This window comes from Salmo salar, chromosome 04 (assembly GCF_965601325.2).
Source record: "Salmo salar chromosome 04, fSalSal1, whole genome shotgun sequence".
Classification (NCBI taxonomy): domain Eukaryota; kingdom Metazoa; phylum Chordata; class Actinopteri; order Salmoniformes; family Salmonidae; genus Salmo; species Salmo salar.
Window position 1 is genome coordinate 39,558,103 of NC_138294.1, and position 72,089 is coordinate 39,630,191.

The window sequence follows — 72,089 nt, forward strand, 5'->3', positions numbered from 1 at the left end:
TGGGCTTCGTAGTAGGGCAAACAGTCTCAGTGCTAACAGTGCAATTCAGGTCCATAGGCACAGGATTACCACTGACAATAGCTACCGAATTAACGGAGGTATTCAGGAGAGTTAGAGGAACATAGATTAGGTTAATTACATTGACCACTATCATTTCTACGGGAGGTGATATGCTTTCCATGTCCTCTGTTGCTGATTATGACAGGGAGGACTGAAGCACTAATAGACCCAGGCCGTCAGTCTCTAAAACAGTTTGCAATGTTGCTGGAGATAATCAAAGCATGTTTGAGGAGTTAGTGGTGCACTACACTGTATTAGAAAAATGCAAACATACAACTTCTGCACTTCAGCCCATGTTTTCATTCATATCAGTGGTTTGTTCAATCAATTAGATACAGTTGAAGTTTGAAGTTTACATACACCTTAGCCAAATACATTTAAACTCAGTTTTTCACAATTCCTGACATTTAATCCTAGTAAAAATTCCCTGTCTTAGGTCAGTTAGGATCACCACTTTCTTTTAAGAATGTGAAATGTCAGAATAATAGCAGAGAGAATAATTTATTTCAGCTTTTATTTCTTTCATCACATTTCCAGTGGGTCAGAAGTTTACATACACTCAATTAGTATTTGGTAGCATTGCCTTTAAGTTGTTTAACTTGGGTCAAACATTTCGGGTAGCCTTCCACACGCTTCCCACAATAAGTTGGGTGAATTTTGGCTCATTCCTCCTGACAGAGCTGGTGTAACTGAATCAGGTTTGTAGGCTCCTTGCTTGCACACGCTTTTTCAGTTCTGCCCAGACTTTTTCTATAGGATTGAGGTCAGGTCTTTGTGATGGCCACTCCAATAGCTTTACTTTCTTGTCCTTAAGCCATTTTGCCACAACTTTGGAAGTATGCTTGGGGTCATTGTCCATTTGGAAGACCCTTTTGCGACCAAGCTTTAACTTCCTGACTGATGTCTTGAGATGTTGCTTCAATATATCCACATAATTTTCCTGCCTCATGATGCCATCTATTTTGTGAAGTGCACCAGTCCCTCCTGCAGCAAAGCACCCCCGCAACATGATGCTGCCACCCCTGTGCTTCATGGTTGGGATTTTGTTCTTTGGGTTGCAAGCCTCCCCCTTTTTCCTCCAAACATAACGATGGTCAGTATGGCCAAACAGTTCTATTTTTGTTTCATCAGACCAGAGGACATTTCTCCAAAAAGTACAACCTTTGTTTATACTTGCGTACTATTGTTTGTACAGATGAACGTGGTACCTTCAGGCATTTGGAAATTGCTCCCAAGGATGAACTAAACTTGTGGAGGTCTACCATTTTTTTCTGAGATCTTGGCTGATTTCTTTTGATTTTCCCATGTCAAGCAAAGAGGCACTGAGTTCGAAGGTAGGCCTTGAAATACATCCACAGGTCCACCTCCAATTGACTCAAATTATGTCAATTAACCTAACAGAAGCTTCTAAAGCCATGACATCATTTTCTGGAATTTTCCAAGCTGTTTAAATGCACAGTCAACTTAGTGTATGTAAACTTCTGACCCACTGGAATTGTGATACAGTGAATTATAAGTGAAATAATCTCTGTAAACAATTGTTGGAAAAATGACTTGTGTCATGCACAAAGTAGATGTCCTAACCAACTTGCCAAAACTATAGTTTGTTAACAATACATTTGTGGAGTGGTTGAAAAACGAGTTTTAATGACTCCAACCTAAGTGTATGTAAACTTCGGACTTCAGCTGTATATAGGCTAGTGTTCCATCAACAGCTGTTGATCAGAGACAGGGTTGTTGCTTGAAGTAAAGTTCCGGTGGCAGCAGGGGGCTCCCTTACCCACAAACTGCTGTCGTCTGATGCTGAGGATGATGACATCAGTAGATCAAAGAAACATACCGGTATCTGCCAAAATAAAGGAAACACTTGAGTAAATTAAGGATACAAAGTATAGTGAAAGCAGGTGCTTCCACACAGGTGTGGTTCCAGAGTTAATTAAGCAATTAACATCCCATCATTGCTTAGGGTCATGTATAGAAAGGCCCAGTTGCCATTATTTTGGCTACCATGGATAGAATAAGAGATCTCAGTCACTTTGAAAGAAGGGTCTCAAAGGGACATATGGTGTTTAAAGGGTTGTGTGACGGTGTGTGTGTATCAGTCACCAGATCTTAACCCGATTGGGAGATTCTGGTGCGGTGCCTCAGATAGCGTTTTCTACCACCATCAACAAAATACCAAATTATGGAATTTCTTGTGAAAGAATGGTGTCGCATATTCTTTCCTAAATTAGATCGGACATTTATGTATATTCTCTAATTAAAAAAAACATCTCACCAAAACATTAATATTCAAACAAATCTTATCTTGGAACAGGTTATAAATAATTGTCTTTATTGTAATCTTCTGAACTGCGTTCAGTACACAGAACTTGCATTGTTGAAGTTGATAGAACAATTACATCAACAGAATGATAAACAAACCAAATAAACACAACAAGATAAGACATTATAGTAAGACAAAAAATAAGTTTGGTGGTGTAAACAGTCTGTTATTCCACTGTAAATAATCCATATCCAGCAGCATCATTGCCCATCACACCAGTGCAACACTAGGAAGGATAATCAATGATCATCATTAGCCATGCATGAATACAGTGCAAAATTGTGCACTGACTGGCATTTCCCAAAATGTGTCATATGCGGAGCTTAACACAATGCAAACATAACATGATAGATTTTCTGGCTGAGCCACAGTGGCACGTCACATTCTTCTCGCCCTAAAATCAGTCTGCAAAGAGGTAAAATGCCCTTGGATGGGTATTGCACACATAGCATGGACAGGCTACAGCAAAAAATTCTATATCATTTGCAGAACATATTTTGGGGGGGATATCCAGCTCTTGTACAAAGACGTTGGATGTGCATCTTTTTCCATACAGAAAACAACTAAGCAGGTCAGAGACATAACATGAGCACTGTAAAAACATCTGAGGGGGAGAAATTAGGTAAAACTGACAAAGCAGAGAGACTATTGCTATTTGTAAGAGATTCAAGACAATCTGTTCTGTTGTCTTCCTTTATTAAGAGACTTAGACTAAGCCACAGGAACAGAGACTAAATATACATTATCATTCTAATCCTGCTTTAAGGCTGAATTCACATACAGCTCCCCAACCACACATGTAGCCTGGTCCCATACTGTATGTGAGGTAGCCAACTCTTCTATCTTGTCATGCCAAACAAAATGTATCATCGCATGGCAATGATAGAAGAGTTGGTTACAGCACATACATTTTTACTCAACTGGCTCTCCCTCTATAATAGAATATTGCACAATGGACTTGAAACTAGGTATAATAACATCCTGGTATTTTTTTTTAACAGAAATTACAATATCGGTAAGTACTATTCAGACAGCCTCAGACTTCTGTGTCTGCTGTCTAGTTCACATCTTTGTATCCCTGCTTTAGAATGTACACCATCACTGTCAAGGAATCATGGGTATCCAGAGTAAATGTCAAAAAGAGAGAACAAGTAAAACTCTGGTACCAACTTGGGTAAATATTTGGGGAGGGGATAAGACAATACTTTAGTGGGTCACCATTCCTCTATATAATGTTTCAAATTGTATAGTTCATTCTTTCCTTCCACAAATCATCATGCAACATCTAGTTGCTGACCCCTTCAAGCAACACGTTTCACATGGATATATAAAAATAAAATAAAATACAAAAAAAGAAGCAATAAACGTACATCAAAAAGTGCATATGTACATTTTCTTTACAGCATAACATACTCGCTGTACAATCATTTGATTATATACTAACATTATTATTATAAGTTCTGAATACACAGGACATGGTGGTGTTATAAATCCATTGTGCCAATTATAATGAGGATTACTACGTAGCATAGTTTGAGTCAGAAATCTTTCCATAGCAATATAGCCTATTGGAAAAAAAGATTTGCATTGCCTTGTGACACAGAGAAGCTTGGCTAAACATAGCTGTGTGTATGGTTGTTCATGTGTGTGTGTGTGCGTGTGTGTATCTATGTCTGTGTATGAGTGTTAGCATAGGGTCTATGTGCAAATAATGTGCATTGAAGCGAACAGAGCTCAGACCATTCCAGTGCAGAGGCACAAAAACTGCCCAGCCAGTATCTCAAGTACCTAGCAACAATGTTTTTCACAACACACATGTGACTGTCAGACTGCCAGAATGCAGAACAACATAGAATAGAACAGTAATTGAATTTCTCTAGAAGAGAAGGAGTCAACATTCTTTTAACAAGCAAAAACAAGCAGTTTACGCTTTTTGTCTTGGGTCCAAATGGTGACACCATTTGATTTGCAGGAAAGCACACATCGTCTACCACAGAGTTGGCTATTGCAATTACACAAACAAACAAAAAATAAGTCACTCCTTAAGTTCAGCCATCAAGTCCCCCTCATGTCAAGAAAATCACTGTATTATCTTCTGTTGAGGAGGCTGCAGTCCAGTGAAATTTCTGTGAAGACCCACTATGTTTTAGAGTCCAGTTCTGGAATGTTCTCCCAATCAACTACAACACAGCATGGTTACAATAGAAGCATAATGTTGGGTGTCAATGTTTGGGCAGTAGACCCACACCCTCTCTCACTCTCCTCATCTGAAATGCATTCTGATTATGGGGCTGTGTCCAGATTCTCAACACTTCTCCAAAAGTGTGCACAGTCTTGCATACCACCCTGTCAGGGAGTTCACATTCTCAAGTCCACTTATGTCCATCCATCTTTGATTTAATTGACAAAATGAAACCTGCCATATTCTGTGGTCCACATCCAGAATAGTCAGGGTGGTGGGCTTACCCAAAAGATCCCGGGTATACGATGACATCACAGGAAATGGAGACAAATGACGACATATTGTTATGGATCCTCTGGCTGTCTTTCTGCCATGTCTGGTATATACTCTTTTAGAGAGAACACTGTCCAGTGATTTGAAATCCCTGGGACTCTGTTCCAAGACCAATTCTGTGATCCAGTGGGCCTCAGTTCCAGTTCCATTGCAAACAGCCAAAGGGAGAGGGAGGGATGTTTTCAGAGAAGTGTCTTTAGTCCAGACCTCCCCCAGCCCTGAAGAGTCCTCTTCTCATGTTCACCACATGTCCATATTTCAACCTTTTTGTCTGGGCACAGTGTTTGTGCAATTGTCCTTTGTGATGTCTTTGGGTTTCAGTGGGAATGTATAAGGACAGGAGATTTGTAAGTCAAGTGTAGCCTTGCGGGTGGAAACAAACTGAGACAGTCCTGTCCCATCTTGGACCAAGAGGTTTGTGTATCCTTAACCTCCATAAATAGGACAGGACTTGAGCTCTTGGATGCAGTGCAGTGTGGGATGTTGGGATTGTCCCCCACCAGCTACTGTACATCTCCTCTTCATTCCATAGAGACACATGCTTTATACTGTAATTACTATATTGGGTATCTGTTTGTATGTGTATAGTTCTTTTACACAGTATTGTTGGATAATAAAGGTTAAATACTGTAAACAAATTGGATTACTGTCAGGACATTTTAAACTAAAATGACTTATAGTAAGGGAGGGGAAACTATGATTTGTGGTCTTAAGTTATTGTCCTTTTTTAATAAAAAGATAAAACCTTGCAAAAAAAATTCAATGTACTCTTCGTCTTATCGCTCTGCTATAACTTTATATTTGAGCACCAGGTATGTAGCCAGTCGGAGGACCAGGAAGAACACACCCAGAACCAGGAAGTCCACATAGAGCTTAGCATCCTCCACGTCCAGTAGTTGTAGAACCTCCTCAGGCTTCTGGAACTTACATACCACCCCAGGACACTCCAGCTCCGAACGATTCATCCCATAGATGGACAGGATCACCCCCTCAAAGCCATACCTGGTAGGAGAAGTGGAGAAGGAGAAGTTGAATGAGTAACACAAACACCTTGCACAGAGTAACATAATGAGCAGGTTTGTCAGATTGTTGGAGATCATTCCACATAACCCAAGCTGGAAGAAACAGCATAATATCCTCTTAACACATCATGATATTCTATAATTGATTAATTGAATGTCATAGACAGGAGCACGAAGGTAGCAAAGGAAAGGATTCAAAGGATTTTATAGCCCCAACAGAGCAGACCCACCTGACATAGGACACATAGGAGCTCCATTGCAGGTACTTGGGGATGGTGTCAAAGTTGACAAAGAATCCAGAGAACAGGAGCACTGGGATGGCTGTGACTGGGCCCACGAAGGTCGCCACCTGGAGAGAGGGAAGTTCAGTTATTCACAAAACACCACCACAACTCCACTGAAGAGTGGGAAAGTGAGTGAGTCAGTGTGCAGGACCAGACTGCTGTATCATTTTGAAATGATAAAACAGGAATATCTGCTGTGCTGCGCAGGCCGATTGGCCGATTGGCCGACCGACGGTCGGTTGTGCGTGGTAGTACCGGTCTGTAAACAGCTGACCCATGTGATGTACAGTACCTGTAAGGAGGTGGAGGCGGCCCCAATGAGGAGGCCTAGGGACTGGGCTACCAGGGCTGTAGAGGTGGACAAGGCCATGAAGAGCAGGTACCGCACTGCCTCAGGAGGCTGCTCTGTCATCCAGTACACTATACTGCAGTACATGATGGGACAGATCACCTGGGGGGGAGGGATAGGGAGAGGGGAGACATAAAGACAAAGGGAGGGAGGGGAGAGTGGTAAAGAGAGTGAGGGAGCAAGAGAGAAACACATACAGAGATAGATTGAATGTAGTTGTATCATGCCCTAAGGAAGAGACCATACAGTATTATTTTGCCTTGCTGTTTTGTAAAGAAAGATGAATCAAAGTCAACTTAGCCACACAGCTCACCTGGAAGGGTATGTCCGCCATGGTTTTGGCCAGGAAGTAGGCCTTCAGGCTGTACCAGTAGTTGAGATGTTCCCTCAGAAACACTGACATCTCCAGAGGAACTGTGAAACACATAAACCGCGTATGAGTACAATACATTTCTTGTTAATAGTACAACAACTAGTGTGGTCTCAGATCTGTTTGTGCTTTCTTACCAACTCATATGGACACATCATAAAGTAGACCACAGGACCATTAGGCAAGACAGCACAAACAGATCTGAGACTAGATTGCAAGAACATGTTCACAAGGTAAGATTGTTCCACCCTCCCCATGTTCTCGCTGTCCCTTACAGGTGAGGACGGTGGGCATCAGGGCAGCGAACATGAGGAAGAGCATGGAGAAGAAGAGGAAACCAGTATTGTTGAAGACCTTGCTGGCATCATTGCCAATGTTGAGATAGAGCAGACCGATCAGAATCCCTATACATATGTGGGACATCACTCTGAGGTGGGTTAACACCTGCGAACACACGCAGAAAAGCATGTCTCAATTTAGTACGCAACATAATAAACAGTACTTGCTGTTCACTCACCCACACAATGTATTGATTCACTCGATCGTTTTCTTTTTAAGTTTACTAATTCATTTCAGACACACACAACGCAAGTCAATATTAAGATTAAGATTATTATTATTATTATTATTATTATTATTATTATTATTATGTGAATTGTTTACCGTATCCCTGCATATCGTTAATAGTGTTCTTCTGAACAGAACGCAGAACTGTGACCAGGTACTGGTGGCAAAGCTGTGTTTCTCCATCGTTCCTGTGTACTGTGTATCCTGTGGACAGACAGACATAGAGAGGACAGGACATAGGACACAATTAGATCCCTTACACAGTTGGAGTTGAAAAGACATGCAATGAGTGAATAGGTAAAGACGTATGGGTATTGACTGAGTGAGTGACTCCTGAGTGATCTCATCACGCTGCATGACTGTGTGCTGCAGGTCAGTGGTGTGGGACTGTGATGGCGAGTGATTCCTGTCGGTCAGTGTGCCAACACTCACACTGTGACTGTTAGAGTGGCCAGATGAGGCTGGGTCACTCTTGTCGCTGGAGTTCTTCTTGCCCTCTTCTGAGCAGAGTCCTCCCTGCACAGCCTCAAACAGCACCGAGTTCAGGTCGCCATACTCCCCAGAGGCCACCTCAATAACTAGAGACAGGGGACACAGAGGAAAAACAGAGAACAGAGGACAGAGTGAGTTAGTGAACTAAGAAGAAGAACCTTGATCCACTAAAAAGGACTTTGAAAAATGTTTGCATTGTCACACTCATGCACGCACGCACGCACGCACGCATTCACGCACGCACGCACGCACACACGCACACAGGATCTTATGCTGACTCACTGAAGTCTGCAGGGTTGTGGTAGGTAGGACAGTGAAGGCCCAGGTTCTTCAGGTAAGGGATGAGGTAAGGGACAGTGCCATGGTATATACACTGGCCCTGACTGAGGATGTAAAGCTAAAGAAGGAAACACAGAGACATTCACAGTATTATTTACATATCTTTGCCTGATGTAATATCAGTCTCTGAATTATACATGGCTAATGCCTTTATGTATTATGTATGCTAATGCTTTACATAACAACTGAGCTCGAAATACGGTCTAGAGCCTTCAAACTCAACTCTGGACCTTGAAGCCAGTTCCACTACTTTTTTTCATTGTTCCCTTCTAATCAGAGACTGATTTAGACCTGGGACACCAGGTGTGTGCAATTAATGATCAGGTAGAACAGAAAGCCAGCTGGCTCCGGACATCATACACAACAGTATAGACCTCACTTTCATTACGACAGTTAAAATAATGATTAGGCTAATGACAAAGCATATGGCAGTCAGTCCTAGATACTGTACAATACCATACATACTGTGTAATGGCATAAAAGCTTGAATTTAGTTACCTTATCAAACATCTCAAAGAGCTTGGCGCTGGGCTGGTGGATGGTGCAGATGATTGTCCTTCCTCCCTGAGCCAAGGACTTCATGAGAGAGACCACCTGGAAACAGGATGCGCTGTCCAGACCACTGAGAGAGAGAGAGATGACAAACGTTAGCTTGTGCTTGGTGACTATTCCTTTACGCAGGGCAGCAACAAAGCAGATTCCCACCCAACATCATTGTTATGCAGTATTTCCTCTGTGTCAGTGTGTACCAGGTGTGTCAGTATACCAGGTGTGTACCTACCTGGTAGGCTCATCAAAGAACATGACAGGGGGATTGTTGACCAGCTCCTGTGCGATGGCCAGTCTCTTGCACTGCCCACCAGACAGAGAGATGGTGCGGGTCTGGGCACACTCCTGCAGTCCCAGGGCCGTCAGGATCTCATCTACCTGGTGGTCAGACACAGAGAGACACATAAACATACACTACTATAAACATTTGAACGTTAAGATTTCCAGGCAATGTCCTGTAAACCTGGGATGTTGTATGTACAGTATTGTAGAGCAGCCCGGCCCCCGAAGTGACTCTTCTTATCAACTGTATGTAAGAAATTCCTCTATGTTGTCATTATCTCTCAAACCCCCATTGTCTCACCTCTGAGAAGCAGGAGTTGCATCCTGTAGGTCTGATATCTGATTGGAGTTTAAAGTAATAGTATTGGTCAACAACTCAGTTCATTGTCTGTCTCTCTTATTTGTTCCTGACCAACTGTGCTGACACACACACACTCTCTCTCTCTCTCTCTATGTCTCTTCCATGAGCTATGGGCCATGGCATTATTTCTCCCTCACTCTCTGATCATGCCCAGAATAATGTTATAATTCCTTTTACAAAGTAATTGAATACACTGTAATTATATACACTGTATACACACACAATATTACCCCACTACAGTAAATGGTGACATGTGTGTGGACACCTGCTCGTCAAACTTCTCATTCCAAAATCATGGGCTGATATAAGCCTCCACTCTTCTGGAAAGGCTTTCCACTAGATGTTGGAACATTGCTGCGGGGACTTGCTTCTATTCAGCCACAAGAGCATTCATGAGGTCGGGCACTGTTGGGCGATTAGGCCTGGCTCGCAGTTGGCGTTCCAATTCTCACAAAGTTGTTTGATGAGGTTGGCGTCTGTGCAGGCCTGTCAAGTTCTTCCACACCGATCTCGAGAAACCATTTCTTTATGGACCTCGCTTTGTGCACAGGGGCATTGTCCTGGTGAAACAGGAAAGGGCCTTCCCCCAAACTGTTACCACAAAGTTGGAAGAACAGAATCGTCTAGAATGTAATTGTATGCTGTAGTGTTAAGATTTCCCTTCCCTAGAACTAAGGGGCCTAGCCCGAACCATGAAAAACATGCAATATATTGGCATAAATAAGAACAAATCTAAGATGTTTATTCTAGAGCTTGTTGAATTTTTACTCAGGAAAACAGAAAACTATGATACCACTGTGAAGTCCCAGAGGACATATGAGCTCAAAATAGAGCACTTTCAATCAGAACTCCAGGCATGTAATTTCTACTTGACATGCAGAGAGATTCAATATAACAGAGCACAAATAGGCACCATAGTGATTTGTCTGTTTCGTATACAGTCCAACCTACGGGTGTGGTGTGTGCATCCATGCTGCTCTCTGGTGTGCGAGCAGACCAAGCTACCTAAATATTGTCCATTGCAGTAACTGGGACAGGTACAGAGGTTAATCCCAAACAACCCACAAGGTTTTATTGTGATTTCTGTAAAAGGGAAGGGCATATGGTCAGGTGCTGTTGGAACGTAGGCAGAGGAAATCCTCCTGCACATTTTAGACAGCCTGCCGGCCCTCAGTGTTACCAACTAGGGAAAGGGGGATAACTAGTCAGTGGTCCAACAATGTATTCAACTGAAATGTGTCTTCCGCATTTAACCCAACCCCTCTGAATCAGAGAGGTGCGGGGGGCTGCCTTAATCGACATCCACGTCTTCGACGCCCGGGGAACAGTGGGTTAACTGCCTTGCTCAGGGACGGAACGACATATTTTTACCTTGTCAGCTCGGGGATTCGTTCCAGCATAATTTCGGTTACTGGCCCAATGCTCTGTTAGGTTTTGTAACTCTTGCAGAAGTAGTAATACGATGCAGAAATGTTGGGATTTGGGGTTTGGTAGACCGTCTAGATTCTACTTTGAGCATAGGTTAGATTTGGAGCTTTCTCCTAAAACATTGGATGTTGATTATTTGACGATGATGCGTTAATCATTTCTTCCTTTGCAACTCAATCATTTCTATATCCATTTGTGATGGCTATATAGATTACTTTTGTGAATCTGCTTTCTTTGATGTATACAGAGTGATAGACAAAATGTAATGGCTACTGTTAAGACCCAAAGAATAGTTTGTTTTCCTATGCGTTATGTATAGATGTGTGTGTGCTATGAAAAGTCATTGCTTTGTTTCTCACAAAATGGCCTTATGCTAATGTTGGGTGCTTTAAACTGAGATGCTAAATGTGAAACTAGGCGCATGTCGCGTGTCACTACTTCACAGGAGCGCCATTTGAACGTAAATGTTTTTTTGGCAGAAATGCCATCTGGAACATGTGAACTTTCATGTGCCTTAAAAATAAACTTATATAACATCTGTAAATATGAATAAAATCGTTAAATTACGAGCCTAGTTGGTTTAGCCATGGAAAAAGGCAGCAACCTTCTTGCTAGCCATGATTGGCTGAGATAATGAGTGGGCTGGAAATGCCCCCAGATGAGTCTGCCATGTAGCACGCTTCTGTGTATAATATGAGCTGGTCAGTACGTGTAGGTAATCCATTCTAACACTGCTTTAAAAAAAAAAGATATCATGTAGTAGAACTGCATAAGTGTTGCTCTCCACTTTCTGTAGAACTGAGTTTTGAAGTAAGTGGAATTAGAGTATGATAGCTAAGGAGATGGAGAAAATTCTGCCATTTGTTTGCAAATATGGGGAACACTTAAACAACACAATGTAACTCCAAGTCAATCACACTTCTGTGAAATCAAACTGTCCACTTAGGAAGCAACACTGATTGACAATAAATTTCACATGCTGTTGTGCAAATGGAATAGATAACAGGTGGAAATTATAGGCAATTAGCAAGACACCCCCAATAAAGGAGTGGTTCTGCAGGTGGGGACCACAGACCACTTCTCAGTTCCTATGCTTTCTGGGTGATGTTTTGGTCACTTTTGAATGCTGGCGGTGCTTTCACTCTAGTGGTAGCATGAGACGGAGTCTACAACCCACACAAGTGGCTCAGGTAGTGCAGCTCATCCAGGATGCCACATCAATGCGAGCTGTGGCAAGAAGGTTTGCTGTGTCTGTCAGCGTAGTGTCCAGAGCATGGAGGCGCTACCAGGAGACAGGCCAGTACATCAGGAGACGTGGAGGAGGCCGTCGGAGGGCAACAACCCAGCAGCAGGACCGCTACCTCCGCCTACGTGCAAGGAGGAGCAGGAGAAACACTGCCAGAGCCCTGCAAAATGACCTCCAGCAGGCCACAAATGTGCATGTGTCTGCTCAAACGGTCAGAAACAGACTCCATGAGGGTGGTATGAGGGCCCAACGTTTGGCATTTGCCAGAGAACACCAAGATTGGCAAATTCGCCACTGGCGCCCTGTGCTCTTCACAGATGAAAGCAGGTTCACACTGAGCACATGTGACAGACGTGACAGAGTCTGGAGACGCCGTGGAGAACGTTCTGCTGCCTGCAACATCCTCCAGCATGACCGGTTTTGACGGTGGGTCAGTCATGGTGTGGGGTGGCATTTCTTTGGGGGGCCGCACAGCCCTCCATGTGCTCGCCAGAGGTAGCCTGACTGCCATTAGGTATCGAGATGAGATCCTCAGACCCCTTGTGAGACCATATGCTGGTGCGGTTGGCCCTGGATTCCTCCTAATGCAAGACAATGCTAGACCTCATGTGGCTGGAGTGTGTCAGCAGTTCCTGCAAGAGGAAGGCATTGATGCTATGGACCGGCCCGCCCGTTCCCCAGACCTGAATCCAATTGAGCACATCTGGGACATCATGTCTCGCTCCATCCACCAACGCCAATGTTGCACCAGACTGTCCAGGAGTTGGCGGATGCTTTAGTCCAGGTCTGGGAGGAGATCCCTCAGGAGACCATCCGCCACCTCATCAGGAGCATGCCCAGGCGTTGTAGGGAGGTCATACAGGTACGTGGAGGCCACACACACTACTGAGCCTCATTTTGACTTGTTTTAAGGACATTACATCAACGTTGGATCAGCCTGTAGTGTGGTTTTCCACTTTAATTTTGAGTGTGACTCCAAATCCAGACCTCCATGGGTTGATAAATTGGATTTCCATTGATTATTTTTGTGTGATTTTGTTGTCAGCACATTCAACTATGTAAAGAAAAAAGTATTTAATAAGATTATTTCTTTCATTCAGATCTTGGATGTGTTGTTTAAGTGTTCCCTTTATTTTTTTTAGCAGTATATTTTATAGTCATCTGACTGATTTGATATAAATACATTAGAATTTTCTATTGACCAATCCAAACAGATAAACAAACAATTTTATGTTAATTGTAATGTGAATTCATCAGTGATGTTCCTTCAATTCTATGTTTTGATCTTGCAGGAAAGGTGTAACATAACTACATTTACATGTCTAAAAAAAGACAATTCTACCCACCAAAAGGACACTCCTGAAGTGATGCTGCTAGGACCATGAACTGCTGGTCTGAAGATTGTCTAGTGACTGTCCGGTTTTGAACACTTCTGTCTGATGCAGAATGAGATGTGTTCAAGAGAGGATTATGTAGGGCAGCCCAGCCCCCATAGTGACTCTTCTTATCAACTGTAGGCAAGAATTTCCTCTGTGTTGTCTTAGTAGTGCCTCGTTATCTCTCCAACCCCCATTGTTTCATCTCTGAGAAGCAGAGGTTGCATCCTGTAGGTCTGATATCTGATTGGAGTTTAACTTTACAGTAATACTATTGGTCAACAAACTCCATTTTCGAATCCAAACAACTCAGATGCTTATAAAATATTTTTGATTCATCGTCTGTCTCTCTTATTTGTTCCTGACCAGCTGTGGTGAATCTCTCTCTCTCTCTGCAATGGCACAAGCCATGGTTTCTTTGTTTATTTCTCCCTCTCTCTCTGATAATGCCTAGAATAATGCCTTGTAATGCTTGTTAATGCTTTGTGACTTAATCTTATGCTTTGTATAATGTTATCAAGTAGTTAAATACACTTGTATTTAGAATTCCATTCTCAGGCATTTCTTGACCTTTCTATTACTGCAACTCAGCTATTGTCTCTTGCATATTGTTAAATAGTCTTTATGGAGTCAGATAAACATTTTAATAGGACAATTGCACAGTCTTATCATGAGTCACATTATGAAATCACCAACAAACTATCATGGTCCAAACACACCAAGACAGTCGTAAAAAGATTTGGCATGGGTCCCCAGATCCTCAAAAAGTTGTACAGCTGCACCATCAAGAGCATCCTGACCGGTTGCATCACCATCTGGTATGGCAACTGCTCAACATCCGACCGTAAGGCACTACAGAGGGTAGTGCGTACGGCCCATTACATTACTGGGGCCAAGCTTCCTGCCATCCAGGACCTACATACTAGGAAGGCCCCCCCAAAGAAATCACCAGAGCGCTAAGTCTAGGTCCAAAAGGCTCTTTAACAGCCATAAGACTGCTGAACAATTAATCAAATGGCCACCCAGATTATTTACATTAACCCCCCCCCCCCACCCCTTTGTTTTTACACTGCTGCTACTGGCTGTTTATTATCTATCCATAGTCACTTTACCCCTACCTAAATTACCTTGACTAACCTGTACCCCCGCACATTGGCTCAGTACCGGTACCCCCTGCATATAGCCTTGGTATTGTTATCTTATTGTGTTACTTTTTATTTTATACTTTATTTTATTTAGTAAATATTTTCTTAACTCTATTTCTTGAACTGCATTGTTGGTTAAGGGCTTGTAAGTAAGCATTTCACGGTAAGGTCTACACCTGTTGTATTCGGTGCATGTGACAACATTATATTTGATGTGAGGTATTTATAACATTATATATATCAAATATTACCCCACTAGAGTATATTAAGTCAAACTCACCAATTCCTTTTTCACTTCCATGCTCTCTTTCATCTTCAGATTGGCAGCCACCTAATATAAGAGAGACATAACATGAGAAAATGGCCCCTAGAAGGGTGAGGTCCATGCCAACCACCTTATCCAACAACATTGTCTATTCATCTAACAGTGACCTCACCACCATGGTCTCCATGGAAGTAATAAGGTTACCTCACCATCATGGCCTCCCGCGTGGTGCGGCATGGCAGCAGCATGTTTAACTGTGATCTCATCATCATAGCCTACATATCTGAGGTGACCTCACCATCATGGCCTACATGTCTAACAGAAGGGTGAGCTCACCATCATGGCTTCCTGTGTGGTGAAGTGTGGCAGCAGCATAACTAACTATGACCTCACCATCATCTCTGTGGTGATCTCACCTTCAACATGTCTAACAAGCAAGGTGACCTCACCATCATGGCCTCCCGCGTGGTGAGGTTTGGCAGCAGCATGTCGTCCTGCATGATGTAACAAGACATCTTCCTGAAGCTACGCAAATCCCTCGGCCGCCCGTTCACCAGGATCTGACCCTTCATCCCCGTCTCTCTGTTACACAAACATAGAAACAGACAGTAAATGAGTGATACTTGCATCTGATCTGAGTGATCAGAGACTGTTTTATTCAATATAGTCTTCCTGCATCTTGGCCACTTTCTCAGATCAGAGAAAGTCCATGGTTTCCTATCTCAGTACAGTAGTGTAAGACTGCTATGTAACAGTTCCCCCCCACATGTCTCACCTGGACCAAGCCCATTCTGACCCGTCTCACCTGTACCCAGCCAGGATGTTCATCAGAGTGGACTTGCCAGCCCCTGACGGCCCCATGATGCCGATGAGCTCCCTGCTACAGAACCTTCCTGACAGACACTTTAACAGGGCCTTGTAACCTGGGGCGGGAAACACAACAGTCAGTAAACAACAACAGGCTCCAAACACTTGAGCAGGGCTTTGCAACCTGAGGGACAAGAAACAAAGCAACACTATGCAACACTCTCATAATCCATACCGACTCTGCACCACAGGTCTGGGATGATCCACACATTTGCAGTCTGTCAGGATTGGAAACTCACAGGATAAAGCTTGTTTAAAACTATCCTTCTCATGTATCTGTGTTGAGGGATCGAAGTTGTACTGTGAGTGTGTTAAGCATCAATCAGAGTCCAAATTGTGTACGCGTACGCACATCAATGTTCTAGAATATTGGACCGTTGACTTTCATACTTTCAAATTCTCAGTGTTGCTCAACCTAGTTCTTCAACTGTCAACACATTCAAATGAATAGAGGACGCGTATACGGAACCGCGTTGGTTGGGAAATTTGGGAAGGTGCGCGTTCAGGCTGTGCATCCCAAACTATCGCGTCTCAGCGTCTGTGGACTGTGATTTATGCTTTAGGAAAGTTCATACACATCTGAGGGCATGGGGTTTAATAAAAGAGAGATGATCAGATGGTAAACAAGTGAAAGGTTGAGAGGGAGAGGGAGGGATGGCAACAGTAATATGTAAAAGGGATAAGGGGATAGAAAAAATGGGGAGTGAGACAGAGGGTGATTAAACCAATAAGGAGAGGTATGGGAGGAGACATCAGGATTAAGACTGGAACAGACAGGGAGATTGAAAGGGGGGATAGAGAGATGGATCAATGAAGAGCGAGGAATATTACATCCCCAGAGCTTTGGCCAATGGTGCCACAGAGTGCACCTCTTAGGGATAGGGGGCAGTATTTTCACGTCCGGATGAAAAACGTGCCCAGAGTAAAATGCCTGGTACTCAGACCCAAAAGGTACGATATGCATATTATTAGTAGATTTGGATAGAAAACACTCTGAAGTTTCTAAAACTGTTTGAATGATGTCTGTGAGTATAACAGAACTCATATGGCAGGCAAAAACCTGAGAAAAATCCAACCAGGAAGTGGGAAATCTGAGGCTTGTAGTTTTTCAAGTGGATTTCTATTGAATTTGTAGTGTTTACGGGGTCATGTTGCACTTCCTAAGGTTTCCACTAGATGTCAACAGTCTTTAGAACGTTGTTTCAGGCTTTTACTGTGAATGGATAGCCAACAAGAGCTTCTGGAAACAGGTGTCCCAGGATAAGGCACGAGTTCAGTCACACGCGCAGGCTTGGGAGCGAGCTGACTTCATATTCATTCCTAAAGAGAACGGAATCGTCCGGTTGTAATTTTATTGAAGTTTTACGTTAAAAACATCCTAAAGATTGATGCTGTACATCGTTTGACATGATTCTACAAACTGTAGTATAACTTTTTGGACTTTTCGTCTGGAGCTAGCAAGCGCGCGCCTGGAATAGTGAACCTAACACGCGAACAAAATGGAGGTATTTGGACATAAAGATAAAGTGTATCGAACAAAACAAACATTTTATTGTTGAACTGGGATTCCTGGGAGTGCATTCTGATGAAGATCATCAAAGGTAAGTGAATATTTATAATACTTTTTCAGAGTTTTCTTGACTCCAAGATGGCGGGTTTCTGCTTGGCTTGTGGTTGTTTTCTGAGCGCCGTACTCAGATTATTGCAAACATGTGCTTTCGCCGTGAAGCTTTTTTGAAATCTGACACAGCGGTTGCATTAAGGAGACGTTTATCTATAATTCTTTCATTAACTGTTGAATATTTTATCAACGTTTATGATGAGTATTTCTGCAAATTGATGTGGCTCTCTGCAAAATCACCGGAGGTTTGGTGGCAAAACATTTTCTGAACATCACGCGCCAATGGAAAATGGGGGTTTTGGATATAAATATGAACTTTATCAAACAAAACATGCATGTATTGTGTAACATTGAGTCCTGGGAGTGTCATCTGATGAAGATCATCAAAGGTTAGTAATTAATTTTAGCTGTATTTCTGGTTTTTGTGACGCCTCTCCTTACTTGGAAAATGGCTGTTCGGCTTTTCTTGTTTAGGTGATGTGCTAACATAATCTAATGTTTTGCTTTCACCGTAAAGCCTTTTTGAAATCGGACACTGTGGTTAGATTAAAGCAGGTGAGGGCATGGGGTTTAATAAAAGAGAGATGATCAGATGGTAAACAAGTGAAAGGTTGAGAGGGAGAGGGAGGGATGGAAACAGTGAGATGTAAAAGGGATAAGGGGCTGTCTGTCAGTTTCAGCCTATACAGTGTTCTGGAGCTCTCTCACTAGCAACATACATTCAGAGAGCATTACATTCATTCAGAGAGCAACAGTAGTACACAAGGTATGTCTGTCTGATAACAATCCACAGTCTATACAGCATTGTGGAGCCCTCTCTCACTCAGCATCTAACAAAAACACAACAAAATACAATATACAGAGTGCTTGTTCACATATCATTGGTTACTGTTACAGGCTTTGGTTTTTCCATTTATATTTAGAGGTTGGACGTTAGCACATGGGGCACACCGATTGGTTTCACCTCGTTAGTCAGTATGTGTTACACCGGTGCCCGTTTGTCATCTCATTAGTGGGAAGGTGTTTTACCTGTGCTGTCCCAGGGCTCCTGTTGTCTTGAGAGATGTGGAGGTTTAACACCTTTAGTTTGCTCTCCCTATTTGATTTCTAGACAAACAATGCTTTATCTGATCTTCCCCGTTTCTGTTTTGCTCCACTTTTTGGTTTGCTTCCTGTCTTAAGTTTGGTGTGGGTTTTTCTTTTGTTTGCCTCTTCTTGGTCAAATTTAGTAGCAGCTCATGGTGGGTGTCTTTCTGGTCCCAGTTGTTGTTGCTAGTCAACTTTCAGTGTCTTTTAGAACCCCTCCTAAAAGCCCACCTGTTTTGTTTTGGTTGTTTTCAGTGACTCTGTTAGTTCCCCTTTCTGTTTGAACGACAATTCATTTTTTTCTTGCTGGGGAACAGTTACATATCAGCACATAACATTGGCATAGATGCACTGTGCATTCCTTGCTCTGATGGAAAAGTAGTGATCAGACCCTGACCCAAGTAGCTTAAGAACACCTGCTCTTTCAATGACAGACTGACCAAATGAATCTAGGTGAAAGCTATGATCGCTTATTATTGTCATTTATTAAATATACAGTGCCTTGCAAAAGTATTCATCCCCCTTAGCGTTTTCCGATTTTGTTGCATTACAACCTGTAATTTAAATCGATTTTTATTTGGATTCCATGTAAATGAACATACACAAATAGTCCAAATTTGTGAAGTGAAAACAAATTAAACAACTTGTTTCACAAAATAAAAAAACTGAAAAGCGGTGCATGCATATGTATTCACCCCCTTTGCTATGAAGCCCCTAAATAAGATCTGGTACAACCAATTACCTTCAGAAGTCACATACTTAGATTGCACACCGGTGGACTTTATTTAACTAAGTGTCACATTATCTGTCACATGATCTCAGTATATATACATCTGTTCTGAAAGGCCCCAGAGTCTGCAACACCACTAAGCAAGGGGCACCACCAAGCAAGCACCACCATGAAGACCAAGGAGCTCTACAAACAGAGCAGGGACAAAGTTGTGGAGAAGTGCAGATCAGGGTTGGGTTATAAAAAAATATCCGAAACTTTGAACATCCCACGGAGCACCATTAAATCAATTATTAAAATTTTTTCAAGAATATGGCACCACAACAAACCTGCCAAGAGAGGGCCGCCCACCAAAACTCACGGACCAGTCAAAGAGGGCATTAATCAGAGGCAACAAAGAGACCAAAGATAACCCTGAAGGAGCTGCAAAGCTACACAGGGGAGATTGGAGTATCTGAGATGGGCTTTACGGAAGAGTGGCCAGAAAGAAGCCATTATTTAAAGAACAAAAATAAGCAAACACGTTTGGTGTTCGCCAGAAGGCATGTGGGAGACTCCCCAAACATATGGAAAAATTTTCTCTGGTCAGATGAGACTAAAATTGAGCTTTTTGGCCATGAAGGAAAATGCTGTCTGGCGCAAACCCAACACCTCCATCACCCCGAGAACACCATCCCCACAGTGAAGCATGGTGGTGACAGCATCATGCTGTGGGGATGTTTTTCCATCGGCAGGGACTGGGAAACTGGTCCGAATTGAAGGAATGATGGATGGTGCTAAATACAGGGAAATTCTTGAAGGAAACCAGTCTTCCAGAGATTTGAGACTGGAACGGAGGTTCACCTTCCAGCAGGACAATGACCCTAAGCATACTGCTTAAGCAACACTCGAGTGGTTTAAGGGGAAATATTTAAATGTCTTGGAATGGCCTAGTCAAAGCCAAGACCTCAATCCAATTGATAATCTGTGGTATGACTTAAAGTTTGCTGTACACCAGTGGAACCCATACAACTTGAAGGAGCTGAAGCATGTTTTAGCTAGATGTACCAAGCTTATAGAGACATACCCCAAGAGACTTGCAGCTGTAATTGCTGCAAAAGGTGGCTCTAACAAAGTATTGACTTGGGCGGTGAATAGTTATGCACTTTTTTGGTCTTATTTCTTGTTTGTTTCACAATAAAAAAAAAATTATCTTCAAAGTGGTAGGCATGTTGTGTAAATCAAATGACACAAACCCCCCCAAAAAATCAATTTTAATTCCAGTTTGTAAGACAACAAAATAGGAAAAATGCCAAGGGGGGTGAATACTTTCGCAAACCACTGTACTTCAGTCAGTGTAGATGAAGGGGAGGAGACAGATTAAAGAAGGATTTTTAAGCCTTGAGACAATTGAGACATTGATTGTGTATGTGTGCCATTCAAAAATGTAAGTGCCTTTGAACGGGGTATGGTACTGTAAAAGGCGCAACGATTTGTGTCAAGAACTGCAATGCTACTGGGTTTTTCACACTCAACAGTAAACCGTGTGTATCAAGAATGGTCCACCATCCACCAAAAGGACATCCAGCCAACTTGACAACTGTGGGAATCATTGTAGTCAACATGGGCTAGCATCGCTGTGGAATGCTTTTGACACTTTGTAGAGTCCATGCCCCAACAAATTGAGGCTGTTCTGAGGGCAAAATGGTGGGGTGGGTGGTGCAACTCAATATATCGACTGGACTCGTCTCCAGCCGCTAATGTGAGAATACAATATGTCTGGCAACGCGATACGATACATCCACTTATCATTACACCTACTGAGTGCTAACAGTGCCCTATCAAGTCATTGCTACCCGGCTGACCCCATCCTCACCAGCCTAATAGACAGTTAGTTTAGAGTGAGTCTGACGCCCAGTGATCTTTACTGAACGCTCTCCTGCCTGTCTATCTTCTGCCTCTCTCTCTATCCTGCCCCATTCTCTATCCTGCCTCTCTCTCCTTTATCTCTATCCTGCCTCTCTCTCTCTCTCTCAAGTGGTCCTGTTGGAAGGTGAACAATCGCCCCAGTCTGAGGTCCTGAGCGCTCTGGAGCAGGTTTTCATCAAGGAACTCTCTCTGTACTTTGCTCCGTTCATCTTTCCCTTGAACCTGAAAAGTCTCCAAGTATCTGCCACAGAAAATAATCCTCACAGCATGATGTTGCCACCACCATGCTTCACCATAGGGATGCTATTGGCCAGGTGATGAGCGGTGCATGGTTTCCTCCAGACGTAACGCTTGGCATTCAGGCCAAAGAGTTCAATCTAGGTTTCATCAGACCAGAGAATCTTGTATCTCATGGGGTGACAGTCCTTTAGGTTCCCTTTGTCAAACTCCAAGCGGGCTGTCATGTGCCTTTTACTGAGGAGTGGCTTCCGTCTGACCACTCTACATTAAAGGCCTGATTGGTGGAGTGCTGCAGAGATGGTTGTCCTTCGGGAAGCTTCTCCCATATCTCTACAGAGGAACTCTGAAGCTCTGTCAGAGTGACCATCGGGTTCTTGGTCACTTCCCTGACCAAGGCCCTTCTCCCCCGATTGCTCAGTTTGGCTGGGCGGCAAGCTTTAGGAAGAGTCTTGTTGGTTCCAAACTTCTTCCATTTAAGAGTGATGGAGGCCACTGTGTTCTTGGGAACCTTCAATGCTGCAGAAATGTTTTGGTACCCTTCCCCAGATCTGTGCCTCGACACAATTCTGTCTCGACCTCATGGCTTGGTTTTTGCTCTGACATGCACTGTCAACTGTGGGACCTTATATAGAGAGGTGTGTGCCTTTCCAAATCATGTCCAATCAATTGAATTTACCACAGGTGGACTCCAATCAAGTTGCAGAAACATCTCAAGGATGATCAATAGAAACAGGATGCACCTGAGCTCAATTTGTAGTCCCATAGCAAAGGGTCTGAATACTTACGTAAATACGGCCCTGTGATCATCCGTCTCCTGGGTTAGGCATGAGTACTCCATCACTTTGCGCCAAACCTTTTTTTGTATCGATTTCACTAGCTCATCTATTGTTTCTTCAGCTCTAGTGGATTCCGGTGCCACAGGGAATTTTATTGACCAGGCCCTTGCCTCCTCCCTGCACATCACCTCATACCTGGTCTCCTCTCCATTTCCAGTCCAAGCGTTAGACATGCAACCATTGGGACCCAACACTATTACGCAAATCACAGCTTCACTCACCCTCACCGTGGGACCCAAGCACCAGGAAAGCCTTTCCTTCCTCATCACCTCCGCACCTGTGCACAAAGTCATCCTTCGCCTTCCGTGGATCCAACTCCATAATCTCACCATCTCCTGGTCAGAGAGGAGGATTACCGCCTGGGGACCAGGATGACGGAGGACCTGCTTTTCCGCACCCTGTGGTTCAACGTCAGTGGAGGGTCCTGTGAGTGTCTGCCAGCCCATCAATCGGTCCCCTGTATCAATGGCCACGTGTTTTGGGACGTGGATGTGGACATCCGCCAGGCTCTGGAGAGGGAACCCACTCCTGTCACCTGCCTTCCGGAGCGCATCTACGTCCCCATGGGGGTCAGAGATCGGTTGCTGACCTTGGCACACATATCCCTCGCCATTGGACACCCAGGTATCACCAACACCACTCAATCCCTTTCTAAGAAATACTGGTGGTCCACTTTGGCGCAGGATGATGCTGTGTCAACTCATGTCAACACTATGTCAACTCATGTTCAGTATGTACACAATTTAAATCTCCCCGGCACGCTCCAGCAGGTAAACTCTTTCACTTTCCCGTGCCTCAGCGTCCCTGATCTCATCTTTCCATTGATTTTGTCACTGATCTCCCCTTCTCTGATGGGTTCACCATCATTTTGGTGGTTATGGACAGATTCTCAAAATCATGCCGTTTCATCCCTCTCTCTGATCTCAATACCGCTCTCTAGGTCGCTGAGGCACTGTTCCAGCAGGTCTTCCAGCACTATGGCCTTCCGGGGGATATCGTCTTCGATCGTGGCCCCCAATTCACATCACATGTATGGAGGGCTTTCATGGAGAAGCTGGGTGTCACGGTCAGCCTCACTTCTGGGTACCGGCCTCAATCTAATGGGCAGGTGGAGCGGATGAACCAGGAGCTGGGGAGGTTCCTGATGAGCACTGCCAGGACCGGCAGGGGGAGTGGGCCCGATTCCTTCCTTGGGATGAATACGCCCAGAATTCATTGCAACACCGGGCTGACTCCCTTCCAGTGTGTTCCGAGGTATCAGCCGGCCCTGACTCCATGGACTCCGAGCCAGACCGAAGCTCCTGCGGTGGACGAGTGGTTATGGCACGCAGAAGAGGTATGGAACAATGCCCACGTGAGACAGCGCGCCATCCGCCATCAGAAAGAGCAAGGGATCACCACCACAGTGAGCTGGCTATCAGATGTTAATGCAAGTGTAGCGAAATGCTTGTGCTTCTAGTTCCAACAGTGCAGTAATGTCTAACAAATAATCTAACAATTCCCAACAACTATCTAATACACACAAATCTAACAAGTAATCTACAATTCCCCAACAACTACCTAATACACACAAATCTAAAGGGGTGAATGAGAATATGTACATATAAGTATATAGATGAGCGATGGTTGAGCGGCATAGGCAAGGTGAGCGGCATAAAATACAGTATATACATGTGATATGAGTAATGAAAGATATGTAGACTTTATTAAAGTGGCATTATTTAGAGTGGCATTGTTTAAAGTGACTAATGATCCATTTGTTAAAGTGCCCAGCGATTGGGTCTCAATGTGAGCAGCAGTGATTGTGGTTTAGCAGTTTGATGGCTTTGAGATAGAAGCTGTTTCTCAGTCTCTCAGTCCCAGCTTTGATGCACCTGTACTGACCTCGCCTTCTGGGTGATAGCGGTGTGAACAGGCAGTGGCTCGGGTGGTTGTTGTCCAGGAACCTCCCGCTCCGCCTGTCCTGTAAGAAGCTGAGTCCCCGGGGCCATTCAAGGTCCTCCGGAGGGTCAACGAGGTAACTTACAAATTACAACTCCCCACTAACTACTGGATCTTAACATCTTTTCATGTTTCCCTCCTCAGGCTAGTGGTTCCTGGTGTCCTGGCTGATGCCGTCCCCCACAACCCCCCTCCGCCTCCCTTGGACATCGAGGGGAGCCCTGCCTCTGCTGTCAGATCAATCCTAGACTCCCGACGTCATGGGGGGGGGGGGGGTGTACGGTCCAGAGGAGGGGTGCTGAGTTCCAGTGGACGACATTCTAGATCCCAACATCATCCGAGAATTCCACCTTCGCCGTCATCCTGCGGCTGGAGCCGCGCGTCGGGGGCAGGTATTGTCACGTCTACTCCTACTCCCCCTCTCCGGCGCTCGACGTCGCCGGTCTACTAACCACCGGTCCTGGCCACCCATCTCTATGCACACCTGCGTCTCATCATCAGTCACACCTGGACTTCCTTACTCCCTCATTACTTACCCTTTATATAGCACTCTTTTGTTATCAGTTATCAGGCAGTATTGGTTGTTTCCCTGTCAGACGTTTCTCTTGTTTTGTATCGTTCTATGTTCGTTAATATTAAACTCACTAACTGCACCTGCTTCCTGACTCCCTGCGTCGATGTTACATTAATCCATTTTATAATAAGGCTGTAACAAAACATGGAAAAAGTGAAGGGGTCTGAATACTTTCCAAACGCACTGTATACAGCCAATACATACAGGTAGAAAAAGTGCAGTTCATAATCAACGATTCATCTGTACACTACATACATAGTACACATCAGTACACTCTGTCAACTACAATATCAACTGAATACCAGCCCGCTGGTCCTACTAGTATCTTTAAATACAGTATTGTATAGTATTGTATCCCAGTATTGTATGGAGAAGCTGTGTCTCTCATATAGAAGCTGAATGGGTTATTCAGTTCACAGAGATTATTTAGAGTCTGACTGTGACTGAAACCCTCTGGCAATATTACAGGTCACCTTCACCACATACAAAACACACACACACCCTTCTTCATCCCCAGCACATTACTCCTGATGTCTAATGGCTGCCACCCCCATCCTCACCCCTCCTCCCCCTCCCCTGCAGTGTATTACATCCATTGGATACATCACAGACAGACAGGGGAGCAGCCTCCTGTCAGAGAAATAGCTCTGCCTCTGCGTGTGGCGCATACGAATGATCTAACCTACTGCTGCGGGTGGAGTCTAACCCTGTGTTGCTGATGTCGCATACTGATGTGGTTATTCACCCTCACATTGTCTGCTGTGTCATAGACAGAGAGGTGAGATGACTTCCTCCGTATTGTTTATGTCACATACGGTAAGACTTCTGCCCATTCACGCAGAGAGGGACAGAGACACAAACACAGACACCAGCGTGGGCACAGACGCACACACGCACCCACACACCCTTCCTCAGCCTCCCTTACACTGCTCTCATGTGGCTATGGGCTCAGGGTAGTCTGGAACTTTCAGTCTCTCTGTGGGACAGCACAGGAGATCAGAGTGCATCACACAGTCTTCAGTCCAAGCAAGCCTGGTTTGAGATGTGTCCATATACTGTAAACAGGATTATTAGGGAAATCGTTCTCGTTGCAAAGCATTTAAATGTTTGAAACAAACTATTATATTAATCTGACTATCCAAAATAATAGTATAATAGTATTATTGTGTGCATGTAAACATACTCAATATGTCTAAATGATTTAGTGCCAGTAGTTACCTACAAGCTGAAATTCCATAGGCCTTGTGAATGAAGCAGAGCCGTTGTGGGACGTGAGGAGTGTAGAAATGACCAGATGTGTGTGTGTATATGCGTGTGTGGACCAGATAACAGTAAATAACAGAAGGCAGAGCTCCAGACACCTGCAGGGGGGGGGGGGGGGGGGGGCTGCATGACAGGACCCACTCGAGGCTCTGTTCTGTTCAGAACGCCATCCACCCCCTCTCCTCAGCTTCAAATGACTCACACACCCACACTCCATGCCTGAGCTGACGTTACGTCATCCGTAATCTCCCGTTGGAGGTATATGCCCTCCACACGAAACACCGTCTAAGGAGTAACCTTATTTATCCTCACCCATCCTCCCAGGCATAAATGGGCATCCCAGGGATGGCAACTATAAAAATGAATGAGAAGGGGCGGCTCCATGCCCCACCTGACCCTCACATCTCTGGGTCTTTACTCCACTTGAGAGCCGACCAATCAAAGCAATGGTCCTCTCACTGATTGACTCTCCTTAGGCATCCAGTTCCACTTCATGTGAACCACAAAAATCCTCAGATATTACAGCTCCTTCTCAACCTTCATGTTCCGAGTTCTCTCTCAGCTGAATCTCAGAAATCATCTGTTATTACAGCTCCCTCTTCACCCTAATGTGTTGTGTTACTCTCCCTGAGAATCACACAGACTCCTGAGATATTACGGCCCTCTCCCTGGGCCCCTCTCCACAGCCTCCTTCCCCCCCCACCCTTCTGCTGAGATCTTCATAATAACTCTTGGGTGCAAAAGCATACCCTGGAGCACCATGCTCAGCTCCGTCACGTTATTGCTGCTCATTATACAGGTTTAGATTTACACTGCAGAGGGATCTCATTCTCTCTCTGCTCATTTTGATGAAGGAAAAAATGTTAAGGTGGCTCAAAAAGGAAGAACCAAAAAAATATTACTCAGTCTAATGACTAAGCCTATTAGAATATAATGACATTTGAACCAAATGATAAGTAACAGGTAGTAGAGTCTTCTAGGGATGTAGTGGGTCTGTGAGAGAGATACGAGGCAGTGAAGGGTTAAATAGGGCTAATGCCAGGAAGGTTTCAGTCAGACTCAAAATAGTCTCCGTGTGAACTGAATAACGTACAGTATTCAGCTTCTATATGAGAGACTCAGCTTCTCCATACAATACTGTACAATACTATATTAAAAACCACTAGTAGGACCAGTTGGCTGGCCTTCAGTTGATATTGTAGTTGATGGCATGTACTGATGTGTAGAGTGTATATAATTTACAGATGAATCATTGATCGCTCATGAACTGCACTTTTTCAACCTGTATGTATTGCCTGTATATGTCCTTGTCTAGGCTTGATTGTGTTTTTATTATGTATGCACACCCTCCTGTATTTCCACACAGGGATAACACAGTCATTATCTTATCTTAGGCATCCACCTACGCATATCTATGTTACTGAAGGGGTATTAGTCAAACTCTAAATAGTCTCTCAATGAACTGAATAACCTATGCAGCCTCTATGGGAGACAGACACCACTTCTTCATACAATACTGGGATAGGCTACAATACATGTAGCTACACATATAAATAAGGGCACAGACCACATACATACCTTTACATGTGTATATGGATAATGGGGAAAGGCTAGGAGAGGTTAGCTACATGCAGAGTTGAACAACAAAACAGTGGGTAAAAACCACTGATTGAATGGAGAATGCTGATGTAACAACGTTACAATTCAATGCATGAACAAAGGGGTTAGTTATCGATCAGACCAGCCTTCAGTCAGGAATCTCTCTCTTTACCCCATTTCCCATTTGGACCCAGACACGCAGGCGCATACGCACATTCGCATGTGCGCATGCTGGCACTATACATAGGTACGCACACACACGCACATACACACACTGTCTCCCAGTCTGACCATGTGATTCCATTACTGTCTGCCCCTTTTGTTTCTACTATCATTACTACTAGACATGAAGGTACTGGACCACTTCCACCACACTGTCCCTAATGGACATCAATAACATAAGACCAACAACAGTAGTGATGGAATGTAGATCTGACTTACTGCAACGCCATAATTCATGTTCAATGATTGTGGTTGTGTTATCTACTAGTTGAATGCACAGAGCCCCTCTACAAACACAGTGGAATACACATCTACCCAACACCCATAATGGACATCAATACAACAGAAGATAAACAACAGTAGAAAGACAGGATGTACGATAAGATCAAACATACTGTATTAATATGCGCCATGTAGTCTATAAACAAAGAACCCGTAGAAGACACAAAGACATGGTGTAGGGGTTGGTCTAAGGAGGACGTTGCCCTGACAGAGAGGTACGGCCAACCAGAACCATTTTGCGTCATTCTGGAGACTCCAAGGCTCCGAAGTTGCTCATTAATCAGGCTGGTGGGTTTAAATGCCATTAATATTTAATGTGCAGATCAATCGTATATTGGGCCTGTCTGTCTGCCTAGTGTAGCCCATAACATGGGTGTATCGTACATCGTGAGATGGGTTGGAGGGTAGGGGCAGGCTGCTAGTATGAATTATTTATTGTGTCTAAACTCTGCTGAACACAGCACAAGTATACAGCCTGGTAGAAGAGTGAGTGAGTGAGTGAGTGAGTGAGTGAGTGAGTGAGTGAGTGAGTGAGTGAGTGAGTGAGTGAGTGAGTGAGTGAGTGAGTGAGTGAGTGAGTGAGTGAGTGAGTGAGTGAGTGAGTGAGTGAGTGAGTGTGAGTGTGAGTGTGTGTGTGTGTGTTGCATACATATCATTGGTCCTTTGAGCTGGATACTCCAGACACACAGAGAGAATAAGAAGAGTACAAGGAGTAAGAAAATCTACCAAGATAGGTCTGCTAAGGTCTGCCAGGAATGATGCTGCTTTGGACATGATCACATCTCTATCAAAGTGTTTGAACACCAGTTACAGTAATGTGTGTACGGGTATAGCTTGAGTCTACATACAGTTTGAAGTCGGAAGTTAACATACACTTAGGTTGGACTCATTAAAACTTGTTTTTCAACCACTCCACAAATGTATTGTTAACAAACCAGTTTGGGCAAGTCAGTTAGTCTACTTTGTGCATGACACAAGTAATTTTTCCAACAATTGTTCACAGACAGATTATTTCACTGTATCACAATTCCAGTGGGTCAGAAGTTTACATACACTAAGTTGACTGTGCCTTTAAACAGCTTGGAAAATTCCAGAAAATGATGTCATGGCTTTAGAAACTTCTGATATTCTAATTGACGTAATTTCAGTCAATTGAAGGTGTACCTGTGGATTCATTTCAAGGCCTACCTTCAAACTCAGTGCCTCTTTGCTTGACATCATGAGGAAATCAAAAGAAATCAGCCAAGACCTCAGAAAAACAATTGTAGACCTCCACAAATCTGGTTCATCCTTGGGAGCAATTTCCAAACGCCTGAAGGTACCACGTTCATCTGTACAAACAGTACGCCATTTTCTATCTCCTAGAGATGAACATACTTTGTTGTGAAAAGTGCAAATCAATCCCAGAACAACAGCAAAGGACCTTGTGAAGATGCTGTAGGAAACAGGTACAAAAGTATCTGTATCCACAGTAAAACGAGTCCTATATTGACATAACCTGAAAGGCTGCTCAGCAAGGAAGAAGCCACTGCTCCAAAACCGCCATAAAAAAATCCAGACTATAGTTTGCAACTGCACATGGGGACAAAGATCGTACTTTTTGGAGAAATGTCCTCTGGTCTGATGAAACAAAAATAGACCTGTTTGGCCATAATGACCATCGTTATGTTTGGAGGAAAAAGGGGGAGGCTTGCAAGCCAAAGAAAACCATCCCAACCGTGAAGCACAGGGGTGGCAGCATCATGTTGTGGGGGTGCTTTGCTGCAGGAGGGACTGGTGCACTTCACAAAATAGATGGCATCATGAGGCAGGAATATTATGTGGATATATTGAAGCAACATCTCAAGACATCAGTCAGGAAGTTAAAGCTTGGTCGCAAAAGGGTCTTCCAAATGGACAATGACCCCAAGCATACTTCCAACAAAGTCAAGGTATTGGAGTGGCCATCACAAAGACCTGACCTCAATCCCAAAGAAAATTTGTGGACAGAACTGAAAAAGCGTGTGCGAGCAAGGAGGTCTACAAACCTGACTCAATTACACCAGCTCTGTCAGGAGGAATGAGCCATAATTCACCCAACTTATTGTGGGAAGCTTGTGGAAGGCTACCCCGAAACGTTTGACCCACATTCAACAATTTAAAGATAATGCTACCAAATACTAATTGAGTGTATGGAAACTTTTGACCCACTGGGAATGTGATGAAAGAAATAAAAGCTGAAATACAAAATTCTCTCTACTATTATTCTGACATCTCATATTCTTAAAATAAAGTGGTGATCTTAACTGACCTAAAATTTAATTTTTACTGGGATTAAATGTCAGGAATTGTGAAAAACTGAGTTTAAATGTATTTGGCTAAAGTTTATGTAAACTTCAGACTTCAACTGTAGATACATAAATTCATCTATATGATATATACAGCCATCACCAAATAAAGATTCTCATGACTTGGCCATCATGCTCTGTGATGTTATCAGGGTCGTGTTCATTAGGGATCAAATGAAAGAAAACTGACTGAAACAGGGAGGGACTATCTGAACTTGTCCAATAAGACTCTGGAAGACATTTTGCTACAGTGCGCCCTAACAAATATGACCCTGTTGTATTGTTTTTGTAGAGGTGGTGTATGTGTTGATGTATAGCTCAGCTACCTATCTATCATTAGTATGTGTGGTGTAGGGGTGGTGCATAATGTCTGGATGGTGTGTGGGCTGCAGTACCTCTCCTCCTCCAGCAGGGGCCCTCTCTGATGGTGTACGACAGCTCAGTGAACTCTATGTCCACAGCAGAGCGCCGAGGCAGGTGGGAGAACCGCTGGGCCTCCGTAATGTGGTTCTCCACTTTCTTTAGGTGGGTGAGCAGCGGGGCCTCCGTGGGCACACCCCCACCCCCAGGGAGTTTGGTTTCCTCCATGGGGATGCTGACAGAGACAGACGTCTCCAACGTCCTCTCAGCCATACTAACAGACTGGAAAAGAGGGGGAAAACTGTCAGTTATTATAATACTACAGATTTCATGTTATTATTACACATGTTATTATTGTGATGAGTGGGTATATGAGATGAGATTCTAAAAGTAGGTTACCCAGCAAACCAGGAACATTCCCAGAACATTGCCTAAAATCCCCATTAAGTTCTAGTTAGAATTTTATCTAACATTAGGAGAATATTCCAAGGAATATTCTCCTAACATTCACTAAAATGTTGTGCACAACATCTGTAACAACAACCACAGAACATTCTCCAAAAGCTATTAGGTTTCCAGAAAATATAATAACAGTAATGTTTTCCCAGCAAACCAAAATTGGTTCTGTGAAAGTTCCCAGAACATTTGTGAGGTTGCGGAAAATGTTCTCTTAAACCAAAAACTATCCAGTCATGCTGATGATTATACAACGTTTGTATAAAACATTCACCTGATGTTGCAAGAACATTCCCAGAATGGAGATCCCAAAAGATATGTTCCCAAAACACAAAAGACAGATGAAATGTGTTCTAGGAATGTTCTTGCAACATCAGGTGACTGTTTTTACACTATAGAAGAAACAATGTAGAATCATCCACACAAGTGGACAGTATTTGTGTTTTGGGAACATACCTTTAATGATGTCCCCACAATGTTCTCACCAGAATGTTCCAACAACCTAATGAAACATTCTGGTAACCTTTAAAGAATAGATTAAATGGGTTCTAGGAAAGTCCTTGCAACACCAGACAAATGTTTTATACAAATATTCTATAGTCATCAGCATGACAGAACAGTATTTGTGTTATGAGAACATTTGCTGCGACCTACCAAATGTTCTGGGAACTTTCACAGAAACAATTTTGGTTTGCTGGATATTCTGTTAAATCCCAAAGCAAATAGGGCAGAATAGATCCATATTATGTTATCATACCATGGGATATAGATAGACCCAATTCTCTGCCATGGGCTTGGAGGTTTGAGTATTGAAATGTAATAAAAGTGATAGATTATCAAGCAATTGAGTGAATGATGACATGACTAACTGACATTGATTGACTGAAAAACAAACTCTTCCAGGCCTACTCCATAAGGACATGACCTGGACAATCAGTTTGTAATGTAGGGATGGTGTTGCTCTATATAAAGCTGTGAATAGCGATGATGAGACAGTGGAAACAGTGTTATAGTGATTGCAGACATGCTAGACAAGCTCTTAGAGGTTCGATGGTTTTGGCGGTGCTAATGTGATTAGGGCTATAGACGTCACAAGTCACACCCTATTCCCTATATAGTGCACTACTTTTTACCAGAGGCCTATAGGGAATAGGGGGCCATTTGGGACACAAATTTGGTCTAGTTGTATAATGTTGTAAGAGGTTTTATTAGGTCTACAGTATAGACAGGCTGGATGTGAGGGATCTGATTCCCGGCCAGTACGAGGAGTGGAGGATTTGGTTACAGACTAGCAGAGCCTTATAGTGCTGAAATGGCTAATTCACGAGAAACCTCCTGGCCTACACGGAGTATCCCCCCTCCCCCACTCCTGACTCCCCACTCACTCTGGCCTGGGCAACGTGGAGACACGTAGCACCACACAAGCCAAATAAGAGGAAATACACCAATATTTCACATTAGCTTTCACACGCACACATTTTATACTACCTGTACACCTACGCATACCACACCACAAAAAAAAGTCCTTCCTATCGAAGGTTGGTTGCAACACGAAACCTGTCTGTTTTTTTCTGGTTCCCTTGTTTTGTAACTCGCATATCAAACCTGCTCTATTGATTCTAGCTCCTATGAATTATTCTAAGGGGGACTTGGTTTCCCTACTACAGCATGAAAGGCAGGCAGGCAGAGCAACACCAACACTATTTATGGGTTGCACGTTGTCACAATATTGTTGTGAATGTTTTTTGGAAGACTGACTCCCGACTGAACGTTCTACTCAAGCTGTCTGAAGCTCATAGCTAGGCAGTCATAATATACAGTACACTACAGTGCATTCGGAAAGTACTCAGACCCCTTGACTGTTTCCACAATTTATGTTACAGGCTTATTCTAAAATTGATTAAATAGTTTTTTCCTCCTCATCAATCTACAAACAATACCCGAATAATGACGACACAAAAACAGGCTTTTCGAAATGTTTAAACTGTATTACTAATAAAAATGGAAATATCACATTTATACCCGAATAATGACGACACAAAAACAGGCTTTTCGAAATGTTTAAACTGTATTACTAATAAAAATGGAAATATCACATTTATATAAGTATCCAGACCCTTTACTTAGTACTTTTTTGAAGCACCTTTGGCAGCAAATACAGCCTTGTGTCTTCTTGGGTATGACACTACAAGCTTGTATTTGGGGAGTGTCTCCCATTCTTCTCTGCAGATCCTCTCAAAATCTGTCTGGTTGGATGGGGAGCGTCGCTGCACAGCTATTTTAAAGTCTCTCCAGAGATGTTCGATCGAGTTCAAGTCCGGGCTCTAGCTGGGCCACTCAAGGACATTGAGACTTGTCCCGAAGCCACTCCTGCGTTGCCTTGGCCGTGTGGTTAGGGTCGTTGTCCTGTTGGAAGGTGAACCTTCACCCCAGTCTGAGGTCCTGAGCTCTCTGGTGAACGTTTTCATAAAGGATCTCTCTGTACTTTGCTCCATTCATCTTTCCCTCGATCCTGACTAGTCTCCCAATCCCTGCCGCTGAAAAAAATCCCCACAACATGATGCTACCACCACCATGCTTCACCATAGGGATAGTGCCAGGTTTCCTCCAGATGTGACGCTTGGCATTCAGGCCAAAGAGTTCAATCTTGGTTTCATCAAACCAGAGAATCTTGTTTCTCATGGTCCAACAGTCCTTTCGGTGCCTTTTGGCAAATTCCAAGCCGGCTGTCATGTGCCTTTTACTAAGGAGTGGCTTCCATCTGGTCACTCTACCATAAAGGTCTGATTGGTGAAGTGCTGCAGAGATGGTTGTTCTTGTGGAAGTTTCTCCCATCTCCACAGAGGAGCTCTGGAGCTCTGTCAGAGTGACCATTGGATTCTTGGTCAACTCCCTGACCTAGGCCCTTCTTCCACGATTGCTCAGTTTGGCCGGGCAGCCATCTCTAGGAAGAGTATTGGTGGTTCCAAACTTCTTCCATTTAAGAATGATGGAGGCCACTGTTCTTGGGGACATTCAATGCTGCAAAAGTGTTTTGGTACCCTTCCCCAGATTTGTGCCTCGACACAATCCTGTCTTGGAGAGCTATGGACAATTCCTTCGATCTCATGGCTTGGTTTTTGCTCTGACATGCACTGTCAACTGTGGGACCTTATATCGACAGGTGTGTGTGCCTTTCCAAATCATGTCCAATCAATTGAATTTATCACAGGTGGACTCCAATCACGTTGTAAAAACATGTCAAAGATGATCAAAGGAAACAGGATGCACCTGAACTCAATTTCAAGTCTCATAGCAAAGTGTCTGAATAGTTATGTAAATAAGGTTTCTGTTTTTTATTCTTAATAAATTTGCAAAAAAAAATCTAACAATTCATTTTCACTTTGTCATTATGGGGTATTGTGTGTTGATTGATGAGGGGTAAAACATATTTTATTCATTTTAGAATAAGGCTGTAACATAACAAAAGGTGGAAAAAGTCAAGGAGTCGGAATACTTTCCGAATACAGACATGGGGCTTTACCTGTAAAGTACTGTCTTTTTGCAGGTTCAGATTTCTGTCTCAATGGGATAGGAGGTAGAAATGCAGCAATTTATTTGCTCAACACCTAGTCCTGTTACAATATGTAAAGGCCCAGTCAGTGAGTCATCAGAGTATACTGTAGGTGCGGCTGGCTGCAGCCCCTTATGACTGCCTAGCTTCAGACAGCTTGATTTATCCACAAAGAGCTTTATAATAAGTTGCAGTGTGAGAAAGCACACTTACAAGCAATGGACGTATACTTGACAACATATTAGAGGTAGTTTGAAGTGTGTTATTGTGTATCAAGTCAATAGGAAGTCGCATAGGCCTAAGCTGCCACATACAGTTGAAGTCTGTAGATACTTTTGTACCTGTTTCCTCCAGCATCTTCACAAGGTCCTTTACTGTTGTTCTGGGATTGATTTGCACTTTTCGCACCAAATTACGTTCATCTCTAGGAGACTGAACACGTCTCCTTCCTGAGCAGTATGTCGGCTGCGTGGTCCCATGGTGTTTATACTTGTGTACTATTGTTTGTACAGATGCAGGCGTTTGGAAATTGCTCCCAAGAATGAACCAGACTTGTTCATCCATTTTTTTTCTGAGGTCTTGGCTGGTTTCTTTTGATTTTCCCATGATGTCAAGCAAAGAGGCACTGAGTTTGAAGGTAGGCCTTGAAATACATCCACAGGTCCACCTCTAATTGACTCAAATTATGTCAATTAGCCTATCAGAAGCTTCTAAATCCATGACATCATTTTCTGGAATTTTCCATGCTGTTTAAAGGCACAGTCAACTTAGTTTATGTAAACTTCTGGCCCACTGGAATTGTGATACAGTGTGCCTAAGTGAAATAATCTGTCTGTGAACAATTGTTAGAAAAATGACTTGTGTCATGCTCAGAGTAGATGTCCTAACCGACTTGCTAAAACAATAGTTTGTTAACAATAAATTTGTGGAGTGGTTGAAAAACTAGTTTTAATGACTCCAACCTAAGTGTATGTAAACTTCCGACTTCAACTGTAGTTGAAATGATACACAGCAGTGCAGCAGTGTACAATGATACAATGTAGCATCAGCTACACAGACCAAGTCTAATTAAAGCTAACATATCTCACAGCAAAACTGCAAGGAGCCAACGCTGTATCACATCAGTTTCTTCCCTGAAGGTAGAGTTGCCCTTAAGACAGACGTAATAAAGAAAACTCCAATCTGCATTGTGTGGTGCTGTTATAGGCCTACTGTAAAGTGTCAATTCTGTTTAGCATGGCTCTAACCTTACATCCTAGATTGTGGAAAAGGAGAAAACGAACTGACCATGGCTTCTATTGATTGACATTCCATTAGTGAACTTCAATTAGAACACTGCTTTAAGCACTATAACCCGTCTGACCACTAGCACACTGCTTTAAGTCCTAGAACTCAACCGACCATTAGAACACTGCTTTAAGCACTATAACCCGTCCGACCACTAGCACACTGCTTTAAGCCCTAGAACTCAACCGACCACTAGAACACTGCTTTATGCCCTAGAACCCGACCGACCATTAGAACACTGCTTTAAGCCCTAGAACTCAACCGACCACTAGAACACTGCTTCAGGCCCTAGAAGCCGACCGACCACTAGCACACTGCTTTAAGACCTATACAGAACCCTGACAAACCAATGGACTCAGCATTTTTACAAAACATTTGTATCCAAAATGGCACCATGTTTCCTATATAGAGTACTACTTTTTATCAGAACCCTATTATCACATTATGCTCTGCAGAACCCTAACGAACCATAATGGGTTCATCCCAACAGAACCTGTGTATCCCAAATGGCACCCTTTCCCAAGTAGTGCACTATAAAAGGAATAGGGTGCCATTATGGACGCTGACTGACAGACCATAATGGGGTCTCTCTCTGTGAGATCAAGGCTGCCCTGTTCTTTCCTCTCTCATGCATTGCCCTGCCGCCTGGCCACGTGATGGAATGGGGAGGAAATAAGGTGTCACATCTAAAGACATATGGTTAATGTCTTTCGCCCGTAGCCTTAGCTGATACATTCCTGGCAGTAAGGAATCCAGTGCTTGTCTGTCTTAATGAGTAATTACTTGGTAATAGCCTAGAGAAGTGGCACAGGTTCTCTCTTTCAGAGGCACCTGTTACCATGTTCCCTATGATGATGTAAACATCAAACCATCTATTGAAGCTGTGTTCTTTGAGCTCTCTACCTCTCCACTAGAACAAAGGCTAAACCTAATTATGGTTGTACTGCACATGGGCTAATATGAACATACTGTACAATCCTGAGGTGTTTGGAAGGAGGTTGGACTGAGTGAAAGAAGAGAGGTTGTTCCATGCTGTTCCATGCATTACATCACTAATACATGCATGATCTGAAATAGACGGCTATTCCACAAACACACACAGGCCTACATGCAAGCATAAACACAATACACACAAATATAAACAGCTCATTTTCAATTCTACGCATTATGAAACATTTACAAATGATGCATTAGTTAATCCAACATACCTTTTCTTGAGTGTTGACTTGACCAACAATAGAGCACTCCGTTCCCATTTATGAAGAGCACTGCTCAGTTCATCACTTTACAATGAAACAGCAGACCCAGCAACAAGAGATGGTGCCCAACGATCTCAGTCCCGTGCCAGGCAAAGATCGTCACTGTGTTCCAGGCTCCATGAAGGTTCGGTTCGGTTACGGCGCGATGGAGAAGGATGAGGAAACGATGTTTTCCCCCAAAAAAAGATCACTCGGTGCTTGTTAGGCTACATAACGTTCTGCACACAATATCTACCGCAATTATTGTCGAAAATGATAAAATCCCCCTTCTGGCCGGAACAAGTGTGGTATGATGATTGTCAGAGATTAATAATTCAACAAATGCTGCATCTTTAGTCAATCAAACAGGAGTGCGTTCGATTTCTGACAGGTTATAGGCTAAATCAGATGGGTTTTACTTATTTCATTCCCATATCCAGAACACCTATCAGACTACTCACAAACGTCCTTGCGGTGTAGATTATATTTTATTTCCTCCGTCTAGTCTCCACGTCCTCTTCTGGCTTGCTGCAGTAGCTCAATAGCACGCAGTACCGTTATCTTGCCGGTCAGTGCCTCTCTGGCACGCCCGTCGGTCTGGGTTTCAGGGCGTTACTGGCAGGTTTTGCGAGGAGATAGTCCACAGGAAGCCCGGGCTGAATGCTTTAAAGAGCCATGATGATGTGTTTATTGTGTTTTATGTGTAGGACACATATGAAGCAGGCTTATGGGTTTTCATCTGAATGAAATCAAAACAGAAATTGGTTGACCTATAGGCTACCGGCCCCACACAAAGTTGCATTATGGGGTGCCAACAGTAGTTTACAAATGCGATGAACATATAACACAGCAGAATAATACTTGAATATTTGTGCAATTACAAACATTTATCGCACTATTTTTGCTATTCCTTATTGGGCAGAACGATTTGGAATGATTTGGCACATAGCCTATAAGCATTGACGAAAATGTCGTAACCTATGCCCGTGTCGTTGTCCAAAGCTTCACAAAAATCTGATTGAAAAGTCAATACACCAATCCATTGTTTGTTTATTTCATCTTAGTGATGTAAGCAATACAAACGTAGGTTGTAGGCTATCGAATGCACTCACCGATGTGAATTTATCCGCGCGCGGTCTCTTTAAAGACCGCACCTGCGCATCTGTCTGGTGCTGATGCTGCAGTGCCCGGGTTATTTTCGGTGAAACAGCCGGGGTTACTCCCGTTCAAATAACGCCCTAAAAATCACTCCGTGGGAAGAAACCAAAACATATTTGGTCTGAGTGTTTTTATTTCGCCAGCCAACGTTGAATATTAGCCTACCTCATAAAGTACCATAAATAAGCAATTATGTCATGCTCGTCTTGAGCGGGGATAAAGTACCTTACGCGTGTGGATGCTTGCAAAGATAGGCTAACCATTTAAAGACGAATAAGACACTATCTGTTTAAAAAGATAGTGGACTATCACAATTATCATTGTGTAACTAAGTCCAATGATAAGATTAATGGCTGCAATTGCAGTTATTCTGTACAATAGCCCTATAATTAAATAAGAAAATATAAATACAATGAATAACTATTCTAGACATATCTGTTTAAGAAAATACTAGGCCTACTCCCCTCTTCTGGTGTAATTTGCTGTGACTTTGGGCATCATAGATAAAGTCAGTAATTGATCTAAGATGAGTATATGCATATGGTACAGCTGACCTATAAAGATGCACTCCTTACATTTGCATAGGAACGATTTCATACTGTTTTTTATAGCGTTGGTGCAATTTTCACAAGTATGTGGTACATTGTCAAAACTCTTAGTACAAAACTCAAAACAGATTATCAAAAAGGCAATTGTTTTGAAACTAAGGACAATATAAATTGACTAAGGACATTACACTAAATCATAGTCACTTTTTCACCAAACTTAAACAGTGTTTCATCTAGAAATACATGTTTGACATTGCAATACAAGTAATTGCCTTTCACAATGCAATGCTCATATTACTTTTGATATGATTCTCTTCTCTTTTGTTAAGACATTTCACCATAACTTAATCTGACTGCTCTTAATTGATGATCACTTAAACTTGTGGTAAACCTTTAGATTTTACATGTACATATTTCTACAGATTGAGAACTAAATAATGAAAATGTCTGAAATAGAAACATGAAAAACATGATACATATATACACACACACTCTTGAACATACTACTATAATTATGAATTTACTTCACAGTAAGTTTAAAAAAAACTGATAGACAGGAACAGATATACTGTATGTAACAAATCAAAGTTTATTGGTTGCGTAAACAGATTAGCTGATGTTACAGCAGTTGCAGTGAAATGCTTCTGTTTCTAGCTCCCACAATGCAGTAATACAACATCCAAATAATCCAGAAAGTCCAAAACAAATAATAAATGCATCCCCTATACATTGAGTGTTCAAAAGACAGTGCTCTTTCCATGACTGATCAGGTAACAGCTATGATCCCTTATTGATGTCACCTAAATCCACTTCAAAATCAGTGTAGCTTATAAAAAATAAAACGTAAATATCACATTTAGATAAGTATTCAGACCCTTTACTCAGTACTTTGTTGAAGCAACTTTGCCAGCGATTACAGACTTGAGTCTTCTTGGGTATGACGCTACAAGCTTGGCACAACTGTATTTGGGGGAGTTTCTCCCATTCTTCTCTGCAGACCCTCTCAAGCTCTGTCAGGTTGGATGGGGAGCGTTGCTGCACAGCTATTTTCAGGTCTCTCCAGAGACGTTCGATCGGGTTCAAGTCCGGGCTCTGGCTGGGCCACTCAAGGACATTGAGACTTGTCCCAAAGCCACTCCTGCGTTGTCTTGGCTGTGTGCTTAGCGTCGTCATCCTGTTGGAAGGTGAACCTTCACCCCAGTCTGAGCTCTTTGGAGCAGATTTTCATCAAGGATCGCTCTGTACTTTGCTCCATTCATCTTTCCCTCGATCCTGACTAGTCTCCCAGTCCCTGAAAAACCGCCATGCTTCACCGTAGGGATGGTGCCAGGTTTCCTCCAGATGTGACGCTTGGTGTTCAGGCCAAAGAGTTCAATCTTGGTTTCATCAGACTAGAGAATCTTGTTTCTCATGATGTGAGAGTCTCGGCGCCTTTTGGCAAACTCCAAGCGGTTTGTCACGTTCCTTTTACTGAGGAGTGGTTTCCGTCTGGCCACTCTACCATAAAGGCCTGATTGGTGGAGTGCTGCAGAGATGGTTGTCCTCCCTGACCAAGGCCTTTCTCCCCCGATTGCGCAGTTTGGCTGGGCAGCTAGCCCTTGGAAGAGCTGGTGGTTCCAAACTTCTTCCATTTAAGAATGATGGAGGCCACTGTTCTTGGGGACATTCAATGCTGCAGAAATGTTTTGGTACCCTTCCCCAGATAAGTGGGGAATCCTTTCTTGGAGCTCTACAGACAATTCCATCTACCCCATGGCTTGGTTTTTGCTCTGACATGCACAGTCAATTGTGGGACCTTATATAGACAGGTGTGTGCCTTTCCAAATCATGTCCAATCAATTGAATTTATCACAGGTGGACTCCAATCAAGTTGTAGAAACATCAAGGATGATCAATGGAAACAGGATGCACCTGAGCTCAATTCAGTCTCATAGCAAATACTTAAGGTATTTCCGTTTTTACATTTTTTTAAATAAATTAGCAAAAAATGTCTAAAAACCTGTTTTCACTTTGTCATAATGGGGTGTTGTGTGTAGATTGCTGAGAATGAAACAAATTATACATTTTAGAATAAGGCTGTAACTTAAGTAAATGTGGAAAAAGTCAATGGGTCTGAATACTTTCCGAAGGCACTGTAAGTGCCTTTGAACGGGGTATGGTAGTAAGTACCAGGCGCACTGGTTTGGAGTATGTCAAGAACTGCAACGCTGCTAGGATTCACGCTCAACAGTTTCCTGTGTGTATCAAGAATGGTCCAGCACCCAAAGGACATGCAGGCCAACTTGACAACTGTGGGAAGGATTGGAGTCAACATGGGCCGGCATCCCTGTGGAACGCTTGACACCTTGTAGAGTCCATGCCCAAAGGATTGAAGCTGTTCTGAAGGCAAAATGGGGTGCAACTCAATATTAGGTAGGAGTACATGTATCCAAAATTAAGCTGCTGGGGTGTTTTTAAATTGGGGGGGGGGGGGGGGGGGTCACACCACTTTACTAAAATTGCACTGGCCAATACAGTACTCTAATACCATGATACAGTATATGCCATTTACGTAAACAGACACTTTTATCCAAAGTGACAACACTCCACAGTTTGGTATGTGACCCCATTGGGAATCGAAGTCACAACTCTGGTGTTGCTAGTGCCATGCTCTTATGAACTGAGCCATGTAAAGGACCACTACAATACATAAGTACCATACAATACTGTAAAATACAATGTAGATGGAAGATGTATGACTGCCATCCCCATAGGCGTACCACTCTCCTTCAGGCCATGGATGAGGCATGCAATGATTTTGATCCAGACCTATGTGAGGCTTGGATTCACCATGCCAAAAGGTTTTTCCCCAAATGCATGAAAAATGAGGATGCTCAAGACAGGTTTGATGCAAACTAGCGCCTGCTAAACAATGTATTTCATTTGATTACATTGTGAAAGATGTCTTCAATGATCACACATGGGATAGAAATGATGGAAATGCGATGTTCAGTCAATTTTAAAATGGGTAGTGCAAGTATATTGCCTAATGAGAAAAGTGTAACGCACTGTAAATTTACAGTACTGTAGCATACTACATACATTCAAAGGTATCTTACATTTTTTGCTATTACATTAACTGGTTGTTAAAATAATTTGTCATTATGTTGTGTTTTGGTGATTAAATGGAGGTGGAGGTGTGGTATGTCTCCCCTAAAAAAATGAATGAACAATGAAAGCTTTTGAACAGAAGACTGGCTGCGTTACAAATGTTAAGTTTGGAGTTCTGTCCTAAGAGTTCTGAAAATTCACCACATAACACTTGTGAAAATAGTACCAAAGCGATAAAAAAAAAGAACTAAGAAACTGTGTTGCAGCGGTTTCCAAGCCTTTGATGTTGGGACTGCAGCAACACCATGTGGTTATTATAGATATTAAAACACAGTCATGGGTTACTTTGAGATTGTTGACATTGAGCACAACACAGCAATGCTAGGAAAAGCTTTAACAACAATATATTCCGTTTTGGCCAGTATTGAAACTCTGGATTCTGGAAAACTGCAGAAAAACATGTTTCAACAATACAGTTATTGCAAAGCCTTCAGAAATCAACTGCTAATTTGATCAAGGAAATTCATGCATTAAGAATAGAGCAGAAAGCTCCCCGAGGTTCTATCTGAGGAAGGATTAAGTCCACTTAGTGTCCATTATCTCCAGGCCACCATGACACCTGAGGGGAACACGGGGTCAGAGGGCGAAGGCAGATCATTACTCAACGTCAATGCCGGTTTCCGCTTTATTATATCAATGACAAGCCAACACATCACTTTTTCCATTCACAACATGCTTGTAGAATGGCCTTGTGAAAAGTTATTTAAATGGAGAAAAAGGGAACATTTGAAAGAAAAGCCATTTTCTTAGGCGCAGTCTTGATTTGTCATACGCGTGAGTTCTTAAAGAGCGTGCTGACCTTATTCCACAATGCCTTTTGCTGAATGGATAAATAAGAAACATAAACCATGGCAACATGGGGCTGGAATGTGCTCAAACTGAGATCACTGGGGTCAGGTTCAGTAGTAGAAGTGCTCTTGTGCATGTAACAAAGCAAGAGACGTCTGGATTGAGATGCAGGTAGAATCATCATAACGCCACCAAGACTTACAACTCTCCTCTCTGTGGCTCTTCTGCAGCTGTTGATACTGGGGACACTCGCACAGGGAGGTGAGTTCCAATTATATTTATTGTGTGCTCTGACATATTACAGTTATAGTGCCACATTCACATCTATATATTGTGTTGCTATAGGTCGTGTCCTGCAAACAGTATCGCTCATTTCTGTTGATTGAATATGAAAGTAAATGTCTGCGTACACATTAAACTGTCACTAATACTACATAATACCATTACTTGTCTTTAAGTTATGGTTATCATTGTTTCATATTGAACACTAAAGAGAGTACATACCCACTTGAAGGGTCATAATAAGCCTTCATTATCTTGGGTTCTTGTTGCATCTTGTAGGTCCAGTGAGGGTGGCAGTGCCTATCAGGCTGTCTGTGTGAGAGTGAGCTGTCCAATGGAGAATTGGTTGGTCAGGTCTACTCCAGCTCTGTGGTGGAAGGGGGAGTACTATTGGGGCCCATGAGGAGACTGGAGGACACAGACCACGACTTTAAGTAAGGAACATTGGTCAGTATTAGCATCATTATTAACACTAATCACTAATTTAAATACATTTTATTAGACAGAGAAGTCTAAGTAATCTATTGTATAATCATACATTTTCAGGCTTAATTCTTATCAATTTTACAATTACATACTTCCAGAAATCAAAATCAATTTCTCTTATCAAAATGTTCTACGGTATGGTCAGGCATCATAGCCTATCCTGCCTTGTTGTGCATGATGAACTTACACTTGTTGCTCTCCATTTAATAGGTTCACAGGGAAGGGAAAGAGTTACCCAGACTTTGGGCTGCCCCTGGAGCGTGTGAATTGAGTGGCTGGAAACGAGGCCAATCAGACCTCCTGGGAGCTACTGTCAGAGTCCTCTGGGGTTCAGACCAGGATGGATGCAGGTTGGTGTGGGTCTAAAACAGTGCTTATGAATCATCTCTTATTCTTCTGTTCTCCCTGTATGTACAACGCTATTGTATTCTATTCCATTCTGTGTGTAATAAGCAGTTGTTAGCATAGCATTACTAAGACAAAATAATGTTTGACTTGGTCATGTTCATTTCATTGCAGGAGTTGGCTGCTACAAACCCAAAGAAAAACATATCCTGAGGCTCAGCTCTTGATCTAAACCACATAATTAAATAGATTGGATTCAAAATAGAATTAATCTAAATCCCTATGGTCTAAACACAGAGTTGGATTTATAGGACAATGACAAATCATCAACAACTAACATTGTTAGTGAGGAAGCACCTTTGACTTTGGACAACCATCTACATCTTAAAAGCAATACAGACAGTCCAACCAATGGCTGTAACATAAGGAGAAATGAAGATACACTTTGTTAATATTGTATATCCCATCCATTTAGAAATACACATTGCATATTATGCATTCCAAGCTATCTCCACATGCAGTATAGTAAACATGCTGTTAGATGGTTGAACCTGGTCCTCCTCTCTGACTTCCACCGACACCTCTACTCTCCTCTGGACTGCGGTGGGTAACAAGATTAAGGTCTCAGCTCAACAACTAGCTCATTCTAGGTTCCAGGACAGATTGAATGAGCAGGTTGAGCTAAAGGACAACTCGTTAATCCCAACAGAACCTCTACACTCGGAGAGGCCTCCCCCTCTACCGTCAAAACTGTTCATATAGGCTGCATGATGAGTCCTTTATGTAGTCAGGGAGTTTGTTTAGGAAACTGAGGAAAAGTAGTGTCTTCGCCTCCATTGTGTTCTATACGTTAACCCTATGAGGTTGTTGAGGTCAGGACCGCAGTCTCTGGCGACGGACTGTTGTTAGTTCCACAGAGATGTCTCTCTAGGTTTCCCTTTCATCCTCCTGACAGCAGATGAAGCAGCAATAGTCCGATGAGGATTCGAGCATTCCGATTGAGATTCCAATGAGGATCTGTGATGTTAGGCTGTTCACTGATATTTCTTGTGATGTTTTGGAATACATATTCTAGTCACTCAATAGTGGAATTTGTCCGTCTTTTAACCTAAAGATGCTTGAAGATAAAATACATTGTGGGGAAGTGTTTGTTGTGTGGGCCAAAGATTTTAGAACTTGTGAAATATGAATGGGTTACCTTAAGTTGGATATAAACACGTTGTGAACAAATGTAATGCTAACAAATTATTAACCACACTCTAGAGTATACATTTTTCAAGAACTCAAACTCACACCCATTCCATCCATCCATTGAAACCAGCTAATCTGGTTTAACTTCATTGCCTGCCAGTTGACATGTCCAGTTATTTAGCCATCGTCAGTCAATGGACTGTACCACTCAAGGGCGTAAAATGTTTACTACTTACCACAGGCGATGTGGCAATCACACAGGCACGTGTCACAGCGGGTGAACCAGCGCTTCCAGTCAGGATTCATCTTCCTGCAGTTGTCCATGCCGTAGCAGCCCTGCTTAAGAGGCCCCATGTAGGACTTAAGGGGACAGGTGGAGGAGCAGGTAGCTGTTTCTAGCTCCTTCTCAGTGATCTCCACACGGCCCTGACGACACACCCCTGGCCCAGGGAGAGAAGGGGGACAGGGGTAGAGGGGATGGGGTGTGGAGGAGCAGTGACATGAGGTGGAGGTGAGAGAAGGAAAGAAAAGGTAAAGGACTTAATGTAGTACGATAGTGAGTGTACTAAAATGTGTGTTCCCTGAGGTGTTAAGGCAAAATTAATGGTGATCAATAAGCCTGTATGAACAAACAGGCTACTCACTGAGACTACTGTGAGCTGGCTACATTCACACAATGACATCGAACGCTACTTCTTCACACCTACAGGGAGTAGTGACGTGTAGTGGAGGCAAATTACTGGGGTGTTTGATCACTATTGAACAAAATGGGCAACTCACTGAGACAGGAGGGTTTGGGGGTCCAGCCTCCATTGGATTGGCAGGCTCGGGCAGGGTCCCCCACCAATAGGAAGCCAGAGCGACAGGCGTACCGGACAACTGAGCCCACCCACCAGTCGTTCCCGTACACCATCCCGTTATAGTCCACATCAGGCCTCCCACAGTTCACTGAACCACACAGGACAGAACAAACACCATAGAACAAGAGCAAACAGGACAAACAGAGCATGCGCAAAGTAGAGAATAATCCACATGACTAATATACTGTATGAGAAGATAAAAGGTAGTACAATGCATTTCCAATTTTAGTTTGATACATTTCAGTATACTGACAAATTCATTCATTTCCTGCTGTTAAGGAAAATACAATTTGATGGAATTTTTATGTAATTATTGTGAATGTGCTACACTACAGTGAGAGAGCAGGGTACGACAGATACAGGTTACACGTGTGAGTGGTACCTCTGCAAAGGGATTTATAGCCAAACCAGCAGCAGTCAGAGTCCCCACAGCGATCTTTCTTCAGTTCCTGGTGTCTCCCCTTACAACCTCCCATACAGATGGGGGCTGTGCCTGACCAGTAGGTGTCATCCACAGGTTCTGGAGTCACACCTGAATCAGATCAGTTCCATCAGATAATATACACCAAGTCACCTGTCAAATCTGAATGAATCATTTCAATTTCATCAGATTACATACATTCTGGAGTTGACTTAAGTCACTTTGGATAAGACAAATCGCTAAATGACTAAAATGTATGTACTGAACCAAGGGTAAACCTCACGAAAGTTAGGCACTTTCATTCAATAACCATCCCGAGTAATACTGTTCTAGTAAAATATCTTACCGCTACCTTCCTCCTCCATTAACTCAGGCAGCTGTGTGAATACCCCGTGTGAGGACCCCAGGAGCAATAGCAGCAGTGAGTACAGTCTCATGGCTGCCTGTCTTCGGTTCCTCAGTAGCAGTCTCTACAAGCAGGAGAGGTAAACACCTCTCACAGCTTAGTTCTGAACCAAAGAAAAAACATGCATGGATGTTAATGAGTTTATCTTCAAACTTCCACTTAAATCTCCATAAAAAGGCACAGAAGCATGCTTAGTAGTCTTCAGGTGTTCTGCATGATCTCCATCTGCAGAAGGGTCCAGAGATAGCGACAGAGTAAGGAAGCAGAGCACAGTGAGTGCTGCTTACACTAAGCTCCTAGGACTGGTTAATCTTTTAAACACAGCTAACAACAACCCATCCACTACTACTACCACCACCACAGATATAATACTGTGTGCTGTGCTTACACAGAATCATAGCATGGGTTGCAGATATATTCATGTACATTATACAGTTTTGTATGGATGTGCAATTGTAGTGTATAAGAAACGGAGGCGAGAAATAACAAGATATTGTTATAAGAATGGCTTTCTTGAGTGCATTGCAATAGCTGCACGACGGCTGCAGACTTACTAAAGAAAAAAGTATTGATTCCATCTCTGCCGTTGAATAGAGTGGCAACAATCAAGAGCCTCTGAACATCCCATTTCAGTCCTGTACATAGCCTCTCTGTGTCTGCCAGTCTTGTCCATCATTGGAGGAAGTGTCTGACGGGCAACAAGCCGGATGTAAGAACACCACTAAGTGGATTAGATTCTAGGCCAGAGAATGCGCTCTCTTTCACACCATGCACACACAGGCACGCACACGCAGTAAATCTATTTCTGTAGGATAATTAAGTGCAAAATATAGATAAGTATTATACACAACGTTCTGCTTCACTTGATACAGAATCATCAGTTCACATCTACATGCAATGTCCTGAAATTTGCATCAAACTAAATATAGAAGCTCGAAATGGTGAGTGACAGCAATGCAAAATACGATACAAGCCAATAAAAAGCACAATCTGTTTATTGCGCAGAACAAAATACAAATGTCAAATCAAACAGCTGAGGGGTATAATAAAAAGCAGGATCAATGAGTTAGCCAGCCAACTTAGATAAACAACCAGCAATAACTATTGATTTTCTGGTTCAACACTTTTTATTTTACTTGAATCAATTGTGTTCCCAACACATTTTTGTTGTAGCGCTGGACAAGCACACCCGATTCAACTAATCATCAAACCCTCAATGAGTTGAATTAGAGGAAATTCTCCAGAGCAACAACAAAATCGTGTGTTGTTGGGTGTATTCGAGGACTGGAGTTGGAAAACACTGAATTAAGGCGTCCGCATGCTTCCCAGCCAAAACAATTTGGCAGAGTTCGCGCATATATTAAGATGATATTTTGTGACATTTTTGGTTCGTTTTGGACTTCAGGAGAGTTTTTTCAGCTGTTCGGTCACAAAAACAATTCTGGAGGAAAGCCGAAGTTCACACCCATTTGTCTGTGATTGGTCAACAGTATGGATTCTTGAATAGTCTGTTGTCATTCAACGAGAGACGACTCATTTTCACGCACATTTTTTCCTTTGAAAAATACTGCACCAAACATCTTAGTTTGATGTAAAAATTGCGCGACTAAGATCTCTTCGTCAAAAACATCAAGATTAATGACAGATTTCTTGAGTCATCTTAGATTAATTCTGATTAGACAAATTGTCGCTTTCTTTTCTCATTTTTCAAGCAAAGGTCATTTAAGGGAGTATACGAGCACACTCATTCGGCTAGCCAAGTTTGGCTAGGTGCCAGCCAAACTGAAGCATGCTGACGCCTTTAGACCAACCCATGTCAAACTTTAAAAAATAAAAAAAAGATATAACAAGTTATATAAGACTACTTAGTCAGCTGGCTAACTCATTGATCCTGCTTTATAGTATATCCCTATGAAGTCCATTCAGCTCAGCTCAAAGTTGTTCATAATGCAAAACATAGCAACTGTCTTGGTCTCCAACAATGGCAGATCAGACGTTGGAAAACAACTCTTCAGTCCAAGAAATCACATCCACAATATCAACTCCATATCTTCTGACAGAGTGCTATGAGGAGTGTGGGCCCTGCAGTGAGGGCAGCTAAGGCCAGTCCTGCTGGTTAAATCCCAATATTTAGGAGCCACTGTTCACTTCAATCCATACTGTGAATCCTTGAAGAGTTCCCCCTCCTCATCCTCAGTAGACAGGTGTGCTCAAAAAACAGTAAAGCTCTCCCATCCTTCCCTTAGTCCTGGTACCTCTGTGCTGTGTCACTGCTCAGTATCTCAGAGGAACAAGCCATTAGATGAGCAGCATGTCTATGTGAGGGGTTGTAGTGGTTATACTACCTGCATGCCCAGCTGCTGAGCAGTGTCCTGTAGCTGCAGGATCACAGTGTCCTCCCCTGCCTGAGACGAGTCCCCCCCAGTCAAATCATAGAACACACCCTCTCCCTGCTCCCCCTCCAACAGCACCCCTCTCAGCTCCACCTGTACCTCCGTGGAGTGTGCTACTACCCTGGCATCCTCCCCAGGCCCCAGGATATCTGTCCGGGCAGCGTCCTCCCCCTCCCCCTCGTGGCCCTCCGGTCTCTCTCTCATCAGTTGCTCGGTCAGCTCCACGCTCTCATAGCGGATCAGCTGCAGACGCATGAAGCCGTCCTCATGCTCCCTATACCTGGGAGAGAGAAGGAAGACAGAGGTGTTAGCCAGAAGACCAAAATCATGCCCGAACGATGCTCAAGACTTTCTCATTCACCAAGTAATGATTCTGGAGTCAAACTACTTACATTGAATGAGGCCTTGTTAATACAGACCATCTCCAAATAAACATGCTGTTGGATGCAATCTCAAACACATGCACTTCAGAATTGGTTGTCCTAGTATGCTGGCTATAAATGTTACGCTTGCTGTGTTGGTACCTGAATCGGGGGTGTCCAGGGGGCCATTTGAACTGGTGCTTCTTGCGGAGGTGGGCAGTGAGGTTGTTTCCCCTAGTGAAGCACTGCTCACAGACATGACACTTGTAGCGAGCCACAAAATCGCCCTGAGTCATCAACACAAAAATCAAACATCTTAGAAAACGGGTCACGCAAAGTTTTGGAATTGATCACAATGAATAGAGTTGTTTTTTCATGCCTGACTTAACATATAGAGCTGACACAAACCGTACTGGGCTGGCTTCATATTGTCCTTTTCAGCACATTTCCACCAACTATGATGGACGCATAACCAGGCCAGCCCAGCACAGTGCAGCAGTGTAAAAAGGGTAAACATTTGTAAATCTCCCTAACTCACCTCATGTACTTTCTTGTAGTGGTTCTTGATGGAGTGCAGTGAGCGTGTGGTGTAGTCACAGTTGGTGAAGTCACAGCGATAGGCCGGCTCAGTGCTGTGGGTGTCCAGGTGTTTACGAAGGTCGATCAGGTTCTTACAGCTGAGGAGAGATACACACACCACAGGAAAGACGGGTTAGGATGGGTTCTGCCTATACTATCGTTAACACTTGCACACACTAAACAGGTACTCCTTTAATATAATTCACTTTCATAATATTGAAATGGATGGTGTTGGCTTATATTACTGACCGGGAGTCCTGGGCATTACCTAAGTATTTGTCTAATTTATTAACCTACCTGTACTCGCAGTATTCACAGCTGTAAGGCTTCTCGTTGCTATGGCGGAACTTTATGTGGTTCCGCAGTGATGAGGGGGACGGGCAGGTCATGTCACACAATGGACACTTGTAGTGATTTACTAACAGCAGAGAAGGAGAGAGAAGAAGAAAAAAAGATACAGATCAGAGCACAGTACTACTGGGCATCAAACGACAGCAACGTGTAATAGAAATACAAAGGGAGTTCAAGGGACTGACCATGATTCCTCATGTGGTCCCTCAGTAGTCTCTCCGTTGCAAAGCGTTTGGAGCAGTGGGAGCACTGGAACCTCTGACCTAGGAGAGACAAGGGACCACAGACACAAAGTTATGGGGTCCCTTGTGTTACTGGGTTATACTCCACAATGTTAGCAAAGCCATTAATCCAATCCACCCCTGACCTTCCCCCTCTCACCCTCGATGGTGGTCTGCCGTCTGATGTGGTCAAAGAACTTGGTGTTGTTGGCGAACATCCCTCCACAGATTGGGCAGGCCACAACCTTCTCCCCAGTGTGGCTCCGCAGGTGCTCCCGCAGCTTAAAACGCCCTTTAAACATGGCCTCGCAGTCTGGAGAAAAGTCAGGGGGAAATAAGTACGGGTGATACTCTCAGTAGCAGTTACACTCTGGTTCCAGGTCACATGACATCGGCAATAACCTGCTTTCACCTATTTTATCCACCCTCAATTCCAAAAGAATCAAAAACCCCACATCCTTCAATTGAAACATACAGACACCTCTGTTTCTCCTGAAAAGTTGTAAACTAGCCTGTGTTATTCACTGCTGCCATTTTTACAGGGGTCAGTGGACTCACCCTTCCAGCCACAGCGCACCAAGAGCTCCTTATCAGCAGAGGGTACATCCATACACATACTATGCATCTCCACATGGCGGTAGAACCACTCTGGGTTGGCAAGGGAGGGTTGCTGCAATCACATACACACAAAAACATGTTGCTCTCATAGTAATGAACTTATTAAGACCAACAAATGTGTGAAAACTTCACCACTTAAACTGATATGGTTAGAATGGGTCCACTTGAATAGATTTGAGCCCATCTAAATGAAAGAGTTGTGTGTGTGTGTGTGTGTGTGTTTTTGTGCCGGACTGTTCACGTCCCTGGTCTATGCCCGGCTTAATGCTATGTCTGTCTGTCCACAAGCTTCACATCTAAGCTAGATATAACCCACACCAACAGTGTCTCACCTCACATTGCTCCCACTGGCAGATGAAGTTGTCTGTGATGTCTGGCACGATGTTGCGGTTGTGGAGGCCAATGGTGCAGGTACCGATGCCGGGCTGGGCCTTGAGTACCCCCTGGCCCCACTGCTTCAGCTTGGTGTGGTAACAGTGGAAATAGACGTGGCGCTTAAATTCCTCAGCATTCTCCACAGAGCAGAACCCACAATCTTTCCATAGACAGCTGTGCTCCTCTAGTGACATAAAACGAACAAGACACATGCACATGGCATTGTACAACATGAGTGTCTTCCACAATAGCCTTTGATAGCTACTTTATCTCAAATAAAATGAAAGGTTTGACTTTTCCTCTCTTATGTATTGTATCTCTCACACAGAGCGTCACTCCACGTCGGAGGTACAGTGGCTGTGAAAAGAGAGTAATCCATGCTCCCCTTGCCCGCTCACCAAATGAGTAATTTCCCCCGTCCTCTATGTCCAGCGCCTTGAGGTGACCCTCCACATGATCGCAGAACTCCTGCATCCGATCGAACGACTCTTGGCAGGACCCCCACTCACACGCCAACTCCAGTGGCGAGTCCTCTTTTCTCGCCCGTTTGCTTGCAGGAGGCATCGAATCTCACACTATTACGTTCACATGAACGGTCGTGTCTAACACGCAAAAAGCTAACCTTATATGGAAACGAAAACGTCCTTGCCAACAAACGGTAGCTGAACTAGGAATTAGCAAATTAGCTAAATAACGGCAGTAGTATCCACGTGTGACAACGTTATGATATCGTGTTGAAAAGTAATGTAGCTAGCAAGAAACGATTTTAATGAAACATCGAAAACACAATTGCTCAATTATTTAGACTAGAAAGAATAACCAAATATACAATTGAACTAGCTAACCTGGATGTTGTTAGACAAATGTTTCGCGATGAGTTACTGAGCTCCTATCAGAAACCTTCACCTTCTTCTTCGTTGGAATTGGGTTGGCGGATCGCATTCTACTTTCAAGGTGCATACATCGCCAGCTACTGTACTGGAGTGTAAGGCCAGTCAAGGCCTAACTACATTAAATTCTCCTGTTCCACTACACCACTTCCCTCCCGTTTCCTCCCCCCACTCAGTGGTGACCCATCATTCAGGGCAGGTGGGGCGTTTTGAGGCCCACATTTTCAGCAAAAATAAATAAAACAAAAAACAATTGGCATTAACACGTCACATATCAGTTTGCAAACCATGTAAAAAATGATATATATATATCATTGAGTTAATAAAACCATTTTTGTTTTCTTGAGTAAGGTAGCTCCAAAATGCAGGTGTTTCAGCCAAGCTCAGTGCTTTCTGTGGTGGTGGGGCAAGCCAGCAGAAAATACGGAGCGTTGCGCCATGATTGGCTCAGTGCTCTGTCACTCATGGGGACACTACGTCACCTCGAAGTCTAAGGGTAAACTATGGAAATTCTAGCCCTTTGGGTGCTGCCATAGAGTTACATTTGAAGTGCCCATCCAAGAAAGCTCAAGGTCATTGATAAAGAAGGCTCACGGTCGTTATATGATAAAATGAAGTCAAATCACGTTATATGTACAGTAGCTTTGATTGGACTGAACATGTCAACATCATACTTTCAAAATCTTAGCTAGCAGTCATCATCATGAATCAAGTCGAGAATCTACTGGCAAATCATTTTCAGTCCTTGTCGTATGAATATAAATAATGAAGAGAAATGGCAGATAAAATGTATTGGTGCTCATCAGCCATTGGACATAAACATTACACAACAAGTTGAAAATTGCAAATTCAATAATGCGTGGTTTGGAAGGAAGTGAGCACAGCACAACAAAGTGAGTCCAAAAATGTATTGCATGCTGCTGCATACATTATGTAATATGCCAGGGATATATGTACAGTTGAAGTAGGAATTTTACATACACTTAGGTTGGAGACATTAAAACTCGTTTTTCAACCACTCCACACATTTCTTGTTAACTAACTATAGTTTTGGCAAGTCGGTTAGGACATCTACTTTGTGCATGACACAAGTACATTTTCCAACAATAGTTTACAGATGGATTATTTCACTTATAATTCACTGTACCACAATTCCAGTGGGTCAGAAGTTTACATACACTAAATTGACTGTGCCTTTAAACAGATTAGAAAATTGCAGAAAATGATGTCATGGCTTTAGAAGTTTCTGATAGGCTAATTGACATAATTTGAGTCAACTGGAGGTGTAACTGTGGATGTACTTCAAGGCCTACCTTCAAACTCAATGCCTCTTTGCTTGACATGGAAAAATCAAAAGAAATCAGCCAAGACCTCAGAAAAAAAATGGTAGACCTCGACAAGTCTGGTTCATCCTTGGGAGCAATTTCCAAACGCCTGAAGGTACCACATTCATCTGTACAAACAATAGTACGCAAGTATAAACACCATGGGAACACGCAGCGGTCATACTGCTCAAGAAGGAGATGCGTTCTGTCTCCTAGAGATGAGTGCAAATCAATCCCAGAACAACAGCAAAAGGCCTTGTAAAGATGCTGGAGGAAACAGGTACAAAAGTATCTATATCCACAGTAAAACGAGTCTTATATCGACATAACCTGAAAGGCCGCTCAGCAAGGAAGAAGCCACTGCTCCAAAACCGCCATAAAAAAGCCAGACTACAGTTAGCAACTGCACATGGGGACAAAGATTGTACTTTTTGGAGAAATGTCTCTTCTGTAGAAGAGACAGAAATGCTTATGGGGGAGGTGTTGCTGTATATATTCAGAGCCATATCCCTGTAATGCTTAGAGAAGATCTTATGTCAAGTGTTATTGTAGTCTTGTGCTTTCAGGTTCACCTGGCACATCTAAAGCCTTTGCTTTTGGGTGTTGCTATAGGACACCAAGTTCTTACAGTCAGCATCTAAATAATATGTGTGAGATTTTTGATAGTGTATGTGATGCAAACAGGGAGGTCTACTTTCTTGGGGACCTGAATATTGAATGGTTTTCATCAAGCTGTCCACTCGAGGAAGCTTCTCACTGTAACCAGTGCCTGTAATCTGGTTCAGGTTATTAATCAACCTAACCAGGATGTTTACAACACTACAGGAACAAGATCATCCACATGTATTGATCACATTTTTACTAATACTGTAGAACTTTATTCTGAAGCTCTATCCATACAAATTGAATGTAGTGATCACAATATAGTGGCTATATCCAGGAAGGTAATTTGGCTACCCAACAAAAGGGTTAAAGCGGCCTTTACTGGTTCTAACAGTAGACATATCAGAGGCATACCACCCTGCATCCCACTGCTGGCTTGCTTCTGAAGCTAAGCAGTGTTGGTCCTGGTCAGTCCCTGGATGGGAGACCAGATGCTGTTGGAAGTGGTGTTGGAGGGCCAGTAGGAGGCACTCTTTCCTCTGGTCTAAAAAATGCCCTGTGTAGGGTGCTGTCTTTTGGATGGGATGTTAAACAGGTGTCCTGACTCTCTGAGGTCATTAAAGATCCCATTGCACTTATTGTAAGAGTAGGGGTGTTAACCCTGGTGTCCTGGCTAAATTCCCAATCTGGCCCTCATAACATCACGGCCACCTAATCATCCCCAGCTTACAATTGGCTCATTCATCCCCTGAAACTATTCCCCAGGTTGTTGCTGTAAATGAGAATGTGTTCTCAGTCAACTTACCTGGTAAAATAAATAAATGCCAGCGCTTAGCAAAATGTTTGAAAAAATGGTGTTTGACCAAATACAATGCTATTTCTCGGTGAAAAAATTAACAACAGACTTTCAGCATGCTTTTAGAGAAGGGCACTCAACATGTACTGCAATGACACAAATGACTGATGATTGGTTGAAAAATTTGATAATAAGATTGTGGGAGCTGTACTGTTAGATCGTGGATTCAGAGCTATCTATCTAATAGATCTCAGATAGTTTTCTTTAATGGAAGCATCTCTAATGTCAAACATGTAAATTGTTGTGTACCGCAGGGCAGCTCTCTAGGCCATCTACTCTTTTCTATTTATTTTTTTACCAGTGACCTGCCACTGGCATTAAACAAAGCATGTGCGTTCATGTATGCCGATGACTCAACCATATACGCATCAGCAACCACAGCGAATGAAGTTATTGAAACCCTCAACAAAGAGTTGCAGTCTGTTTTGGAATGGGTGGTCAGTAATAAACTGGTCCTGAACATCTCTAAAACTAAGAGCATTGTGTTTGGTACAAATCATTCCTTTAGTTCTAGACTTCAGCTGAACCTGGTAATGAATGGTGTGGCTGTTGAACAAGTTGAGGAGACTCACTTACTTGGTTTTACCTTAGATTGTAAACTGTCATCGTCAAAACATATACTGTCGATTTAATGATTGTAAAGATGGGGAGAGGTCTGTCCGTAATAAAGAGAGGCTCTGCTTTTTTGACACTACACTCCACAATGCAAGTCCTGCAGACTCTAGTTTTATATTTTATCAGACATGCAACCAGGGCTTTTCACAGTCCCCAGGTTCAGAACAAATTCAAGGAAACGTACAGTATTATAAAGAGTCATGAGTGCATGGAACTCCCTTCCATCTTATATTGCGCAAGTGAACAGCAGACCTGGTTTCAAAAAAACAAATAAAGCAACACCTCACGGCACAACTCCTCTCCACCATGTGACCTACTTGTTGTGTGTATGTACTGACATATTCTGAAATATGTAAATTGTAAAGTATTTTGTCTGTAATGTCTTTTTCGTTATGTGTCGGACCCCAGTAAGACTAGCTGTCGCTAATGGGGATTCTAATACATCAAATCAAAATCACATAGATTCTAATTTTAAATGTAATTTCACTAACCATGCTGTTGGTGGCGGTGACGCACCATCCTCTCTGGCACAATTCAACCTGTCTGAGCTCATATGTCTCACAGTGACTGTGGCATGAGACGGTATCTGCTGGAGCTAGACCCTATTGGGACCGCCTGCCTGTCTGCCTTTCGGACAACGACTCCCAATGTCCCAAAGCCCAGACTATGTTAGGGCGGAGTCAAAACCATCTCGTCATTATATACAGTATTTCCAAAGACAGTACCAAAGATTTTAACTAACCCAAGATGGACCACAGCCTGTCGTTTCAAATGGGAACAAATTATTCATATTGGGCAGAACAAGCAAGGAGGGGGGCAGAGCCAAGCAAGAGCTAGCGAGATCCTATTGGCGGTTCTAGCATGTATTTGCTTATTTTCATCAGGGAACACCTACTCAATGAAGTGAGCATGTGCAATAACTAAATTCGCCCTTGCATTCCTAAACAACGCAATTTTTTACAACTTTGGAAAAGGGTCAAAATCTATGAACTGTCCACTCTGTTCGTAACCAATTTGAGTTTTGGGAACAGAAAACTGTGTTGAGATAAAATGTTTCATTGATGAAAATATTTGCATAATGTCGACCAAAATCCATCTCCGTCTTCTCCCACTGCCGGCCACTAGGCTTCCTCTCATCACCATATTTGGTAGTGAGTGGAAACAACAACTGGATGTTTCACACTTATACATCTGGTGAAATATCTGGCTCATTGTTCTGTGACAGCACTGTTCATAGTCAGTAACCTAACATAGCAGGCATAGAAAGACGCCTGAGCAGAGTTCCCAAACGGAAGTTAGGTTGAAAATACTATTTCCCTGAAAACCGGCAACATCCGCTTTCTGCCAGTGCGCTTTCTGTCCAATTAACCTAACGTAGCACGTCTTTCTTTCTGATCCTGACTAGAGAAAAAAAAACTGTCAGGGGAGGTTCTCTTCTGCACTGTTCAACCAATTCAGTAAATGTAGAGGATGAGTTAAACTGGAGTGTCGCCAAAGATGATCTATTACATTGACAAGATAGTCAAGTGACCGCTCTTACAATGGAAATAAATGTCCTCAAATATGGAAGTCAGGCGGGAAGGAGGATAGAGGCGAGATCAGGTAGGACCATTCTAGCCAATGAGAGGGCGGATATGTGTAACGATGTGCGCTGAGAGTCGGGAAACAAGTTCAGGGAGTGAGTGTTTTAATAAATAAACACAACATAATACAAAACAAGGAACACTAACAGCACACAGACAAGAAACAGAAACATTAACGCCTGGGGAGGGAACCAAAGGGAGTGACATATATAGGGAAGGTATTCAGGGAGTTGATGGAGTCCAGGTGAGTCTAACGATGGTGACAGGTGTGCGCCATAATGAGCAGCCTGGTGACCTAGAGGCCGGAGAGGGAGCACACGTGACAGTAACCCCTCCCCGACGCGCAGCTCCGGCCGCAGGACACCAACAAAAATGACAATCCCAGGGATCAGGAGCGGACTGGTCACTCCTGCTAATGCGCGGGAACCTGTCGCCGGCTGGGGCGCAGGAACCGCAGCGCAGGAACCAAAAGCGGAAGTTTTTGGATGGTTATTGCTATCCGGGATCCTTGGGACAGTCCTACCCTAAAGCCTAACCTTAACCCTTACCTAACCCAAACCTTAACCATTGAAAATGTCTACTTCAATGGGGTAATATCAGCGGTATGTTGTCATTCAGCCACGACTCGGTGAAACATAAGATATTACAGGTTTTAATGTCCCGTTGGAGGGTGGACGGTCGTGCTCGGTTTTTGTAGTCAGCAGTCTCTTTCATGCGTTGCTTTGCACATTGATCAGTGTCACGTTGCTTGGTGTTTGGTGCAAAGTGAGGCATTGTGGGAAGTGTAGTGCAGAGTTTTCTTCCAAACATCAGCTCTGCTGGGGTTTGTTGAGTAGTTCGGTGAGGGGTTGCGTGGTCATTTCTCAGAAAACTGTAGAGATTTTGTTTCCAAGGTTATCCTACAGAATTTGTGGCGGTGACAGTTTTCTTGAGTGTTCGCATGAAGCGTTCTGCTTCGGCATTAGCTCTCGGCCAGTAAGGTGTTATTGAAGGAAGGTCCATTGTCCGTTTTTACAATCGCAGGTACTCCAAAGGAGGAGAAAACTTTGTCAAGTTTGGGAATGACAGAAGTGGCAGATGTGGACTTTACGATTTCAATTTCCAGACACCTTGAGTATTCGTCGACAACTACAAGTAGGTAGTCACCCGATAGGAAAGGACTGCAGAAACTTACTGATACTTCTAGCCATGGACCTTTGGGTAGTTTCGACATAGACAGTAGTTCCATATGATTTTCTACAGTGGCAGCTTGACATGGAATGCAGTGTGAAATTGCTTTTTCCACCATGTCATCTATACCTGGAAACCAAACCTTCTCTCTCAGTAGCTGTTTTGTTTTCACAATGCCAAGATGTCCTGTGTGAGCTAGGTTGATTGTTTTTTTCTTGGAGAGAGATTGGAAGAACGAGCAGTGTTCCTCTCAGAATGACCTTTGCTTGTGTATTGATTGTTAGTTCATGTTTCATGCAAGAGTGCTTTTAATGTTTGGAAATCAGCATCTTGTGTGTCATGTGGTGAATCTTTCCAGGTTCCTGTGGACAATAGGCGCATCACCTCTGTAGAGCTGAGCCTTTTCTTTGTTTCTTCTCGCACCTCTTCTAAAGTCATCACTTTGGGAACTGTGTTGTCAATGATAACTTTCACATATTTCTGCCATGTGAGAGGTTCTTTGTGGGGTTTCCTTTGCGATGGGATGCCTTGACATGGTCTGTGATGACCGTGAAGTGAGCTCCGTAGAGAAACAAGTGAAAGTTTTCGCATGAACAGATGATCGCCAAAGCTTCTCTTTCGGTTTGTGAGTAGCGCTGGTCAACCTCTGAGAGCGCTCGGCTGGCATATGCAATGATATGGGCGTCTTTGTCACTTGTAGGGTTGTGCTGACTTAGTATGGCACCTAAACCAATTGGGCTGTCGTCAACTAACAGTGTCGACCTCTTGGCTGGGTCAAAGTAGGCTGTCGTCGTGTGCTTCATCAGACGTGTTCTTAATTTTTTTCATCGCAGACTGATGCTGTGGTCCCCCCCAGGTGTGATCTTTTCTTGGGAGCTCGCGAAGAGGCTGTGCGGTTGTTGCAAAGTCTGGTATGAACCGTGAGCACTATTGTGTCATGCCCAGGGGACTGCGAACCTCCGAGGCGCTGGCAGATTCTGTATGGCTTAGATTTTCTTTGGATCTGAGGGAAATGCCTTGCTCTGAGAAAACATAGCCATAAAAACTCAAGTGTTGTTTTGCTGTATTTACATTTTCCTTTGTTCAGCGTGAGATTTTTCTCTCTCAATCTCTGAAACACAGCTTTAAGACTTGCGTTGTGTTCATCTTGAGATCTAGGATGTCATCACTCATGTTTCTCACGTTGGGAATGCTTTGTAGCACTTGCTGTATTGCATTTTGAAACACATCGGCAGCTGAATTTATGCCAAAGTTCAGTCTGGTGTATCTCTAGAGGCCAGTATGTGTAGTGAAGTTTGTGATGTTCCTTGAGACTGGATGTAACTTGGATTTTTAGTGTGTCAAGCTGCTGTTGAACCTTTTCTCCCATGTGAAAAGGAATCCTCCTGTGTGGTTGTACTGCTGGTTGCACTGTGTCATCAATGTGCAGCTTCACTTGAAAGTCTGAGTTTTCCTATATCTTAGAAGAGGTCCTGGTATTCATTGGTAAGCTGGCTTATGAATGAACCATCAGCTGGTTCACTTGGAGTGGATAGAGAGTTGATTATTTTTAGAAGTCCAAGGTCTGTAGTAGTGAGCCAGAGTCACCTTTGGATTACATAGAAAGTGGTATCTACCATCTTAGTCTTAGAGCGGACTGGTGCTGTGAATTGTCCTCTCAGTGGAAGTGGTTCGGATGGGCCATAAGCAAAGATGTTTGCCTTGGCCTGTTTTAATTCACAGCTGGGCATTAACTTGTCATATGTGACATCATCAACAATGTCAACACTTGCTCCCGAATCAATAATAACATCCACAGTTGTATTCATAATGGTAACTTGGATGTGTGGTTGCGACGGTTTCTTTCTTATACACATAAGCATTATCATGAGCTTGGCGAGATGTCTTGTGTTTTTGTCTTATTGTCATCATGTGACTGCACTTTATGCACTTTGTGTTTCGGACGCCGTTGGGTTAGTTTTTCAGCAACTGGAGGAGTGGACTCTGTGGTTTGTGACCTACAGCATTTTAGAAAGTGATTCAACTTCCACATCCTTTACATTTTGTTTCACCTTGCAGGGCAGTTTGTTTGTCCTCTGTCGTGTGGGAATTTTCCTCTGCGGTTATTGCATGTTCTGTTTTGACGTTTGTCACTTTCATTTATGTAGCCCTGGCTTTTGTTATATTTTTTTATTTTGTACAGCGCACACTGAAAGTAATTTTTGTGATTTTGATTGAACATTCTCCATGCCTGCAGCTTGTTTATCCGACATCTTGTGCACTGCCTGTATCAAGTAGTTGTTGGAGAGCCATTGAACCACCCTTTAGCGCCACCCAGCGGAGGAACGCGGAACTGCAGCTTATTATTATCTGTGGCTTTATTTCTTTATCAACGTTTGCAAACTCGCATGTGGATGCTAGATCTCAATCTTGTGTGGTAAGCGTCCAAGGTTTCGTTTTCATTTTGTCTTGCTTGTCTGAAAACATAGGTTTCATATTCTGTGTTGACTTTTGGACATAAATATGCATTGAGCTGTATCATAGTCATCAGCTGCTCTGGTATCTTGCAGTGTGTCAAATATATCGTACACATCCGACCCTGCATAGTGTAACAGTAATGTCTTTGTCCTTTCTGTTATCCGCGATGTCTAATCCCACTAGAACATTGTTGAATATGTTCATCCATTTTTTTTCCACGTCGAGCCGGGTTCTGTGTGCACATCAAACATCGGAATGTTCGGTAAATTAGCCATCCTGGTATTGTACAGTAATGTACAATGTTAGCTAGCTAATTCCGACGTTAGCTACGCTCAGTTGCTGTCCGCGTTTACTCACATAGGCACGTAGTTCGTCCTGTAAATTGCATTCTTCTCTTGTGCGTTTCACTCGTCGCCAATTGTAACATTCACAGTTGTTCATTTTGCTTATGTTTATAAGAACTGAGGTCGGGGCATTCGTATACTTTAGTTTAACTTTACTCATAAGTATGCTGGCATTACATAGTTCACATGGCATATAACTCTCACTGTCTGTCTATTGTAAAACATGGAACTGGAATCCCACAGTACCAATACACGGACTGGATTATCGCATAATGTTCACTACATTACACCTGTTACTTGATTTGGCACCTAGGCAGTTACTATAGTCATTGATTTATTTAACTTAACATAGCCTTGCAGTCCACCTTGTTGGTATTTTGTACCAATTACCATCTCTGTACAAAGGCATGGTCTTCAAGCAATGGAAGATGGCAAAGCATTTAATAATTGGACTTACATGGCTCTTTTCTAGACACCCAAAGCTCATTACAGTGTAAAAGGAAACTCACCAACCTAACTCTACTTACACTCTTTATTTGTATTTTATTGGCCCATCCACCCCCCTCTTCAGAGGACAAAAGTAACTTTTCTACATTTTTGGTTTTTTACATATATTTTAATGACAAAGTGAAAAAATGTTTTAGTAATGTTTGCAAATTTAGTGCAAATAAAAAACAGAAATACCTGAATTACAAAAGTATTCAGACCCTTTGCTATGAGACTTGAAATTGAGCTCAGGTGCATCCTGTTTCCATTGATCACCCTTTAGATGTTTCTACAACTTGATTGGAGTCCACCTGTGGTAAATTAAATTAATTGGACATGATTTGGTAGGGCAGCAGGTAGCCTAGTGGTTACAGTGTTGGGCCAGTAACTGAAAGGTTGCTGGATCGAATCCCCGAGCTGACAAGGTAAAAATCTGTCGTTCTGCCCCTAAACAAGGCCGTCATTGTAAATAAGAATGTGTTCTTAACTGACTTGCCTAGTTAAATAAAGTGAACATTTTTGGGGACACACCTGTCTATATAAGGTCCCACAGTTGACAGAGCATGTCAGTGCAAAAGTCAAGCCATGAGGTCGAAGAAATTGTCCGTAGAGCTCCGAGACAGGATTGTGTTGAGGCACAGATCTGGGGAAGGGAACCAAAAGATGTATGCAGCATTGAAGGCCACCAAGAACAAACTTCTTCCATTATTAAATGGAAGAAGTTTGCAACCACCAAGACTCTTCCTACTGCTGGCCGCTCGGCCAAACTGAGCAATCGGTGGAGAAGGGCTCCGACAGAGATGGCTGCCTCACTTTTAGTCCTTAGGAAACTTTGCAGTATTTCGTTTTTTTATGTATAATTTCTTACATTGTGAGCCCAGAAAATCTTAAATGTTATTACATACAGCCGGGAAGAACTATTGGATATCAGAGTGACCTCAACTTACCAGCACTACGACCAGGAATACGACTTTCCCGAAGTGGATCCTTTGTCCGCACCACCCAGGGCATTTGAACTGATCCCAGAGGCCGACCCAAAACAACGTCGCCAGAGAAGAGGAATATGGAGCGGTCTTCTTGTCAGACTTCATAGGCGCGTACACCACCCATCGCTTCCTAGTATATTACTCGCTAATGTCCAGTCCTTAGATAACAAGGTCGACGAAATTAGGGCAAGTGTTGCTTTCAAGAGAGACATCAGGGATTGTAACATACTCTGTTTCACGGAAACATGGCTCTCTCAGGACATGCTGTCGGGGTCGATAAAGCCACCATGGTTCTCGGTGTGTCGCGCCGACAGGAATTAGTATCTCTCCGGGAAGAAGAAGGGCTGTGGTGTATGTTACATGATTAACAACTCATGGTGTAATTGTAACAACATACAGGAACTCAAGTCCTTTTGTTCACCTGACCTAGAATTCCTCACAATCAAATGCCCACCGTATTATCTCCCAAGAGAATTATCTGTTGTTATTGGCACAGCCGTGTATATCCCCTCTCAAGCCGATACCACGACGGGCCTCAAGGAACTGGATTTTATGCAAACTGGAAACCATATATCCTGAGGCTGCATTTATTGTAGTTGGGGACTTTAACAAAGCTAATTTGAGATCAAGGCGACCTAAATTCTATCAGCATATCGTCTGTAGCACTCGCGCTGGAAAAATGCTGGACCACTGTTACTTTAACTTGCGTGATGCATACAAGGCCCTCCCCCGCCCTCCTTTTGGCAAATCTGACCACGACTCCATTTTGCTCCTCCCTTCCTATAGGCAGAAACTCAAACAGGAAGCACCCGTGCTAAGGACTATTCAACACTGGTCTGACCAATCGGAATCCACGCTTGAAGATTGTTTTGTTCACGCGGATTGGGATATGTTCTGGGTAGCCTCAGAAAATAATGTCGACGTATATGCTGATTCGGTGAGTGAGTTTATAAGGAAGTGTATAGGAGATGTTGTACCCACTGTGACTATTAAAACCTACCCTAACCAGAAACCGTGGATAGATGGCGGCATTCGCGCAAAACTGAAAGCGCGAACCCCCGCATTTAACCAATATGGCCGAATACAAACAGTGTAGTTATTCCCTCCGCATGGCAATCAAACAAGCAAAATGTTAGTATAGAGACAAAGTGGAGTTGCAATTGGCTCAGACACAAGATGCATGTGGCAGGGTCTACAGGCAATCACAGACTACAAATGGAAAACCAGCCACGTCACGGACACTGACGTCTTGCTTCCAGACAAACTAAACACCTTATTTGTCCCGCTTTGAGGATAATACAGTGCTACCGACGCTGCCCGCTACCAAAGACTGTGGGCTCTCCTTCTCCGTGGCTGATGTGAGTAAGACATTTAAACGTGTTAACCCTCGAAAGGCTGCTGGCCCAGACAGCATCCCTAGCCGCATCCCCAGAGCATGCACAGACCAGCTGGCTGGTGTGTTTACGGACATATTCAATCTCTCCCTATCCCAGTTTGTTGTCCCCACATGCTTCAAGATGGCCACCTTTGTTCCTGTACCCAAGAATGCGAAGGTAACTGAACTGAATTACTATCGCCCAGGAGCACTCACTTCTGCCATCATGTGCTTTGATAGTGTGCTTTGAGAGACTAGTCAAGCATCATATCACCTCCACCTTACCTGTCACCCTAGACCCTGCCCCAATAGGTCCACAGACGATGCAATCGCCATCACACTGCACCCTATCACCCCATCCCATCTGGACAAAATGAATACCTATGTAAGAAAGCTGTTCATTGACTACAGCTCAGCATTCAACACCATAGTACCCTCCAAGGTCATCATTAAGCTTGAGGCCCTGGGTCTCAACCCCGCCCTTTGCAATTGGGTCCTGGACTTCCTGAAACAACATCTCCACTTCGCTGATCCTCAACACTGAGGCCCCACAAGGGTGCGTGCTCAGCCCCCTCCTATACTCCCTGTACAACCATGACTGTGTGGCCATGCACACCTCCAACTGAATCATCAAGTTTGCAGACGACACAACAGTACTAGGCTTGATTACCAACAACGACGAGACAGCCTACAGGGAGGAGGTGAGGGCTCTCGGAGTGTGGTGTCAGGAAAATAACCTCTCACTCAACGTCAACAAAACAAAACAAAGGAGATGATCGTGGAAACAGGAGAGGGAGCACCCCCCGATCCACTTTGATGGGACAGCAGTGGAGAAGGTGGAAAGTGTTAAGTTCCTCTGTGTACACATCACGGACAAACTAAAATGGTCCACCCACACAGACAGTGTGGTGAATAAGGCGCAACAGCGCCTCTTCAACCTCAGGAGGCTGAATAAATTTGGCTTGTCACCTAAAACCCTCACAAACTTTTACAAATGCACAATTAAGAGCATCCTGTCGGGCTGTATCACCGCCTGGTACGGCAACTGCACCGCCCACAACCGCAGGGCTCTCCAGAGGGTGATGCGGTCTGCACAACGCATCACCAGGGGCAAACTACCTGCCCTCCAGGACACCTACAGCACCCGATGTCACAGGAAGGCCAAAAAGATCATCAAGGACAACGACCAATCGAGCCACTGCCTGTTCACCCCTCTACCATCCAGAAGGCGAGGTCAGTACAGGTGCATCAAAGCTGGGACAGAGAGACTGAAAAACAGTTTCTATCTCAAGGCCATCAGATTGTTAAACAGCCATCACTAGCACAGAGAGTCTGCTGCAGACTTGAAATCATTGGTCACTTTAATAAATGGATCACTAGTCACTTTAATAATGCCACTTTAATAATGTTTACATATCTTGCATTACTCATCTTATATGTATATACTGTATTCTATGCTATCTATTGCATCTTAGCCTATGCTGCTCTGTCATTGCTCATCCATATATTTATATATTCCTATTCCATTCCTTTGCTTAGATTTGTGTGTATTAGGTATCTGTTGTGGAATTGTTAGATATTACTTGTTAGATATTACTGCACTGTCGGAACTAGAAGCGCAAGCATTTCGCTACACTCAGAGCCGGGCGGCACCATACGTTCACTACGCAAGTTGCGTTGGGCCCCGCAAAATACGCAAGGGCTCCACCTCCCCCTCGTGTCATTGCAGGTGTCAATGTTAACAACTTCGATGAGAGGATGAAGCGGAACTATCCTTCTGGTCACGAAAAGTTAAGAAAAAAAACAATCATGAGAGTGAATTGCGGGAACAATCAGTTAAACTTGTGTTCTCTCCTCTCCAATTTTGATGTCAGCAAATAATAGTAACGTTAAGTTGATGTGCTAGCTTGCAGTGTATCTCTAGTCTGTCTGTCTGTCTTGCTAACCTAGCTCGGCAGTGCATCTCTTGGTCTGTCTGTGTCTTGCTTGCCGGCCACTTCCAGGGCTGTGTTCTGTGACTTTGTGCCTGACAAAAGTGAGAGTGAAATACAACTATTTATTACGTTTGATAACGGTGTTTTATAAACTGCAGCTCCGGAAAAGATAACACGCGTTCATATGCGTGTGCGCGAAATGAAACTCGTGCTTTCCAGCAGCAACCTCTGTGGGGACCAGTCCAGACAATATATGAGCGTGATGGCACTCCTCATAGGCGCACATCATTTTAAAACAAGACAATGATTATCTAGTCTCTCAGTCAAGGTTTAGTTACAGCTCTGGACTGATGCAAGATGGAAAGCAATGGATTGACATTGACTATTGATTTATACATTGAATTCAAAATGTTGATTAGCTGGGCAATATGGATGCACATTTATCAGTAAATAATAACCACCAAGTATTCAGCCAAGCCATAGTATAAATAGTATTTCATATTTGAAAATGTATAAAAGGACATCTGGGGGAGCCAGTTTGAATGGGCCTGATGCAGCTGATTAAATTAATAGTAGTATTGTCTATAATTTACAGGTGCTATGCTTAAGTTTGTCAGTAGAGGAGATGCTGGATCATCGGCCAGTACAAGAACAGACTCAGTTAATCCACATCCAGCCTCAGCCAGTACTAACACAGACCCAATACAGCCGTCTTCAGCAAATGCTAACACAGACCCAGTACAGCTGGCTTCAGCAAACTCCACCCTACACCACCAGCCCACCCCAGTACAGCCGGCTTCAGCAAATACTAACACAGACCCAGTACCGCCAGCTTCAGCAAATACTAACACAGACCCAGTACTGGCAGATTCAGCAAGTACTAACACAGACCCAATACAGCCATCTTCAGCAAGTACTAACACAGACCCAGGTGAAATACAGGCAGCCTCAGCCAGTACTAGCACAACCAGAGGTGTTCAGCCAGCATCAGCTACAAGTAGATCAGACCCTAATTTAACAGTTGCTGCTCCACCAAATGACCCAGCAGATTGGCCCCCAGTTTTAACAGACTTTATGAGGACTGAGTTAGTGCGCAGAGGTCCATTCAAACCAGGACTGGATTTTTCTTACCCGAAAGACAAGTCTAGAAGAGGTTTCCTTCAGGCTTATTGCAGAGTGTTGGGTTATATTTTATTAAACTAGATGTGTTGCATAGCATATGAATACATCAATGTTAAACATAATAGGTTTGTATTGTATTAACATAGAATAGACGTGACTAACTGGAGGGTTGCTGGACAGCTAGGGTGTAGGCTGAGTAGACTCGTGACACACACACACACACACACACACACACACACACACACACACACACACACACACACTGCCTGGTTGTGGAACCACTCAAGGACATGTGTACGTGGGGGACTGGTAGAATGGAAGATAGCTGTAGCACAAAAACAGACACTGTCCTTGGGTGTCTGACTCTCGGGTACACACACGAAGATAAGCTAGAAGACAACTATGCTTGGCAACAGTGATGCGCCAGGAGGCTGGGACCAGCCTGTGCGCCTACGATAGGCTGAGTAAGTCTAAACCACACTCAGCCTCTACTCTGACAGGCCGGCTCTGAAGCAGGAACTATCTTTGTCAGAGTATTAAAGAAGAACTTTGGGTGTGACAGTTAGTTCTCTGTCTGCCCTGCGTGGTGTCACAGTGAGCCCGTATATACGAACATCATATTTACCATTTATATATCATTGAATTAATTAAAGTACAAAGAAATCCGAAGTTACTCTGTGCTGACTATTTTGTTCTAATACCAGATTCGAATTGACGTAACCTAACAAGAGACAGCTGTCAAATGGGGAAAAGATTACCAGGAGCTGGCTTTCATACTCAATCAAAAACAACGCTGTGTATTGTTTTTGCTGTAAGCTCTTTTCTACAAAAGACTACAAAATAATAAAGGAAGGCGTGAATGACTGGTCAAATATCAACGGCATTCTGAAACACCATGAGGGTAGTCCTGAACACACAAACAATATGATTAAATGGAGAACTTGATTGGCACCTAAGTCGGGGACAGACTCTTGACCAGATACAAATGACAATTTTGGAGGCTGAAAGAAAGAGATGGCGGGATGTACTTACACGTTTAATAAGTATCACCCAGTCTCTGGCTGAAAGAAACCTAGCATTCAGGGGTTCAGACAAACTCTTCCAACTAGATAATGGAAACTTCCTAAGAGGTTGAATTACTGGCAAAATTTTACCCCATTATGGAAAATCATCTCAGCAAAATTAAAGATGTTGAGAAACATGCTCATTACTTTGAGAAGTATGCACAGAATGAGCTGATACAGATTGTGAGTGACAATATTCTGGAAGCAATAGTGACTCAAAGTACTTCTCCATTATCTTGGACTGTACACCTAACATTAGTCACCAGGAGCAAATGTCCATTATTCTGAGAAGCGTGGCTTTAAAGGGAAAGCCAGAGATCAAGGAGCACTTCCTTGGCTTTATGAATGTTGAGGTTACAACAGGCTTGAATCTGTTCACTGTCATCTTAGATAAGCTGAACGAGCTGAAGATTCCATTTGAAGATTGCAGAGGGCAAGCTTATGATAATGGGGCAAGCATGAAGGGCAAGCACCAGGAGTACAAGCCAGACTGCTGAAAAAAATCCCAGAGCTGTGTTCATCCCATGTGGAGCACATACTCTAAACCTTGTCATTGCAGATGCTGCCAAATCTTCAAAAGATGCAGTTGGGTTTTTTTGGCAAAGCACTTCACCTTATTTTCAGCTGGCACACAAAGATGGAGTGTTTTGAAGAAACACTTGAACATAACCGTGAAGTCATGGAGTGACACAAGATGGGAGAGTAGGCTCCAAAGTGTTCATGCAATCAGGTATCAGGCTTCTGAGGATCAGGAGGCATTACTGGAAGCCAGACAGACGATCAACGATCCTGTGGTCAAAGTGGAGGCACAAGCACTTGAGGAGGAAGTTGGGTCCTACCACTTCTTGATTTGCTGTGTCGTATGGTGTGAGATACTGACAATGACCAACAAGGTGAACAAGCTCCTCTAATCCCCCTCAATGCAGTTGGATATCACAGTGAATTTAATCTCAAATGCAAAGGTCTCCCTCACTACATACGTACCAGGAAACTGGATTCTCTGAGGCCCAGACAACAGCCAAAAGCATTTGTGAAGAAATGAATGTGGAGGCTGTTCTGAAAGAGAGAGACTGAGAAACAGCAAGAAGCTCATGATGAACCAGTGACTGACGCACTGAAAAACCTTTAAGTCAAGTACTTCAACATTGTGGTCGACTCTGCTGTGACATCCATGGATGAGAGATTTGAAACACTCAACCAGGTGAAAACCAAATATGGAGTGCTGCTGAACTTCAGCACTGCCTCAGATGTCCAGTGAATCTTTAAAGGGTTCACTGCATGGAAGTTGAAAACACTCTAACCTTCAGAGATGACTGTGACATCAGTGGAATGGATCTGGCACACGAGATTCAGAATTGACCTGATCTGCCTTCAGATAAGATGACTGCCTTTGAGCTGCTTTATTTTCTCTGTGAGGAAAAACCTGGAGGAACTCTATCCTAACCTTTGGATAGCCCTAAGAATTGCAGTCACCCTACCAGTAACAGTAGCATCGGCAGAGAGGAGCTTTTCCAAATGAAAGCTCATCAAAAGCTACCTGAGGTCTTCCATGTCACAGGAACGTTTGAGTGGTCTGGCCATCATGACGTGGGGAAACACATGTCCTATGATGACATCATTGATGATTTTACCTCAAGAAAGTGCAGAAGAGGAATATTTTGATGGTAAGATTTTAATTCAAACATTCAAATGTTTGCACACTTAGTAACATTTTAAGATTGTATGTCGGAAGTGCTTTTGTGTAAATGACTGCTTAACTATGTGACATACTTTCTCAATATCTTCCACAGTCCAGATAGACTGGTGCTCATGCTGATGCTGAAAATGCCCAGGCTGTAGAGGGAACCAAAGCTAATCACACAGCTGTATAGGTTTTATTTTACTATTTTAAGACATATAGCTGCAGCCATAGCCTATAGGCTTATGTTTACATTGTATTGACAAAGCTGATTGTATAATATTATGAGGACTGGACTAATTACCAGGCAGCAGAGCCAAAGCTCAGTGTTACATTTAAATCTTTTCTACATTTGATATTTTCTACAATTTCTTATTTATGTTAATATTCACTTATCTTAAGATTCTATAGAAAATATTCTATTCAATAAATATTGTGTGTTTATACCTCATTCTGCTCTGTATGGGTCTACTTATTCTTAGACCGACAGATGGAGCAAACTGTTTTAAAGGAGGGAGGATTGTAGTGGGAGCACTAGGGTGTCAGGTGTGACTGTGTGGCAATGGCAAATGGTTTACATGGCTCACGGGTCAGGTAGGAGGGCCCCTTAGTAGAATTTTGCTTAGGGCCCCAGGGAGGTCAGGACCGACTCTGGTACTCTCGCAATAACATCTGCTAACCATGTGTATGTGACCAATAAAATTTGATTTGGTCAGGGAGATGATCAAGAAACTGATGGTCCCTCTGACAGAGCTCCATAGTTCCTCTGTGGAGATGAGAGAACCTTCCAGAAGGACAACCATCTCTGCAGCACTCCATCAATCAGGACTAGTGATTGATGGAGTGGCCAGACGGAGGCCACTCCTCAGTAAAAGGCACATGACAGCCCACTTGGAGTTTGCCAAAAGGCACCTAAAGGACTCTTAGACCATGAGAAACGCAGAAGTGGCTTCAGGATATCTCCGAACGTCCTTGAGTGGCCCACCCAGAGCCCAGACTTGAACCCGATTGAACATCTCTGGAAAGACCTGAAAATAGTTGTGTAGCAACGCTCCCCATCCAACCTGACAGAGCTAGAGAATCTGAGAAACTCCCCAAATATAGGTGTGCCAAGCATGTAGCGTCATACCCAAGAAGACTTGAGGCTGTAATCGCTGCCAAAGGTGTCTCAACAAAGTATTGAGTAAAGCATCTGAATACTTATGTAAATGTGATTTTAATTATTATTTTTTTTTTTAATAAGTGTGCAAAAATGTATTGTTTTTTCTTTGTCATTATGGGGTATTGTGTGTAGATTGAGGGGGAAAAAAAGACATTTTAATCCATTTTAGAATAAGGCGTAACAACAACAACAAACGTAACAACGTAAAAATGTGGAAAAAGTCAAGGTGCCTGAACACTTTCCTAATGCACTGTATATTTACAGTTTATGACTGTGTGATATGGGGGTTGGAGACTTGTTATTTAGACATTACAAAGAAAAACTTTTATAAACAATAGCAACACTGCCATGTTGCGCTGAGCCTTGCTGTTGAAAACCACAGTGTATGACTTTTGGCTGTAGTAGATGCATCTCCACCGACTTCACTCCTTGACTTTCATCTGCAGTCGGTTGCTTCAGGCTTACCACTCAAACAAGGCCACGGACTTCTGCTCCATTGAATCGTGCGCATCTTTTTAGTGATGTCAGCATACTAGTC

The 72,089-nt window shown here is 43.2% G+C and overlaps 3 protein-coding genes across 3 annotated transcripts; all 3 read right to left on the reverse strand.

The window, feature by feature from the left end:
• Nucleotides 1-2,378: 2,378 nt before the first annotated feature.
• On the reverse strand, nt 2,379-38,486 carry abcg4a (ATP binding cassette subfamily G member 4a). Its single transcript, XM_014195814.3, has 15 exons — nt 37,337-38,486; nt 30,868-31,114; nt 15,782-15,899; nt 15,426-15,558; nt 14,992-15,042; nt 9,106-9,251; nt 8,823-8,946; nt 8,268-8,382; nt 7,926-8,071; nt 7,590-7,697; nt 7,202-7,370; nt 6,870-6,970; nt 6,500-6,658; nt 6,154-6,272; nt 2,379-5,903 (listed from the first exon to the last, which is right to left on the reverse strand). The coding sequence occupies exons 1-15, from the start codon at nt 37,382-37,384 to the stop codon at nt 5,678-5,680; spliced, it is 2,010 nt and encodes a 669-aa protein (XP_014051289.1). The 5' UTR covers nt 37,385-38,486; the 3' UTR covers nt 2,379-5,677.
• Nucleotides 38,487-39,431: 945 nt separating this feature from the next.
• On the reverse strand, nt 39,432-47,732 carry si:ch211-117m20.4 (inactive serine protease PAMR1). The gene is made up of 4 exons (XM_082974380.1): nt 46,943-47,732; nt 46,558-46,707; nt 46,096-46,263; nt 39,432-45,755 (listed from the first exon to the last, which is right to left on the reverse strand). The coding sequence occupies exons 1-4, from the start codon at nt 47,031-47,033 to the stop codon at nt 45,544-45,546; spliced, it is 621 nt and encodes a 206-aa protein (XP_082830506.1). The 5' UTR covers nt 47,034-47,732; the 3' UTR covers nt 39,432-45,543.
• A 247-nt stretch (nt 47,733-47,979) lies between these two features.
• hinfp (histone H4 transcription factor) lies at nt 47,980-52,865 on the reverse strand. Its single transcript, XM_014195821.3, has 9 exons — nt 52,300-52,865; nt 51,859-52,085; nt 51,467-51,578; nt 51,069-51,221; nt 50,873-50,950; nt 50,634-50,754; nt 50,296-50,434; nt 49,920-50,044; nt 47,980-49,675 (listed from the first exon to the last, which is right to left on the reverse strand). Exons 1-9 carry the CDS (start codon nt 52,463-52,465, stop codon nt 49,339-49,341), a joined length of 1,458 nt encoding a protein of 485 aa, XP_014051296.1. The 5' UTR covers nt 52,466-52,865; the 3' UTR covers nt 47,980-49,338.
• Between the last annotated feature and the right edge of the window lie 19,224 nt (nt 52,866-72,089).

Coding starts and splice junctions, on each gene's coding strand:
- si:ch211-117m20.4 (XM_082974380.1), bottom strand. CDS start 47,033: ATGAGACTGTACTCACTGCTGCTATTGCTCCTGGGGTCCTCACACGGG. Junction 46,264..46,557: donor CTATAAATCCCTTTGCAGAG/GTACCACTCACA, acceptor TGTGTGGTTCAG/TGAACTGTGGGAGGCCTGAT. Junction 45,756..46,095: donor CCCCAAACCCTCCTGTCTCA/GTGAGTTGCCCA, acceptor TCCCTGGGCCAG/GGGTGTGTCGTCAGGGCCGT.
- hinfp (XM_014195821.3), bottom strand. CDS start 52,465: ATGCCTCCTGCAAGCAAACGGGCGAGAAAAGAGGACTCGCCACTGGAG. Junction 52,086..52,299: donor CGGGGGAAATTACTCATTTG/GTGAGCGGGCAA, acceptor TTATGTCACTAG/AGGAGCACAGCTGTCTATGG. Junction 50,951..51,068: donor ACGGCAGACCACCATCGAGG/GTGAGAGGGGGA, acceptor TGTCTCTCCTAG/GTCAGAGGTTCCAGTGCTCC.
- abcg4a (XM_014195814.3), bottom strand. CDS start 37,384: ATGGGAACGGAGTGCTCTATTGTTGGTCAAGTCAACACTCAAGAAAAG. Junction 6,273..6,499: donor CCGCCTCCACCTCCTTACAG/GTACTGTACATC, acceptor CCCTCTCTCCAG/GTGGCGACCTTCGTGGGCCC. Junction 5,904..6,153: donor TCCTATGTGTCCTATGTCAG/GTGGGTCTGCTC, acceptor TTCTCCTACCAG/GTATGGCTTTGAGGGGGTGA.